We start from the raw sequence: 72089 nt of genomic DNA, 5'->3' as shown, positions 1-72089 counted from the left end.
GACGAGAATTTATCCGACGAATAAAGATAATTTTTTTTATTCGAAGCGGATTTATTCGAACTTCGAATAATTTTTTCATCTTTTATCTGTATCTTTTATTCGAAGGCTTCGAATAAATCTTTGAATAACTTTTGCCGAGCGCCGAGCATCAAAGACCCAGCGACGACAGACGACATACAATGTAAGCGGATGGAGAATCGCGCACGAATGAAAGTTTAAACTTTTAGATTTTTCAACATATCCTCATAAAATTGTGACGAGCGAATGGAGGGGATTTTCCTGATGAAAATGTGCTCAAATTCGAGTGTAATCGAACAAGTTTCACTGATACGTAATGTTACGATAAAAATTACAATCTCATTAAAGACAGTCCAAATGATGTCGTGTTTGGACTCATTTTCATCGGGATAAGCTCTACAATTCATTCGTATAAACAATATTGTTCTGATTAAAAATGTAAAAACATAAATTGCCAATAATGCTCGATTCTCCATCTGCTTACATTGTAGGCCGTAGGTCGGTCGCTGGTCTTTGAAGTCCGGAGCTCGTAGAGTCGCGAGATATCGGTGTGAAACAACTACCAATACAATTGCAAAACTTGTTTATTTTTCATTATTTTTTTATGGGACTTGCGCCAACAAATTCGTGGCATTCTTCTGATTAAAATGACACTAAACGCGGTACAAATTGGACTGTGTTTAATATTTTTAATTGTAGATATATTCGAAGGCTTCGAATAAATCTTCGGCTAACTTTTGCCAGCTCGACGAATAAACCGGTCGGACCGGAGGACCGAGAGCGCCGAACGTCGAAGACCCAGCCACTGCCAAACAGCCTACAATGTAAGCAGATGGAGAATCGAGCATTATTGGCAATTTATGCTTTTACATTTTTAATCAGAACAATATTGTTTATACGAATGAGTTGTAGAGCTTGTTCCGATCAAAATGAGTGCAAATACGACATCATTTGGACTGTCTTTAATTAGATTGTAATTTTTATTGTAACATTACGTATCAGTGAAACTTGTTCGATTACACTCGAATTTGACCTTATTTTCATCAGGAACATCCCCTCCATTCGCTCGTCACAATTTCATGAGGATATATTGAAAAATCTAAAAGTTTAAACTTTCATATGTGCGCGATTCTCCATCCGCTTACATTGTATGTCGTCTGTCGTCGCTGGGTCTTTGAAGCTCCGCGCTCGGTAAAAGTAATTTGAAGATTTATTAGAAGCCTTCGAATAGAAAATACAGATAAAAGATGAAAAAATTATTCGAAGTTTGAATAAATCCGCTTCGAATAAAAAAAATTATCTTTTTTCGTCGAATAAAATTATTCGATACACATCAAATAAAGATACTTTCTTTACTGGAACTTTCGAATAAGGAATACAAATTTTTTTATCTTTTACTAGTTATTCGAAATTTTTATTTAGATAAATATTTTGCCCAACTCTGCCATTTTGCATTATCGAGCAATGAATCGCGGCATCCCGGACCCTTGTGATTCTCGTAGGTACACGTACACGCCGACCTGGCGGTGTGTGAGTGTGCCGAGGCACGGCTGTTCGAACGAAGCTACGGCAGGCACCATGCGACCGAATAATGCAAAATGTTGCTCGAAAATGCAAGAGTCGGACCTGTTTGATGGCGAGCGCTCTAGATTTATCTTTTATCTAGCGCTTTTGCCTACTGATAAGCCCCATCTTTGCATTATCGAGGAATGATTTGCGGCATCCCGGACCCTTGCTATTCTCATCGGTACACGTACACGTCGACCTGGCGGTGTGTGAGTGTGCCGAGGCACTGCTGTTCGAACGAAGCTACGGCAGCGCCGTTGTTTACGTTGTCGGCCACGCGTGCTCAGATCGCCTCTCTGACATGCATCATGCGACCGAATAATGCAAAATGTTGCTCGAAAATGCAAGAGTCGAACCTGTTTGATGGCGAGCGCTCTAGATTTATCTTTTATCTAGCGGTTTTGACTACTGATAAGCCCCATCTTTGCATTATCGAGAAATGATTCGCGGCATCCCGGACCCTTGCTATTCTCATCGGTACACGTACACGCCGACCTAGCGGTGTGTGAGTGTGCCGAGGCACGGCTGTTCGAACGAAGCTACGGCAGGCACCATGCGACCAAGTAATGCAAAATGTTGCTCGAAAATGCAAGAGTCGGACCTGTTTGATGGCGAGCGCTCTAGATTTAACTTTTATCTAGCGCTTTTGACTACTGATAAGCCCCATCTTTGCATTATCGAGGAATGATTCGCGGCATCCCGGACACTTGCTATTCTCATCGGTACACGTACACGTCGACCTGTCGGTGTGTGAGTGTGCCGAGGCACTGCTGTTCGAACGAAGCTACGGCAGCGCCGTTGTTTACGTTGTCGGCCACGCGTGCTCAGATCGCCTCTCTGACATGCATCATGCGACCGAATAATGCAAAATGTTGCTCGAAAATGCAAGAGTCGAACCTGTTTGATGGCGAGCGCTCTAGATTTATCTTTTATCTAGCGGTTTTGACTACTGATAAGCCCCATCTTTGCATTATCGAGAAATGATTCGCGGCATCCCGGACCCTTGCTATTCTCATCGGTACACGTACACGCCGACCTAGCGGTGTGTGAGTGTGCCGAGGCACGGCTGTTCGAACGAAGCTACGGCAGGCACCATGCGACCAAGTAATGCAAAATGTTGCTCGAAAATGCAAGAGTCGGACCTGTTTGATGGCGAGCGCTCTAGATTTAACTTTTATCTAGCGCTTTTGACTACTGATAAGCCCCATCTTTGCATTATCGAGGAATGATTCGCGGCATCCCGGACACTTGCTATTCTCATCGGTACACGTACACGTCGACCTGGCGGTGTGTGAGTGTGCCGCACGACTCTCATTCGAGCATAGTGACTGCTGACGACGACAATGATCGGAAAGAGAATACAGCGCTCGTAGCGAAAAATGCCGGAACTATATTTGAGCAAAATAATAGCTGTGGGATGGTTTTTCGGGGGCGGCAAATCCTTTGTTTAATACGTAATTATACAATATAATAGGCGTTGCATTGACATTGTATATGTCACCGCTAGAGCGCTCGCCGTCAACATTCTCAATAAGAACCCGGTTATTTAAGAAAATGTGTCCTTATATCTACATTCTGCCGAATATTGCAAATTACGCCTAGAAAACGCAAAAGTAGGACCTGTTCGTTCGCGAGCGCTCTAGATTTATCTTTTATCTAACGCTTTTCACCCCTGGAAAGCCCCATCTTTGCATTATCGAACAATGATTTGCCGCCTCCCGAACCCTTGCAATCTTTTTCGTTCTTGCGGATCTAGCGTTGTGTGGGGCATACCATGGCACACGCACACGGCACGTACACGGCACACACACTGTCATTTGAGCTTCTCCTAGCGGCCGTTTGTAGCGTGAAGATCGCTAGGAAGCTTCTCCTAGTTCCTGTTTGGAGCGTGGCGACTCAAGGCCACGTAGGAAAACTGGCCCTTAATGGTAGTCACTGTACCGTGGTACGTATTTACGTATTATGGCTTGGCAACGTCGGATAAAAAAGTCGGCCATCCGAACATCGAATACAATTTCGAATAAAAGATACATTTCATTTTCATCTCTGCCAAATACTCGTCCCGAATAAATCCTCAAATAAATCGTCTGGCCACATCGAGCTTCGGATATCGAATAGAAGTTACGAATAAATTTCGCCGCGATATCTGCCTTCGAATACCAGAGAGGAATGAGAGTGCTCACGCCCGGGGTTTCGGCGTTCCCACTTTCGTGACATCGCCGCTTTAGCATGGCACAGAACCGGTCAGTCTTTCCTGGAACAGAACCGGTCAGTCTTTTAGCATGGCACAGAACCGGTCAGTCTTTTAGCATAAAACTGAACGCACATTATTTTTTTAACCAGGATTAGAACGTACAGCTTTAATTGTTTTATATGAAATATGTAACTAACATGTAAATCTTGTGTACAAAATCTCTAATATTAATTGTAATGATACGTATTTTATTTTTTTTCCAAGTTTGTAGTTGCAAACTTTAGTTGTAAAAAATGGAAAATCCGGAAAAATTCGAACAAATAAAGATCTCATATCGAAGTTTAAAAGCGACCAACCTGAATATTAATTTAATAATGAGCTATTGTCATCAACACTATCTTAAATTTTTTCATATATTTAGCTACTGTTATTATTAATTTAAAAAATTTTTCTTTCATGAATAAATATTTTTCCACCTCAGCACTATAAGATTTTTACTAGATGACTTTAAAAACACATTAGAACTATTTTTAAATAATTTTACTCGAAAACATTCTAGTTTACTCTTTATTTCACCGTTCTACTAATTTTTTATTGGCTGCATTGCAGCTCTGTTTAACACTCCTTTACAACTCAATACCATGGTACCATCCATATTCAAGGAAGAACAATTTTTTGCGACGACCATTGAAAAAACAAAAGTGTTTCCTTCATTTCAGTCCTTTAGTGCGTTGGTGACGTAGCGCCCAGCACACCTACCTGTGTTCTGTGTAACATCTGGAGTTTTATGGTACGCTAACAATTGCTATTGACTCGCAAGCCAGACCGTACAAGCGAATGCATCCACAACTTCCAGAGACCTGCCTCCAAAACTAATTAAAGGAAGGCTAGACATGCAGTGTGTACTATACTCCTCAAAAGAGGCGGATTCCAGTCGCTCGTGTTATAAACCTCATTCGATACTTCATCGAAAGGGTGATCTTACATATTTCTGTAACAGTTCCAAGTGCATGCACTTTGTTCATGATACCCTCTTTGTAATTATTAAATTCAATTAAATATTAAGTAAATCTTTCACGGTGCTAACGGCCCTCGCAGAGATGGGCATTATTTGGGATAAAAAATTATTTAAATGAAAATTTGAATAAAAGATACTTTATCTTTATTTGTTATTTGAAGGTTCGAATAAAAAAAGCATCTTTATTGGACGAGTATCGGATAAATAATTTTATTCGTCGAGAATTTATCCGACGAATAAAGATAATTTTTTCTATTCGAAGCGGATTTATTCGAACTTCGAATAATTTTTTCATCTTTTATCTGTATCTTTTATTCGAAGGCTTCGAATAAATCTTGGAATAACTTTTGCCGAGCGCCGAGCTTCAAAGACCCAGCAACGACGGACGACATACAATGTAAGCGAATGGAGAATCGCGCACGTATGAAAGTTTAAACTTTTAGATTTTTCAATATATCCTCATGAAATTGTGACGAGCGAATGGAGGGGACTTTCCTGATGAAAATGAGGTCAAATTCGAGTGTAATCGAACAAGTTTCACTGATACCTAATACGTGCATTATTGGCAATTTATGCTTGTATGTTTTTAATCAGAACAATATTGTTAAGACGAACGAGTTGTAGAGCTTGTTCCGATCGAAATGAGTCCAAACACGACATCATTTGGACTGTGTTTAATGAGATTGTAATTTTTATCGTACCATTACGTATCAGTGAAACTTGTTCGATTACACTCGAATTTGATCTCATTTTCATCAGGAAAATCCCCTCCATTCGCTCGTCACAATTTTTTGAGGATATGTTGAAAAATCTAAAAGTTTAAACTTTCATTCGTGCGCGATTCTCCATCCGCTTACATTGTATGTCGTCTGTCTTCGCTGAGTCTTTGATGCTCGGCGCTCGGCAAAAGTTATTCGAAGATTTATTGGAAGCCTTCGAATAAAAGATATAGATAAAAGATGAAAAAATTATTCGAAGTTCGAATAAATCCGCTTCGAATAAAAAAAATTATCTTTATTCGTCGGATAAATTCTCGTCGAATAAAATTATTTATCTGATACTCGTCGAATAAAGATACTTTTTTTATTCGAACCTTTGAATAACGAATAAAGATAAAGTATCTTTTATTTGAATCGTTATTTAAATAATTTTTTATCTAAATAATGCCCAACTCTGGTCGCAGGTGCCTTTTGGAAGGACAGCCCACCTGTTATCTAAACATTCTTTTAAAGTCCTTTTTTTACAGTCGCAGAGGAAGAAACGCTCTGTATTTTGGATTTCAAGTAATTGTAGACACTTGTATGATTCTGTTATATATACTACTTTAATAAAATTAGAAAATAAAAATTATGTGGCGTGTGTAATGTCGTACAAAGCAGTTTCAGATGAATGATAATGTGTTCAGGAACTGTTACAGAAATATGTAAGATCACCCTGTCGATGAAGTATCGAATGCGGTTTATGACACGAGCGACTGGAATCCACTTCTTTTGAGGAGTTTAGTACACACTGCATGTCTAGCCTTCCTTTAATTAGTTTTGGAGGCAGGTCTCTGGAAGTTGTGGATGCATTCGTTTGTATGGTCTGGCTTGCGACTCAATAGGGATTGTTAGCGTACCATAAAACTCCAGATGTGACACAGAACACAGGTAGGTGTGCTGGGCGCTACGTCACCAACGCACTAAAGGACTGAAATGAAGGAAACACTTTTATTTTTTCAATGATCGTCGCAAAAAATTGTTCTTCCTTGAATATGGATGGTACCATGGTATTGGGTTGTAAAGGGGTGTTAAACAGAGCTGCAATGCAGCCCATAAAAAATTAGTAGAACGGTGAAATAAAGAGTAAACTAGAATGTTTTCGAGTAAAATTATTTAAAAATAGTTCTAATGTGTTTTTAAAGTCATCTAGTAAAAATCTTATGGTGCTGAGGTGGAAAAAATATTTATTCATGAAAGAAATTTTTTTTTAATTAATAATAACAGTAGCTATATATATGAAAAAATTTAAGATAGTGTTGATGACAATAGCTCATTATTAAATTAATATTCAGTTTGGTCGCTTTTAAACTTCGATGTGAGATCTGTATTTGTTCGAATTTTTCCGGATTTTCCATTTTTTACAACTAAAGTTTGCAACTACAAACTTGGAAAAAAAATAAAATACGTATCATTACAATTAATATTATTCTTAATTTATATTAATTAGAGATTTTGTACACAAGATTTACATGTTAGTTACATATTTCATGTACAACAATTAAGCTGTACGTTCTAATCCTGGTTAAAAAAATAATGTGCGTTCAGTTTTATGCTAAAAGACTGACCGGTTCTGTCCCAGGAAAGACTGACCGGTTCTGTGCCATGCTAAAAGACTGACCGGTTCTGTTCCAGGAAAGACTGACCGGTTCTGTGCCATGCTAAGGCTGAGCAGATGTCAGCACTATATCGGGAACGCCGAAAACCCGGGCGTGAGCACTCTCATTCCTCTCTGCGAATACCAGAGAGGAATGAGAGTGCTCACGCCAGGGGTTTCGGCGTTCCCACTTTCGTAACATCGCCGCTTTAGCATGGCACAGAACCGGTCAGTCTTTCCTGGAACAGAACCGGTCAGTCTTTTAGCATGGCACAGAACCGGTCAGTCTTTTAGCATAAAACTGAACGCACATTATTTTTTTAACGAGGATTAGAACGTACAGCTTAATTGTTTTATATGAAATATGTAACTAACATGTAAATCTTGTGTACAAAATCTCTAATTAATATAAATTAAGAATAATATTAATTGTAGTGATACGTATTTTATTTTTTTCCAATTTTGTAGTTGCAAACTCTAAATGTAAAAAATGGAAAACCCGGAAAAATTCGAACAAATAGAGATCTCATATCGAAGTTTAAAAGCGACCAACCTGAATATTAATCTAATAATGAGCTATTGTCATCAACACTATCTTAAATTTTTTCATATATTTAGCTAGTGTTATTATTAATTTAAAAAAATTTTCTTTCATGAATAAATATTTTTTCCACCTCAGCACCATAAGATTTTTACTAGATGACTTTAAAAACACATTAGAACTATTTTTAAATAATTTTACTCGAAAACATTCTAGTTTACTCTTTATTTCACCGTTCTACTAATTTTTTATGGGCTGCATTGCAGCTCTGTTTAACACCCCTTTACAACCCAATACCATGGTACCATCCATATTCAAGGAAGAACAATTTTTTGCGACGATCATTGAAAAAATAAAAGTGTTTCCTTCGTTTCAGTCCTTTAGTGCGTTGGTGACGTAGCGCCCAGCACACCTACCTGTGTTCTGTGTCACATCTGGAGTTTTATGGTACGCTAACAATTGCTATTGACTCGCAAGGCAGACCGTACAAGCGAATGCATCTACAACTTCCAGAGACCTGCCTCCAAAACTAATTAAAGGAAGGCTAGACATGCAGTGTGTACTAAACTCCTCAAAAGAGGCGGATTCCAGTCGCTCGTGTTATAAACCTCATTCGATACTTCATCGAAAGGGTGATCTTACATATATCTGTAACAGTTCCAAGTGCATGCACTTTGTTCATGATACACTCTTTGTAATTATTAAATTCAATTAAATATTAAGTAAATCTTTCACGGTGCTAACGGCCCTCGCAGAGATGGGCATTATTTGGGATAAAAAATTATTTAAATGAAAATTTGAATAAAAGATACTTTATCTTTATTTGTTATTTGAAGGTTCGAATAAAAAAAAGCATCTTTATTGGACGAGTATCGGATAAATAATTTTATTCGTCGAGAATTTATCCGACGAATAAAGATAATTTTTTCTATTCGAAGCGGATTTATTCGAACTTCGAATAATTTTTTCATCTTTTATCTGTATCTTTTATTCGAAGGCTTCGAATAAATCTTGGAATAACTTTTGCCGAGCGCCGAGTTTCAAAGACCCAGCAACGACGGACGACATACAATGTAAGCGAATGGAGAATCCCGCACGTATGAAAGTTTAAACTTTTAGATTTTTCAATATATCCTCATGAAATTGTGACGAGCGAATGGAGGTGATTTTCCTGATGAAAATGAGGTCAAATTCGAGTGTAATCGAACAAGTTTCACTGATATGTAATGTTACGATAAGAATTACAATCTCATTAAACACAGTCCAAATGACGTCGTGTTTGAACTCATTTCGATCGGAACAAGCTGTACAACTCATTCCTCTTAAAATATTGTTCTGATTAAAAACATACAACCATAAATTGCCAATAATGTGCGATTCTCCATCCGCTTACATTGTATACCGTTTGGCAGTCGCTGGGTCTTCGACGTTCAGCGCTCGTCGGTCCTCGTCAGCCGCCGTCGCCGTTTATTCGTCGAGCTGGCAAAAGTTATCCGTAGATTTATTCGAAGCCTTCGAATAAAAGATACAGATAAAAGATGAAAAAATTATTCGAAGTTCGAATAAATCCGCTTCGAATAAAAAAAATTATCTTTATTCGTCGGATAAATTCTCGTCGAATAAAATTATTTATCTGATACTCGTCGAATAAAGATACTTTTTTTATTCGAACCTTCGAATAACGAATAAAGATAAAGTATCTTTTATTCGAATCGTTATTTAAATAATTTTTTATCTAAATAATGCCCAACTCTGGCCACAGGTGCCTTTTGGAAGGACAGCCCACCTGTTATCTTAACATTCTTTTAAAGTCCTTTTTTTACAGTCGCAGAGGAAGAAACGCTCTGTATTTTGGATTTCAAGTAATTGTAGACACTTGTATGATTCTGTTATATATACTACTTTGACAAAATTAGAAAATAAAAATTATGTGGCGTGTGTAATGTCGTACAAAGCAGTTTCAGATGAATGATAATGTGTTCAGGAACTGTTACAGAAATATGTAAGATCACCCTGTCGATGAAGTATCGAATGCGGTTTATGACACGAGCGACTGGAATCCACCTCTTTTGAGGAGTTTAGTACACACTGCATGTCTAGCCTTCCTTTAATTAGTTTTGGAGGCAGGTCTCTGGAAGTTGTGGATGCATTCGTTTGTATGGTCTGGCTTGCAACTCAATAGGGATTGTTAGCGTACCATAAAACTCCAGATGTGACACAGAACACAGGTAGGTGTGCTGGGCGCTACGTCACCAACGCACTAAAGGACTGAAATGAAGGAAACACTTTTGTTTTTTCAATGATCGTCGCAAAAAATTGTTCTTCCTTGAATATGGATGGTACCATGGTATTGGGTTGTGAAGGGGTGTTAAACAGAGCTGCAATGCAGCCCATAAAAAATTAGTAGAACGGTGAAATAAAGAGTAAACTAGAATGTTTTCGAGTAAAATTATTTAAAAATAGTTCTAATGTGTTTTTAAAGTCATCTAGTAAAAATCTTATGGTGCTGAGGTGGAAAAAATATTTATTCATGAAAGAAAATTTTTTTTAATTAATAATAACAGTAGCTATATATATGAAAATATTTAAGATATTGTTGATGACAATAGCTCATTATTAAATTAATATTCAGTTTGGTCGCTTTTAAACTTCGATATGAGATCTGTATTTGTTCGAATTTTTCCGGATTTTCCATTTTTTACAACTAAAGTTTGCAACTACAAACTTGGAAAAAAAATAAAATACGTATCATTACAATTAATATTATTCTTAATTTATATTAATTAGAGATTTTGTACACAAGATTTACATGTTAGTTACATATTTCATATACAACAATTAAGCTGTACGTTCTAATCCTGGTTAAAAAAATAATGTGCGTTCAGTTTTATGCTAAAAGACTGACCGGTTCTGTCCCAGGAAAGACTGACCGGTTCTGTGCCATGCTAAAAGACTGACCGGTTCTGTTCCAGGAAAGACTGACCGGTTCTGTGCCATGCTAAGGCTGAGCAGATGTCAGCACTATATCGGGAACGCCGAAAACCCGGGCGTGAGCACTCTCATTCCTCTCTGCGAATACATTCTGAAATTAATTTTTATTCGACGCCTAAAATCGTTCGGATGGTCGGCGGACGCCGAGTATCTACAAATAAATCCGTCGAATAAATGGGGGCGTTGCAATCGACCATCCGAATAAATCCTGACGTAGCCAGAAAATCATCCGGAGGCACGTCGAATAAAGATACAAATAACTGCTCGCGATTCATCCGACTTCGAATAGAAACAAAAGAACAGAGAATTTGTATCCGAAGGCGCTTCAAATAAATTTTTCATCGGATACTGCCCAACTCTGTCGTGTTTGGAGTTTGGACTCGTTTTCATCGGGATAAGCTCTACAACTTATTAGAATTAAAATTATTATTCCCATTAAAAATATAAAACCTTAAATTGCCAATAATACTCGATTTCCTATCAACATTAAGTATCAATAAAAATTGTTCGATTACACTCGAGTTTGGACACATTTTCACCAGGAAAAGCCCCTCATCAATTCACTCGCCACAATTTTATGAAGGTATATTGAAAATATCTAAAAATTGAAACTTTCATTCGATGCGGGATTCGATCCCGGACCAAAAGATTCTCAGCCGGAGATGTTACGACCAGCGCCAACCGAAACTGTTGAGAGTCACAGTCATATATTGAAATGTAACGCAAATAAAATATTTTATATTGCAGTGTCTACACTGTTTTCCTGAATATAAAAATGTTCAATATTACATAATACACCTACAAAACGATCAGAAGGCATCGAAATAATTGATTTTGTTTTTTTAACAACGATGCAATTTATACAAAATTCTGAAAAAATTTGGAAAAATTGTTTCAATAATATCTAACTACTGAATTTTTATAAAACTGGTATCTCTGAAACTTCAATTCGAAATGTGCACTTTCTCCAAATGATTGGACATCCAATTATCCAATTTTCTTAAACGCGTTTGCATAATCTGGAAAATCTGTAAAAAATACGACCAATAAAAAATAAGACCAATAAACGTGGTCAACTGAAAACTTCGATATAAAATCGGCAATTTTATGCATTCGGATTTGTTTAAAGATTGATTTTGCAGCCAAAAATTCTGAAAAAATCTCAGTCGTGTATGATATTAGGTAGAATACTCATGAATACTTTCGTAATTTTTTGTTGAGCATGGTACGACTAAAAATTAATTTGGTTTGGAGGCACTTTTGACCATCTTATCCGGCTTTGTCTTAAAAATCAACAAAAAAAATTATGTAAAAAATATAGAACATATTTTAGTATACGCCATTAAACCCGATCTTTAAAAAAGATTTCTAGTCCAAATTTCGCATTGATATCTTTTTTAGTTTAAAAGTTGTAGCAAAATGTGCGCCTCGTCGAACTGGGAATCGATTGCGGCTCAGGCGCTCAAAACTTCAGTAACGTGAATTCGGCGGAACGCGTCGAACAGTCGAGCTGGCAGCTCACACGGACAGAATAGAGGTACGCTTGTGTGTAGCGCGTGCGTAGTAGAAGCAACGTAAGGAGACGTTCTGTTGCGTTCGTCGTTTATTTTCTCATTACAAACGTGAAAGAAAATAATACAACTACGTTCTCAGTCAATAGTGAAATAGATTGGCATCTTGCAAAAAAGCTCAACTACATAATTATTGATTAATTAATTCTTAAGGGGGGCCGGCAGGGTTTGAAATCCATATGCTTATGCATGGGTCAAAACCTTTTCAAACTATCGCTTCAATATTGCAATATTGCAGTTTAAAAGTGGTCACTTGTGTTTCCTAAAAGTCCAATTTATGTCTGTATAGAGCCCAAATTTCGAATTTCTACCTCATCGGGGAGTAATTAACAATATTCGGCAGAAAATTCGAATTCTGAAGCAAGTATGACGTCACAAGATGGCTGCCGCTGAGAGATTCTCTTAATTTCGAGAGATTTAGTGTTCGTATCGAAAAAAGGGCTCTATACAGACATAGCGAAGACATGTACAAACACGGTGGTATGCATTTTTAATTGGTTACTTACTTATTTAAGACGTAAAATGTCTAGAAAAAAGGCACAGGATAACATAGCGTGACAGTCAAGGCCAAATGCCTGCCGGCCCCCTTAACGCGCCTCAGGAACCAGAAAGACAGAAAGCTTTGGACTCTTGCGGAGAACGATAGTTCTAGACAGTAGTCAGAGTATCGCGAACAGTTCAGTACACGAAGTTTCGTTAACGTATTTTGTTCGCGTTTTCTCGTTGACTCTAGTTTTCTCGTTTTGTTTTGTTTTGTTATTGATTGTTGATTATTAATTGTTGTTGTTAATAAACTTTATTTTGTTGTCCGTTGAATCAACGTACGCTATAAACATTCTACTCACAAATATTTTTAATTATTTCAGATACCTATTTTTCCGAGAATGTTTTACTACCAGGATTACCACCGAAAGTAATTTGGAACAAACGTCAAAACAGTATTATTATGAGTTGATTAATGAAATGAGGTATCTGGGGTACGTTATTTCGAGGGACGGGGGCAGAGGAGGCACGTGGAGGATAGAATTAGGAAGGGGGCAGCGGTAATGGGACAAGTATGGGGGATTGGGAAGAGGAGGTTTGGAAACGATTGAGGAAGGAGAGTTTGGTTGTTTGACAGGTTGGTGTGGTCGGTAATCAGTTACGGGGTGGATATATGGGGATAGAGGGAATGGGAAGGGCTGGAGAGGTTGCAAGAAAGGTTTCTGAGGTGGGTGCTGGGGGTAGAGAGGTGCACCCCGGGGTACATGGTAAGAGAAGAGTTGCAGAGGGAGATGATGAGAGGGAGGGCGGGGTTAAGGGCATAGGGTTACGAGAAGAAGTTGAGGGAGGGAAAAGGGGGGAGTTAGCAAGGATGTGTTGGGAGCAAGTAAGAGGCAGGGGTAGAAGGGGAGGGGAGGTAGATGGTTGGGAGAAAGAGAGAAGGTTTTTTTGGGAAGAGAGAGGATAGTCTTCGGAGGAGACAGAGGTGATGATGCAGGAGAAGATAGAGGTAGTGAGTTGAGAGATAGTAAAAAGGGAAAGGAAGAGGCAGCAGGAGGAGAGATGGGAAAAGATAAGGAGAGCGAGATATAATGAGTGGTAAGGGAGGGTCAAGGGAGAGGAGATACCAGGATATTTGAGGAAAGGGTGGGGAGAGAGTAGATGGCAAAGGGTAGCCAGATATAGGTTGGGAAATGAGATGAGGGGCGGAAGGTATTGGATGGAGGAGGAGGAAAGAAGGTGTAGGGTCTGTGGGTGGGGGATAGAAACGTGGGAACATGTATGGGAGCTGTGCATGGGTGGCGACGAGGGAAGAGGTTGGCAGGGGATGATGGGGAAGTGCTAGGAGATGAAGGAAAGGGAGAGGGATCGTTGAGGAGGTTGGAGGAGTGGAGGGAAGGTACGGGTGGAAGAGGCGGGGGGGTAGAGCAAGGTATGAATGTATAGGAATGGAGTGAATGAGGGCAACCGGAAGAGGTGGTCCAGGGGGTAGGGGAGAGGATAGGTGAGAGGTAGGGGAGGGGGAGAAGAGACGGTATGTGTGTGTGTGTGTGTGAGAGGAAAAACAGGAATGTGGCATTTTTTAGCTGTAAGAACTCTCTCTCTCTCTCTTACGGAAATTATTTAAGTTAGGTTAGGTTAAATATAGAGTAAGTTTTAGATTAAGATTAAGTTTAAGCAAGTGCGGTATGTAACGAATTGTAACCCCTAGGGGAACAATAAATGATATACGATTAATGAAATGAAATGTTATCCCGATACAATGCCGTATCCTTGGCTAGCAGCTAAATTAAATCAGCTTCAATTAGATGTCTGCATACATAATTTTTCATTAATATATCCATTCCAAGAACAAAAGGTAAACAAAAAAGAAAAAAGGTAAACAAGAGGATATTATATTCTTAATAACAGAACATGAACAGTTAGGAACACAGGCTTGGTTGGATGCCTATCATCTATCATCTGTATTTACTTCGAGATCCTGTCTGCACTGTGCTGTCTAGTTATAATTGAGGACATTTCATCTGTAAGTCAGAATGGCAAAGTGAGTATATACATTATTCTAGAATTAAAAAATTTTTTTTTCTTCGAAATATATCAATTGTACAATGAGAACAGAACACATATCCATATCACGTCCTAATGTAAGGCCCTTTTTGTTTGTAGGAAGGAGAAACTTCAAGTGTGGTGTGCTGTCCGTGTCCGCTGATGAGAGGAAGTATAGCAAAAATAAATAAATAAATATATTGTTAATAACCTATCACCTACATTATATAATATATATTAATTAAACTCTTCTAAAGAACCCCACACCTTATTTTCCATTCGAGGGATTTATTTCACTTATTTTAAGATTTGAGTATTTATCTTTTACTGTATAACAGCTTTGTTATGATAATTGAATTTTATATCATTTTTATTTCCTTCATGTAACTTGTACAGTTCATTTTTTTAAATTTTATTGTCTATTCGTATTCTTTCTTAAGTTTATAACTATGAAACAAATAAATAATATAATACAAATATTATATGTAAAATAAAAATAGATCAAGATTAAAATAAATACGTGTGTAAATTCAATTTTCCCTCTCATCGTTTATTCCGATTTTTCCCGATATTTACTTTCATAACAAGGTTACGTCCGTTCTTATTGCGACGGACTTGCCCTCTATAACGAAGGCTGATCGAAGCCAAAGTTTGTCGCCAATTTGGCATGTAATTTTGGCTGCAGACTTTGCACTCAAATACCGAGCCCAATGCGGAATCAGATGGATAGCAATTTGGAGACAAATTTTGGTGGCAGATTCAAAGCATTTTGCTTACTGATAATTATCAAAAAGAACACACTATTCTGAATAACATGAAGAATCGCATTAAAAATGCATGCCAGCAAGTTATTTTTGCAGACAGAGTTCGTCATTAAACTGACTACAAGACATATACAAGAGACATACACGCGAAAAACATTTCGTGATTGAAGCAGAGAAACTGAAGTTAATACATTACACATAGTTAAAATGAATTAGTAGTATAAGCTTCATATCAATTTTATTAACATTAAATACAGAAATTCATCTTTACACAAAATACTATTTATAACAATATTTTTTATCATTTTTGACGGTTTGTTTCTCTTAAGTGTTTTTAAGTGATCAAGTGAAATTATGTAAAAAAGTAACCAAATATATTTCAAAGCAACTATAAATTTATAATCAGTCTCCTACAGAATCGTTTTAAAAGGATTTGTAAGATTGGTTATTACTTAAAGATCTCTCAAAATACTTTCTAAAGATTTACCTTTGGTTTCAGGAACTAATATATATACAAAGAAAATTCCAATTGCAGATATTCCAGAAAATAACCAGAACGTACCACCAGCACCTAGTGCTCCTTGTAAATCGGTATAAAATTTGGTTACAAGAAAAGCCATTAGCCAATTTAAAAGACCAGCACTACTTGCAGCTGCACCTTTCACTTCTGGTGCAAAAATCTCACCCATCATCATCCATGGAAGTGGGCCAAAACCAAAAGAAAACATGATAATAAATACACATACAGATAATAGAGGTAACCAAGTAACTGAAGTAACAGTAATGTGAATTTCCTGAAGGTAGAAGTAAACTCCAAGAGCAAACGTTGTCAAACACAGACTTACAATTGATGCTAATAGCAATATTCTTCTACCTAAACGATCTACCACCAAAGTACTAACAAGAACAGCTAGTACTTGCATTATACCAATAATAATCATACAGATGCCAGGTGACATATCACTGCCAGCTTGAGAAAAGATACTACTACCATAAAGTATAATAGTGTTCACACCACTAAATTGTTGGAAAATCATGAGACCGTAACCAATTATAAAACCTTTTACAGTTACTTTAGATTTGATCATAGTCGAAAAAGAAATTTTATTTCTTCGTTTTTCTTCTATGGTTTCCAATTGACTATGTAATGCACCGTCTATATCATATTGCTCACCATACAATTTAATTAAACTTTTTCTGGCAGCATCCTCATTTCCCTTTTTCAAATAATATGTTGGTGATTCTGGCATAAATAGAAAAATTACGAAGAAAACCAGAGGAGCAATGGCAGATATGATGGACAATGTAAACATATTCACCCAATTACCCAATAGATATGACAAAAAAATTCCTATTGTAAGAAGTAATTGGAAATAAGATCCAAGACTTCCGCGAATTGAACTTTCAGATATTTCTGCAGTATACATTGGTGCAGCTACACAAAAGGCACCAGATGCAAACCCAGTAATGAATCTACCAACATAAAACATAACTACGGAATTGGATAAAATTATAACTAGCCAACCTACAGTAAAAGGAACCACCATCAATAACATTGAAGTCTTTCTTCCAATTAAATCAGTCAAAATCCCAATAGGTACACATATTACTCCAGCACCAAGTGTAGTTAGCGATCCCATCCATGAAAATTCAGTGTCAGAAATGGGAAAACCGTATTCGGTTGCTAGGCGTATTCCATCAGTGCCAGCAGAAGAAGTCCATCCTAAGACCATACCAGCTGCTAATGCTCCCAGAGTTGAAGACAAACTGGCAACATATTGCGGTAATTTCCTGGCTGGCACAGAATGGTTCTCCCCATTAGTAACCAACACATGCTGTGAAATTCCGAGACTTTTTTCATTCATGTTGCACAAATTTCTTCAGTGAAGAACCTGCAAACATTTATATTAAATTTAATTATAACTACAATTTAATTATTACTACTTATTTAAAATCAGTGCTGTGCTTTGAAAGAGCAATAAAAAATGGAAAAATAAAAAAGTGTTCATTTTATTTTAAATTCAAACTAATCATTAATGTAGAAACTAAGTTCGTTTCTGTGTTTCCTCTAATAAAAGAATTATTAACAATTTAATGGTTATAACACTAAGTTGTAGATTATTGTTATTACGCACCGTGTGATGTTATGTTACTGCGATACGCAAATATCGTTTAGTTTTTTATATCCCGAGAAATCTTCCAGTGTGCTAAGTCTGAGTGCACTTTAAGAAATACAATACTTGTGAGAGTCAAATGTAGTCACTATCTTGACATATATCCGTTTCTTATCAACAGTATAACGGAATAAAGATTAAGCTTGATTTAATCGACGTATCTGTTTATTGCCTGGCTTTTAATTCCTAACACAAATTATTGACCATAAACATTGCATTTGTATTATTCTATCCGATTATTTCATGTCTGATTTTAAATTAAGCAGTTTGTTTATGCATATGTATATTCACTTCAAGTTTCGCGTTAACCATGCATATTAAACAGAATAGATTGGAATACTGCAAACTAAAAGAAAAATTCTCTTATCTCTTTGATAATTCTCTAATGTATATTACTCTTATCTGTAAGTGTTGTTCATCGAGACTTTGATATAACTTGATAATCGTGGATACTTTGGACTAAATGTAATCAATTTATCTTAGTACGTACAATACTCTAATATAAAATACAGTAATATAAAAAAAATCTGTATCCAATTCATTGATTAAAGTGCTTAAACATTTTTTCGGCTATTTCTATTCCAAAAAGATTTATTGCAACCAGAAAATTAACGTTCCAATGGTCAAATGATTTAACATTTTTTGTAAGATTTTTTAAAGGATTTACAAAGTTGCTAATATTTTTCGTAAATTAGTTTGTAACATTGGAAAGTCATGATTAGTTCTTTCTAACACATGTTTCAAATATTGATGATAGCTGTGTTCTGTTTTCAAATTTTCTTCTATTGTGTCTTCACTTTTACACATCATTTTATAAGTGCCACTTTTTACATTATGCAACTGCTTTGCTTTTCTTTGCTTAAGAATCAGATTATGTAAATTCTGAAAAACCATATAAATAATAAAATCATTTTAGAGTTATATTGCAAAAATACAATGGAATACATACATGATATTTTGCAACAGTTCATTTAAGGTATTAGGATAGATTAGTATTATCAGAGATATTACGCAGTAGGCTAGGGTATGGGATATGGATGAATGCGTGGTTGGATGACTGGATGGATGGAACCATGAGTGGCATAAGTTAAAAACTGTTAAATAAATAAATGAATAAACATACATGATATTTTAACATTTCCAGTTGGTCAATCTCGTTTTCTATATCAGGAATGAGCTCTTTTATATTTTGTAAATTTTGTTTACATTTAACTAATTGATTTTCTCTACTTTTTAATTGATCTTTTACTTGTTCTATTGTATCATCAGTTTGTCTTAACACCTGTGAATACCGAAAAAAATTAGTTTAGATTTTTTCAATCGATTGATCAGATAAAGATGAAGCACACCTTCACAAATTGTTTGATTTTTATCCGTTGATCAGAGAGACGTTTGTGAATTATTACTTTTTCATTATGACTTTCTTTCGGATTTCTTTTAAATTTTCCAATTACTTTGTTAAATATAACATCTCTTCTTGCCACGCAGAGTTCCATGTCATGAACTAATTTTTCTTGTATTTTTCTTAGATAAGAAAGTCGCATTTCCATTTTATGTATTTCACTTTTCATTAATGCTATACCTCCAGCACTATGTTCTTCCTTTATCTTCTTTACAGTTTCTTGCACAAGTTGTACCTTGAATAAATTGTCGCTGTTCTATATCTAAATGAAAATATGAAAAATATAGAACTATAATTTGACTTACCTTCTTTTCCCAAGACAAACTTTCTTCCTGCACAGATTTCAAATCTTCTTTTAATATTCCTTTTTCTACACCTAAATTTTTTGTATCACTCTGTAATTTTATAAGCTCCAATTCCAATTCTTGAAACGAGAGAATATATTCGTTCTTTTTTATACAATTTTTGTCTTCCAATTCCTCTTTTAAATCCTTTTGCATTACTAAACCTGTATTCATACGTAATAGTTTTTGTTGGAGAGAAAGTATGATCTTATTTACATGTGCTTCGTCTTTCATAAGCATATCCAATGCATATTCCAATTTAAAATTCTTTTGTCCCATTATCATAATTTCTTTATCAAGAAGGTTTAATTCTTTCAATTGTGATTCTCTTTGTTGACTTAATGAAACCATAAAACCTTGTTGTCGCATCCAAAATTGTTGTGCTTTTTGAATATTTTGTAAAAGTTCCTGAATAGTTTTCTCTAAGCTAATAATTTTTAAATCTTGTGGACCTAAATCTTCACCAACATGTGGTGTAATCTGAAATGACTCATTTATTAATTGTTTCATACGAAGTTGGAAAAATAAAATAAATGTAATATATGTAGGTATATAACCTGTTCAATAAGCTTATTTATTTCTAGAAGTTTTTGTTGTTTTCGTTCAATTGTTACTTCATGTTTTCTCATTTCCTTTTGAAATTCGTCTATATGTTTTTCCTTTTCCGTATTTTTTTTAGAGATGTCTGTCAATTCTTTCTTTTGGTTTTCAAGAATATTTGTGAATCTTTCTACTTCCAAAAGACTATTTCCATATAAATTTTCTGTACGTGTAAGTAGAACTTCATGTTCCAATACAGCGTTTTTTGTATTTAATAATAATTCGTTTACATATTGCGCAGTTTTATCAGATATAATTTTTTCTTCTAACTTTTTAAAAATTGTGTTCTCTAAATTTAGTTTTTTCCCAACTATAATCTCAAATTTCTTGTTCACTAGTTCGTCTTCATACAAACAATTCTGGTATTTCTGAAAACAAATCATTTTATTACGATAATAATTAAAAAGTAAATACTTCTTCCAACATTTAAAAATGTTACGTACAGTAAAGGTAGAATCATAATCAGATTGTATGTGCTCATTGATTTTTAATAAATTTAGTAACTGCCATTCGATATCTGCAATTTTTTCATTATACGTCATTACTATTTTCGAAATAATTCTAATATCATTCTCTAAACGAAATGATAAAGATGACAAATGTTCGTTGATCTCCATCTCCTTTTCCGATTCTTTTTTAACTTTTTGTACTTCCAGGAAGAGTGTATTGTATGACTTATGAGCTTCTCTAAGAAATACATACTACATTATAATGTAGAACCATATAAAACAAAAATGTACTAATCAATTTTATAAAACTAGAAAATTTATCTACAGGGCCTAGCCCATTAAGATGGTCAAAACTGCGCTTAGAGGTTTTTCAATGACTATTGAACCATTCGAAAGATGACCAAGACAAAACCCTCTGAGTAAAATTTCAATCCTCTTAGCTTGCCCGTGAGGGTAATTCTGAAAAAATGTAGCATATTTTGGATCCTAAGGTGCATTTTAGAGAATTTTTTCAGATTTTTTTTTGTTGCAAACTGTAGTCGTAAAAAATGAAAAACCCCCAAAAAATCGGAAAAATGCAAATTTCATTTTACTTTAATTAATGATCAGTCGGCGAAGTGTTAAGGGACCCGGTCACAGAGTGGGGAAGGACTTCTCGTCAGTTACACTAGAACCGCTCAGGGCCGTGTTTCGTTTAACTTTCGAGCGATTTCGTTAGTTCTAGTTCAGACACGGCGGAAACTGGACGGATCAACCGATAACGAAACGTGATCAAGTGCACGCGTACCCGGCGAAAATTCAAAGTCGATTTTCTCGAAAACAAAGCCTCACATGAAAAAATTTTGTTGTATATTTTCGACTTATTTTTTCATGTAGAATCACCCCCTTTTCGCTTGTACCACGAATTACCGAACACCCTGTATAAGGTCAGTTTTAGAGATATTTGCGAAAAACTTTGCAATCCTGGCCAGCGACGTCGTCGTTGGAAAAATGCGGTAACATATGCGGAAAAAAGGCGGCAACATGCATGTGCGTATAGGCATACAAAAATTGTTCAAAATATTCAGTTTTACAACATATTTATATAAATTTTTTTCGAAATCGGTAAGGTGCATCCTTTCGTGCAACAATTGCCATAATTATTACATATACATTATTACATATTGCATACGTACTAAAAGTGCTGAAGTACGAAATTAGACTCGTATCTACAATATATAAGAGAAAAATATACATATTGCAAATTAAAAAGTACTAACATAGTTATATTTCAAACGTTAGTTTTATGTCGGTATTTATTTCAGACGAAAAAACCACGTCTCGAAAAAGACGTCTTTAGCGGAGTTGTATGGTTGTCATTTATTTCAATAATTCATCATAGATTTGAAGATACGAATTTTGGCCATGAACTCGGCCGAATTCGCCACTGTGCGATGGCTAGCAACTTGAAGTTGTACTCACACCCGATGGGGCGCTTTCGTTGACACATGTTTAAAAAGTTAGGGGTCTTTACTGTGGACGATACTTTGTTCTTATGGGATCTGGCCCCGACGGGGGGGGGGGGGGTGACGAGGGAAGGGAGGGCGCGGGGGTCTCCCCAGGGCCAACTGGTGCCCCTGGGAGAGGGGGGCGGAGCGGGGTCGGCGCGGGGAGACTCTCCGCGCCTTGATGTGCCCCCACCATTGGGGGCGGTGGATTTGGAGGATTTGGTGGATTTGGCTCGCTCGGGGTGCGAGCTGACCCGGGCCTCCGGGGGGGAGCGTGGCTCCTCCCGTGCAGGAGCGGCACCCCCCGGGTTAATTTCCCGGTATTGGGAAGGGGGGGGGGGGGTACAGGTCCGTCCCTCCCCAATAGGGGAGGGGATCCGTGGGGGGTTTTGGGTAGGAAGGGTCGGGGCGTGCCGGATCGTGCCTCCGACGGCCCTTCTTTCCGGTGGCGGCGTCTTCTTGCGTCGGCCAGGGCTGGTTCCTTCGGGATACCGGCTCCGAGCGGGGCACGAAGACTCCGGGAGCTGTGGGTGGACCGAGCTGGGGCTCGGGAAGCCCAATCCGAAGGCTCCAAGGATGGGGACACCGGGCGGGTCCCTCCGCCCGGGGTCTTATAGTGTAGGCTATGGGGGAGGCTAACCCCCTCCCTCGGGTAGTATGTTAGCTGGGAGGTGTCCTGTTGAGTACTCGCGTGATCCAGGCACCTGCCCTTTAGCTTAGGTGGGCGTGGGTTTTTGGTGGGTAGTCTCTGGGGATTTTCCCCAGGGGTAGTCCCACATAACCCCGGCTTACCCCAGGGAGCGAAAAACATTTTCCCACGGAAAAAAGGGATCTGGCCGTGGACTTCTCGTAACTTGTCGTGGAACCATCCGGAGACCTATTCGGCACTTCAAGTAATTTTGGAATTTGTAATATTGTAATATTGTAATATTGTAATCTTGTAATATTCAGACAAGTAAGTATTTTTATTGCTACTATTTGCTATCGTTAGTGTTTTTGCTTATGCCCTTCCGCTATATTTGTTACATTGATATAACTTCTCTTAATTTTCGTACATATCTCTTTAATTAATTTCATTTATACTGTAATTATATGTTTAAATTAGTATTGTGGCGGCCTGTACAAAGAGTATGTCGACGAACCGTCAATATACATTGTCGTCGCGACCGTCCTCGGGAAGCCGCAGAGAAACACGCGAAGATCGGTTCCGAGGCGGTCGTCGTTTGTTAAACAATCGACTGGCGACAGTAAAAATTGGACAGTCGAATGTATGCGATCGGACATTTGTTCGCGAGCATCGGTCCAGGACGGTCGACGGTCCGCCGACAAATAAAGACGTATACGAGCGAACACAGTCTCAGTTACTACACTCGTTACCCACAAGTATGTTTTCTTATAAACCAAGAACATCACACGTTGCTGACTACACTGTCCAACACCAAAAAATTTTGCAATACCTGTTGGCTGATTCTTATACACTTTGTCATCCTAAAACCGAATCTGAAAGTAGAATTGCTCCATCACGCAACGTTTTCGAAAAATTTTGGTTTTTGTAAAAATGCCCGATTTTGATACGAAACGACGTGTTACGCAAAAACTAAACACGCGAGAAAGTTTAAATTTGAGTCAAGAGGTAGAGGGGACTCTCCTCTACATATTCATATAGTCAATTATATTTTTATGTACTTCCTAATAGTTGTAAATGGTTGTTCAAGTTTGAAAATGTGCCGACGCGGGTACTTTGTACGCTCTATTTTTGTATTTATGTGAAAAATCCTTTATCTAGCTGGAATTTACTATACAGGAATGCATTCTACAGACATTTCTGGTAAAGAAACCATTCACGAAAAGTATTTGGTTCCCTTAATGTACGAGAAGGATCAGAAAATGTTAATTGACAGCGTGTGCGCGACGCGTTCGCGCCAGACGGCCATTGCAGCCTTTTCGCGACTCGCCAGGGCCGTCGCTATGCGTAGTCGACGTTGGTACCACTCAAGTATGTCTTTGCTTACTATGCTCAATTAAATACATTTTTTTTTGTCTTTATTGATCGAAGTACACAATTAAGACATAGATCGCTCTATATTAAATCGATAAAATCTCGCGGAAGTGTATAAATCAGCCGGACTGTTTTTGTTATATTCATGACGAAATTATTTTAAAATCAAAACAAGGAATACAGTTCCAGCATTAATCTTTCATCAAGATATTTCAACAATGGAAAAACGTTACAAAGGAAAAGACTTATGTGCGGATGCTTGCTGATTACTGCTGGACACTTATAATTGAAAATCGGGATACCAGGAACAAACGTCAAGCAAGGCGGAAACATTTTTAATTTGTTTACATCAGAAATAGGTAAGTTTTTGTATTCAATTTTCTTTATTAAGCATTTCCACAATGAAATGTGAATATAACTCGTATTTTTATAATCTTTTGTAATGATTGGCACGCAAAAAGACAAAAAAAAAAGTATGTAAATAGTAAGCAAAGACATACATGAGTGGTACCAACGTCGACTACGCATAGCGACGGCCCTGGCGAGTCGCGAAAAGGCTGCAATGGCCGTCTGGCGCGAACGCGTCGCGCACACGCTGTCAATTAACATTTTCTGATCCTTCTCGTACATTAAGGGAACCAAATACTTTTCGTGAATGGTTTCTTTACCAGAAATGTCTGTAGAATGCATTCCTGTATAGTAAATTCCAGCTAGATAAAGGATTTTTCACATAAATACAAAAATAGAGCGTACAAAGTACCCGCGTCGGCACATTTTCAAACTTTAACAACCATTTACAACTATTAGGAAGTACATAAAAATATAATTGACTATATGAATATGTAGAGGAGAGTCCCCTCTATCTCTTGACTTAAATTTAAACTTTCTCGCGTGTTTAGTTTTTGCGTAACACGTCGTTTCGTATCAAAATCGGGCATTTTTACAAAAACCAAAATTATTCGAAAACGTTGCGTGATGGAGCAATTCTACTTTCAGATTCGGTTTTAGGATGACAAAGTGTATAAGAATCACCCAACAGGTATTGCAAAACTCGAAAAAAGTTTAATTTTGTTGGACAGTGCTATCAGAGTAGTTTAGTACCCTTAGCATGCATATTTTAAGAACAAATAATCTTTTTAAAATTGGACCAAACTGCTTGAATTTTTTGGAGATGTTATAAGGATTAATTTACTAGGTAATGTATAAATAATTTTATGGTAACCGTGTAGCCGTATGTCGTATGAGCGAGTGAGAGAGTGTGAGTAAGAAAGAGCATAGTAGGAATCGCAGCAGGTGTCGCATAATAACTATTAGCGATACCTAACCAAATTGTGTACGCATTACTAATGTGCGAGTACGAGAGATTGAAGAGCCATTGAATTGTAGGGACGTTTCCAAGTAAAGTTGTTAAGAGCACCACAGATATCAGAAGTGGGATCGCTACGTTTCACGTAATCAAGTGTAGTCGATCGCGATATTAATATTTAATTGATATTAGCGATTCGTGTGAGAACGTGGAGAAAACGGGCGGAGCAGTCGTAATAGGAAGTGCGCGAAACCTTGGAGCATGTGGCGCGTATTACGTCGTTAACGTGTCGGTTCCTTTGTCGAGGTATAGCAGGCAAGCGTAAGACGCGAATACTGCAGCTGCATTACATTTCGGACTAAAATCGCGACCGGTAGGGGCGAATACGCAATTTTATCCTCCGAAATGGCGACAAACGGGGAGTTTTATGAAGACGAGGGGAGTAGGCATTTTCAAGACACGACAAGTGTGCTGCCGGCGTTTGATCCCGTCACAAACGAGCTAACCATCGAGGAATGAATCGAGAAAATGGAGGAATACGGAGACCTGTACAATTTGGACGAGGTAGCGATACGACACGGAAATGGCGAGACAGCCTACCACGTGTCCAGCGGACATGGGCACAATGGAAAGTACTATTAAAAGACAGCTTCCCATCAGACGAGAGTGAGGTGAGTCTTAGATTGGATGCTCAAAATTATAAAAAGAAACCAAGTCAAAATATAGCCGAGTACTTTTATGAAAAACTTGCGAAGTGTAATCGTGCGCGAATGGGTGACCGCGAAGCGATCGAGTGGATCGCCGACGGGCTTAATAATCCCCGTTTTCGAGATTATTTAGGATTATTTAGGATTATTTAGGCTTTGAGCCGGTACAAGAAGCCCAGTGAACTTCTCGCAGACTTGCGAAGCGCGAGTCTGTATTGGAAGGATGCAGAAAAGACGAAAGAGAGACGAAGAAATCCACGGCCTCGTGACGACAACCAGCCGAGATGCTTTGCCTGTAAACTTCAAGGTCACACCGTCCGTACCTGTCCGAAAACAACACAAAGTATAATATGCTTTAAATGTGGAAAGTCAGGCCATTATTCGCGGTCGTGCACAGAAAACATTCGCCCAGACATGACAATCCGGAGCGCTCAACGGGATACGCCCGCGAGAGTTCCGTATATAGAAGGCGATACTCACCAAAAATATTTCAAAAACGTAATTATTAGTGGTCGAAGTGTGAAATGCTATGTTGACCTTGGGAGCAGCGTAACGGCTTTACGCCAAGATATCGCACATGAGCTAGGCATACCATACCATGAAACGACCCTGAACAGTTTCGTAGGATATGGAAAAGGTCGAGTACAGCCGTTGGGCGTGTTTACAGTAAATATAAATATTGACAGTGTAGAGGTTAAATCAGAAATACACGTCGTTCCAAGCAAGAGCCAAGCGGTACCCCTGTTGGTGAGCCACCCGTACACAGAGCACCCTGACGTCGTCATCCTCAGCAGAGCTGGCGAGTTACAAATATCGAAGACTGATGACAACCCGTTGCAGACCGTGCCGTGCAGTGTTACTAAGACGACATTGCGAGCAAGCGGTACGTATTTCATCCCAGACAATTATTTAGGCCATATAATTGTAGCAGGAGACCTGCCTGACCAAGGACTATGTGTGGAGGGAGGCCTCCGAGAAAAGGGCCCAGTTATACCAAGGTGCATCGTCTCCATGGACGAACAGGGAGAGACCATTCTGCCAGTGCTGAATATTACCGGTGAGGAGCTGACAGTCAAAGAGGGAGACGTAGTATCGAGAGGAGAAGTGTACGAGAAGCGAACGTGCGAACGAGAAATCAACGACGAACCAGTGACGTCGGACCAGGTGGACACCGATTTAGTCGGCGAAGAAGCGGACAAAGTTCTTGCGGTACTAAACGATAATCGCGATATAATAGCGAATAATATATATCAGATCGGGAAAACGGATAGGGCAACCATGCGCATAGAACTCACTTCAGAAAAACCATTAGGTTATCGACCCTATCGTTTATCGTATCACGAGCGGCAACAACTCCGAGATATGACAAATGATTTGAAAGACGCGGACATTATAGAGGATAGCGAGTCGCCATACGCGAGTCTGGTATTATTAGTGCGAGAGAGAAACGGCGAAATACGAATGTGCATTGACTACGGCGGTATAAATAATTTAACGGTAAAGGACAGATATCCTCTACCACGAATAGACGATCAGTTAGATAGGCTACGGGGACAAAAGCATTACACCAGCCTTGATCTCTTTAGCGGCTATTATCAAGTATTGGTAGATCCAAAAGCGCGAGACCAGACAGCCTTTGTTACGCTGGATGGCTAATATCAATTTAAAAGAATGCCTTTTGGGCTATGCAATGCCCTTCGGTCTTCCAACGAATGATAAATACGGTACTAGGCTCAACAAAGTACGATATAGCGTTAGCATATTTAAACGATGTCATAATCCCCAGTATGACCGTAGAAGAGGGTCTAGCGCGTCTAACTACGATTTTTAAAGTCTTTAGGGAAGCCGGATTAACAATTAATTTAAGCAAATGTCATTTCTTCAAGTCACAAATTGAATATTTAGGCTTCGAAGTATCAGCGCTAGGGGTACAACCGAGCGAACGAAAGATAGAGTGCATTAAGTCATTTCCAACGCCGAAAACAGCTCGCGACGTAGGAGCTTCGTAGGACTGGCTAGCTATTTCCGACGATTCGTCAAAGGCTTCGCCCTTATAGCAAAATCTCTGACGCATCTCTTTCTCGGAAGAAACTGTAGGATCGAGCCGACAAGATATTTACAAGAGTGACCTTTGCTTAGTGTCAATGTACGCTAGTTCAGAATCAAGAGAAATGCTGTCGTCCCGCCGCTCCGTCTTAGTATTTATGCCATACGCTGGGGCGTTTACAAAACTGAACTATGGAATTTGATTCGTTGGAAAAAGAGGGCGGAGTTGACAAATCATTAACCAGAATTTTTAGAGTGGGAGCAGGGGTCGTAAAATAAATGGGAAATCCCGAATTTTCCTAACGGTCGTCCGAAGCGCATCTTCGAATGACCAACGCAGGTATGACTGTAATTTTTATGGTTCGGGCCTAAGACCTTGTGCTACATGCTAATAAAAAACTAAATCCTCGGCCGGCAACGGTTCCTCGGACACTATTGATTGTAACCGAAATTTCGCTACGCGACAGACAAATCAAAATAACGCATTTGAAACAATTATAAAGGAATATTGATATCGAAACCAGTCCTTACGATATACGACACCAGCGCGAAAACGGAAGTGCACACGGACGCATGTGCGTCATGCTTAGGTGCGGTGCGGCTACAACAGCAAAATGAAAAGGATTGGCATCCAATTAGTTTTTATAGTCGGAAAACAACGCCCGAAGAGGCAAAATATCATTCTTTCGAGCTAGAAGCCCTTGCCATTGTTTGCGCTTTAGAGCGATTTCGCGTGTACTTGATAGGGATTCATTTTGTTATCAAAACAGATTGCAACAGCCTAAAAATGTTAGGTAGCAAAAGGGATCTAAATCCTCGCATCGGTAGATGGTTCGTCAAATTATCGGAATTTGACGACTCAATCGAATATCACACTGCCAAATACAATGACGTAGCGGACGTGTTAAGTCGAAACTCGGTAGAGGAAGCACAGGAAACGGTTGTCACAGGACTTCCAGTTCTAGTTATAAAAATTAATACCGATTGGATAGCGGCGATGCAACGAGCAGGCACGGAAATTTTGGCATTGTGTGATCCTTTAGAAGCAGCTATTGACGAAGCAGTGGGAAATTATTCTTTATCTCGCGAAATATATCGTAATAGAGTAAGAAATAACGGAAGACCGCTGCGTACAGCAGAAGTGCTAGATCGGCGAGATTTTCAGCGACTAGATCAACAATTTAGTGATCAAGAATCAATATTACGTCATCTTTCCACACATAGGGCAGCAGGCAGATCCCACATTCATTGGCGTAAAGAGGAACAAGTTATTGCTCTCGCTCGTGCTTATCCATTAATGGGTTTACGGAGAATAGCCCGTCGAGTAGGAATCAGGCATATGACAGTGCGACGAGTAATCCGCGAAGAGGGCTTACGACCTTACAAAATTCGTCGCGATCAAGCACTTCGACGAAATGACCATGCTGTTCGACGAAGTTATTGCCGTTGGATGCTAGATAAGTCGCAACGGGAACCACATTTTTTAGAAAATGTGTTGTTCACAAACGAAAGCAATTTTTCGAGTAGCAGCATTTTAAATCTATAAAATGCGAGGATTTGGGTTTACAGAAACCCCCATGCAATGATTGAAAGATATAATCAAGGGCGTTTCGCAATCAACGTATGGGCAGGAATTGTTGACCCAATTTATTTACCTACATCATTAACAAGTGCGACATATCTGAAATTTCTACGGACTCGCTTCTTGAGTGAACTACGTGAAATTATACCACGCAGCAGACATCATTTCGTCTATTTCATGCACGATGGTGCTCCTCCCCATTATGGTCGACCGGTTCGCCAATTTTTGGATCAAATGTTTGGAACATGATGGATAGGACGCAGACCTGCTCCACATTTGTGGCCTCCTCGTTCTCCGGATTTGACACCACTGGACTTCTTTCTTTGGGGAACAGTAAAAGAAATCGTTTATCGATCAGGTCAGGAACTTCAAACTGTGCTACAGTTAAAATATAAAATTCAACAAGCTTTTGAACACCTACAAACAGTACCGAACATCGGCCAAAAATTAAAAAGAAACCTAGAAATGAGATTAAGAAACTGCCTGGACCAAAATGGCGGCCATATCGAGGCGGGGACACAACCACGACTGTTGCGATCAATTCGAGAAAACGGTACTGTTTTATAGATTCGACGAAGAAGTAGACACCAAAGAAATTAAGTAAGTATGGTAAAAATATGTGTAGAAAGATGACGTAATATTAATACTTGATCACTAAATTTTTATCTAGTCGCTGAAAATCCCGTCGATTTGGCAATTCTGCTGCACGCAGCGGTCGTTCGTTATTTCTTACTCTATTGCGATATATTGCGTGAGATAAAGAATAGCTTCCCCCTGCTTCGTCAATAGCACATTATGAATTTTATATTTTATTGTAAAATATAAGGACATTATAAATAAACTATGTTTAAAAATCATCGAAACTTTAATATCGTTTTTTTATGTGAACGGTTGACATGAGACCCATGGTACCGGTGAGACCAATCTAGACAAAATTTTCGACAGTTTGACCTTGATTTTCAAGGTCAAGGTCAATTTTGAGATCCATTTTTTAACAGATCTCCACTGATCCAGAGGTGTAGAATCCCGCTATGGCGGTCGTGACATATAATTTTTATACACCCTGTACATACCGACCGAACTACGATACGAGGTAGTAGCGGAAGCGCATAAGTCGTTAGCTCACTTGGGAATTGAAAAAACCTTGAGCAAAGTGAAGGAGACGCATTACTTTCCGAAAATGCGCGATTTTGTTACGAAATACGTGAATAGATGCATCAACTGCTTGTATTCTAAGAATCCCGGCGGCAAAAAGTCCGGATTCTTGAACCCATTAGATAAAGGTAACACACCGTTTCAGAGCGTGCATATAGACCACTTAGGGCCACCACCGACCACCGAACAAGGAAATAAATATATAGTCGGAACCATATGCGGATACAGTAAATACGTGACATTACAGGCAGTAGTAGAGGTCGGCGCGGAAACTACGTTAAAAGGGCCTAGCCGATTAAGATGGTCAAAACTGCCCTTAGAGGTATCTCAATGATTAATGAACCATTCGAAAGGTGACCAAGACAAACCCCACTGAGTAAAATTTCAACCCCCTATCTTGCCCGTGAGGGTAGTTACAGGGTAAATTAGATTTCCCGCTTTTCCGCACTCTGATGTTTTCTAAGATTCTGAAAAAATGTGGCATATTTTGGATCCTAAGACAGATTTTTGAGAATTTTTTCAGATTTTTTTGTTGCAAACTGTGGTCGTAAAAAAATGAAAAACCCCCAAAAAATCGGAAAAATGTACATTTCTCAAAAATATGAAAACATGCTATTCTACAGTTTAGTGCCCTGATAAAGTACCATAACAGGCAGTATCGTCAATTTTTTTTAAATTTTTTGTTGTGGGACATCATTGTCAAAAACAACAAAAACCGAATTTTTTCGACGTTTCTGCTATTAGGAGGAAAGTTACACTTGTTGGTTTTACCGTAGGTATATATTAAGTAATTTTCAACATTATTACATTGAAAAAAGTAATTGTTTAACCTAAGAAATGTGATTTAAGAGAAAGAATAAATAGTACTTTATGTGATATCTACCAGAATGTTCGTAACGTTTACAACATCGTCGGTTGTCACAGCGGTTGAGGGGTCAGTCTTCCTTTGACCTCCGTAGAGGCAAGACCTACCCTCGCCAACCGTTCAAAGCCATCAGGTTACCGAAGGATATACTCCGAGAAAGCACCCGTTAGTAAACGTTTAGCGTGATAATCACACATGCAGTGTTCAAGTGAATAAACCTCCAGATACACCAGTGCTCCATACAGTGACGTGTAAAATCCAACACAACCAGTTCTTCATCCTATTAAAACAGGAGGGAAAAAAAAACAGCGTAGATCCATACCGATTCCGCGAACTCTAACGGAACAGGGGCGCATGCCCCTGTAATAACGTACAAAATTCCCACCAAAAAAGAACCAAATGGCACAGATGGTGAAAAAATCAAAACTCTGAAATGCAGCGAATCTACCTCCACCTACAACCTCACAGGCACGGTAGGAAACAGGGAGCTAACACCAAAACCGGGACCAACCATCAGAGTAGACCACACGATAGACAACCCCTCGACATCCAATATAATTAGACAGATATTCCGGAACAAGAACACAAAACGACTGAACCCACCACCAAACCTACATACCAAAAACAACACCAGAACAAACTCGACAAAAGAAAAACACAAAACCATGGGGAAAATAAGCAACTCTACAACCAAAAAACAAGAAAAACCAAAGGAACGAACCTCCACCTCAGCCTCACAAACACAAGAAGAAATGCTCAAGACGATAGAAAACTTAAAAAACACAATCCTAGAACTGTCGCAACAACTAGAGGAAGAACGCAAGAAACATTTGCAAACGCCAGAAGAAGAAAAACTCCTACGCAACAACAAATTTGCAGTCCTAGCAACGGAAGACGCTCCACCACCATTACCATTCGAGACCTTGGAATACAAAAGAAAAAAGGACCCAACGACCCCGGGAAGGAAACGTCAACACCCCTCCACTGACATACAAAGCGAGGCCAAAAAGAAGGACGTCACTAAGTCGCCGATAATCACAGACAATGGAGCCAGGGATTCCCCAGCACTGCCGGAACCCGACGCGGAAGACACACAAAGACCCAGAGCAGGTAAACCACCCCCAATAAACATCACAGGACAATCTCCGAAGTCCATCATAGACCTCCTAAAAAAATCAGGTATAACTACAGACTTTTTCGTAAAAAAGATTAACGCCAACAAACAAATCCTACAAACAGACAACATAACGGTATTCCAAAAATCCTGTATAATCCTCAGAAACAACAACGTTCCCTACTACACATTCACTCCAAAAAACGAAAAATTTAAAATCATGCTTCTAAAAAATCTAGATGGAGATTTTAAAACCGAAGTAATATTGGCAGAACTACAAAACCTAAAAATCCATGACTTGCAATTCATTAGCGTAAATAAATTCCAAACTAAATATGCAACAATTAACAATAAAAAACTGCCAATATTTCTAGTCAAATTATCTCCAAATAGCAAACTAGAAAAGCTAAACTCCATCAAAGTTCTGCTACACTCGGTTGTAATGTGGGAAAAGCTCAACAAAACTAGTCAAACCCAATGCAGGCGCTGCCAAAGAATAGGACACGCGGCGGCAAATTGCAACCTCGAATACAGATGTGTAAAATGCGACGAAAAACATAACCCGGGAGAGTGTAAATTACTCCCTATTAACCACATAGACAGAACAGACAACATTGACAAACCATACTGCGTGCACTGCAAAAGCTTTGGACATCCCGCATCATACAGGGGCTGCCCAAAACTAACCGAAATTAGAAACAGAATATTAGAAAAAAAGAGCAACAAAAACTAGTCGCACAAAAGAAACTAGATAGCATCAACAACCTAGTAAACCCGAAAATATCATACAGCCAAATAGTCTCAAACAAAAGAAACCCGCCCACTCTTCCACAACCTCAACAGCAAGCAACACAATCCACACACAACTCAGAAACATTTAAATATCTAGACAACCCCACTCCCTCCCTTATTGAGGAAATCAGAAAAACAATTGCGGAGACAGTCAATATCCACCTAGACAAAATCACATCACAGGTTCATGAAAACGCCCGAAAAATAAATGCAATAGTAGACTTATTAGATATAGACGTTCCCTAAATGTTACTTCCAAACAATAGCAAAATCCTGGTCAATAATGTATGTTTAATATCAATAAACGTTAACTCATTAATCACCAACGAGAGCCTCCCTCGGCGATTTCCTCGAAACACACAACCCTAACATAATACTTCTATGCGAAACAAAACTCAACCCGATCCATAAATTATCATTCAAAAACTATAACATGTTCAGAACAGACAGGCCCAACGCTAAACAGGGCGGGGGAACTGCTATATTATGTAGAAAAGACCTAAAATGCAATACAATAGACCTTCGTAACCACACAAATAATCCGTGCCTCGAATGCACAATAATAGAGACTAAACTAGGCAACAACGAAAAATTCTTCTTCGTATCAGCTTATGCAGCTAGCAGCAGCAAAAAAGAATTCATGCAAGACCTCAAATGCCTTTTCAACCAACTCAACCTAAACAACCCCAATAACTACTACGTGATTGCTGGCGACCTAAACGCGAAACACACGTCTTGGGACAATTTAATGAACAATAGCAGAGGGACTTCCCTGTACCTGTGGCACCAAGAAAACCAAATTACTTTCAGGACCAGACTGCTGAGTACAGAAAAACCATCCTTCCCTGGCAGCAACTCCTACCTGGATCTCTGTCTGGCTGATGAAAGAATCAAATTTTATAACACTACCTCTGGAAAGGTCAAATGCCTAGACTACGACAGCGACCATAAAGCCCTACACATGACAATCTCCATAGAATCCCACCCCTACTATCCTTTGACGCAGATAACCCAATCCAAAAAAGAAATTACAACAACGCTGACTGGACAGAATTCAAAACACTCCTGCAAAACAGTAACAAAGACTACGACATTCCACGCATCAGAAACCTAACCAGAGTCGAAATAGATACCCATCTAGAACAACTAAACGAACACATCCTAGAAGCTGTAGACAGCACAATCCCATATTTCGACTTCAACAAAACCTCAGCATTTAAATTCATCACACCTCTCATAAAAAACTAAGAAAAGAAAAAAGCTTTCTAATCATCCAGATAAACAATCTCTCAAGAAATAACTCGCCATCACTCACCGAGGAGATCCAGGTCAAAGTCCTAAAAAAGGTATTAAAAAACACTAGACATAAAATAAAAGTGGCCTTCCAGTCATCGGTAAGCAATTTCTGGGAACAAAGAATTAAAAGCATCTCAACACATAAACCAGAAAATCTGTTTCCAAAAATAAACAACATATTCAGACAAAAAACTCCCAGTAAAATAGAAACACTCAAAATCCCACAGCACCTCCAGACTCTACTCCAAGAGGCCAACATAAACATAAATTCATTACAACAGGATAACAATAACAACTACATCATCAACAAAACAATAGACAAACTAAACGTTCTAGGCACACATTTCGAAAGAGTCCACTCACAGAATAATCACTTGGGAAAAGAACAACTATCCAATATAATTAGTCAAAGAATCAACGAACTAAAGCAAGAAATAGAAAGAGACAAAGTAAACGAACACACCACCTGCAACTTCTCACAACAAAATACCGCCGATTACCCAGACAAATCGCATGCTCCACAGAATTACTTCACAAATACATACACACTATCACGCACCTTTCGCAACCTTAGAGGAAAAAAATCAGCCAGCTTTGACGAAATCCCTAACATAGTACTGAAAAACTTACCAACGCGCTACATCTATTATTTCACAATCATATTTAATAACTGTCTGAATTTATCATACTTCCCTTCATCATGGAAAACAGCTAAGTTAATAACAATAAAGAAAAAAGACAAAGAAGGAAGCAACCCGAGCAGCTACCGGCCAATAAGCTTACTACCCAACATAAGCAAAGTATTTGAAACTATCGTCGATGATGCCATTAATAACCACTGCACAGAAAAAATATCATTCCAGAAACTCAGTTCGGAATCAAACGTTTCCATTTCACCATACATGCCATCACAAAATTCACATCTGACATATGCTGGGCCAGAAATGCCGGTGACTGCGTGGGCGCTTGCTTCATTGATCTAGAAAAGGCATTTGACACCGTATGGTTAGACGGATTATTTTTCAAACTGATAAAAAAAGACTTTCCCAAACACCTAATCAAAATGATATGGGATATGCTCCACGGAAAACGATTTTTTTGTCACGGAAGGCAACAACAAATCCAGCAGAGAATTTCACATCGCAAACGGATTACAGCAGGGTACAGTAAACTCCCCCATCCTGTTCAACATTTACATCAGTGACTTACTCCAAATGTATGGCCTTAACAACTCAACCGAGGAAAACAACAAAAATGCAATAGCTTTCGCGGATGACTTATTGATATACATAAGTAACAGTAAACCGTCAATCATCAAAAAACAATTACAGATTCTATTCGATAAAACGCAAGACTATTTCCAAACCTGGAAATTAAAAATTAACACACAAAAATGTGAAACGATCTTATTCAGGCTATCCATTTCCAAAATATCGAACGCAAACAACGATGTTAGAGTAAACTCAAAAAAAAATTTACCTACATGCAACAAACAACATAAATGAAAAAATCCCACACAAAAACACCGTAAGGTACCTCGGTGTTTTTCTCGACATCAAACTCAACTACACTAACCATACTAAGATACAAATCCAAAATGCCAGAAAAGCCTTTATGGCAAACAAAAGATTATTTTATTCTAAAGACCTGAACAAATCCGTTAAAATCATTTGCTATAAAACCCTAATAAGGCCAATTGTAACATACGACTGCCAAATATGGTTCAACATCTGCGCCGGCACTATGGAAAAGCTACGGATATTCGAAAGGAAATGCGTTATGGCCTGTCTAGGTAAATATAGATCAACATAATCAAATTACACTAAAATGATCAGTAATTACAAATTATATGAAGAGGCTGAACTAGTTCGCATCGACTTATTCATACTGAAGCTAATTAGAGATCACTGGTCCAAAATTCATAACATAACATCCAACTGACTGATAGCACACTCCCTGTACTCAAACTCATTATACTTCGACCATACCCGACAAACAGGCTACACTCCCCCGGAAGCCTTTGTATACCTGGACAGTGAAGGGTTTATTCAAAACGACAATAATATACCTCTAATCTACCATCACAACCGAAGAGCATTCGACAAAAAAATTCTATACAATAAGAACATAGAATCTAACGATCCTAACTTAAGATACATGTATAGACTAACTGCGGCAGATGTAAACGTAACCCCAGAGCAAATAAAAAGAAATACTGGTGGCTCTAGAATTGTAAACCCACCAAATTAGCAATATGTACAACTAGTCTATAATTAAATCTTAATCCTAAGTTTACAATTAGTCATAAGAACTTTGTATACACGTAACGATACCAAATTACGATTCCAAAGAAAAATATGTTACCTATATACAATTGCGAATAACCTCTTTCGTGGCGCGTCGCCGTCATTATTATCATTACTATTCTTGTTATTATTATTATTATTATTATCATTATTATTATCATTATCACTATCATCATTACTATTACTATTATCATTATTATCCTCATTATTATTATTGTTACCATCATCATCATTCCCCCCCTGCCCTTTGTTATCACTTCTCCCCTACCCACAATTAATCGTATAGTATAGTTTTTTTTCTGTTTATCTCGCGGCCGTCTTCCTATACTAGATTCGCTACGCGAAAGATTAAGTTTCGAACACTTCAGTATCTCACTACCTCTTACCGCAATAAGTGCAATACAAAGAGACGGTCCAGACTACGCGTACTCAACACTGAGTCTTTAGTCTGCATACACCTAGATTAAGCCACATACTCCCAATTTATACGTTTAAGGAAATCGCTACTTTCTTTCTCTTCTCTTTCTATTCTTTCTTCACTATTGTTATCGTTAAGTTTGTTCATATTGTATATTATATATTACCTTCTTTTCCTTTCTGGCTGAATAAACGTATATTGAAAAAAAAGCGGACTACGGAGCGGATACGCCGGGGTTCGAATCCCGTTGGTGGGAAAGTTTTTTTTCCATGCATCATCTTTATTTTTTCAATTTCTTATGTGGTTTATTCATGTGATTTTAACAATATTTTTCTAATGTTCTAAAAATATTGAAGTCACATTTGTAACTAAAATACATACAAAAATAGCTGTGGAGTATCTATTACTTCCTCGATTCTCTAATTGTATATGTTCATCATTACGATCCTGTTTAACATTCTTAATATTAAATTTCATTAATCTACTTTCTAAGCCTTGCGTCTTCAGAAATTATGGAGGAAATGAGAAGAACTCTGAAGAAATAACACGCAGCAAAGTATTGGTTTTTGTCAAATTGAAAGAAATGGGCTACATATTACCACTATTTTCAAAGTGAGGTGTCAGTGAGGTGTCAGGTATAAATAAGCAATTCCTTTTTATTGTAAGGTACATGAGGAAGTAATTCCCGTTTATAGTTACTAGAATGAAAGACTTGTTCTGTGGACATTTATGATACGGATCCGGAAGTTCATTATTGTCGATGGGACGTATATTCGACATCAGAAAAGTACAAACAACGAATATCAACGAAAGTCATATTCAGTCCAAAAAAGGTACCGGAACCGTTGGGTGGGGGGGGGGGGGGCTAGGTACCGTTGTGTAAATCCTTCACAATCTGCACAATGAATGGCTATATTGTAGACATGCTCGGTCCATTCTATGCCAATCAAAATGATGCCGAGATTATGCAAATTATTCTTCAAAATCCAAATGGATTGAAAACCCTCATGAAGCGGGGAGACTTTTGTATTGTCGACAGAGGTTTTCGAGATGTTACATCTCATTTAAAAGATCTTGGTTTCAGAGTTCTCATGCCTGTTTTGTTTGTGGTTCTTTACTGCAGGGCAGCTTTTGTACGAGGCTGGGGGGCCGTTGTTTCCGCACAGGGCGCATTTGAAATTATTATTGTTTTTTTATGTGGTTGTTAGTTTACAGTTGCCTATTTCGTGAGATTCCGCGCATTTTACGCATCGAAATGTTGCAGTTAGTCGAGGAGCGACCTAATCTCTGGCATTTCCAGCATTGGGTGATTTCTTTTGTAATTATTTTCTCCCATGAAACCGATTGGTGGAGGGTCGTTTTAATTTGGTGGACGTTATTAATATTACTATCGGGTGTGAGGTGGACTGTGAAAATTGGCAATTTTCTGTTTTCTAGGGTGGATTTTTTTGTTATAAATCTGTTAACTTTTGTGAATTTAATGTTGTTAATTTTCTGGTACTTTAGTGCGTCTAATATAGTATCGTTTTCGAAGTCTCCTTCTACATTTTTTAGCAATATCGTCGGAGATTTTTGGGAGGGAGAGGGAGAGGGGGAGAGAGAGAGAGAGAGAGAGAGAGAGAGAGAGAGAGAGAGAGATTTTGCCGCTATGCCGTTTTGACTGCTATTTTTTTGCCGCTGAATAGAATTTGGTTAATTGTTTCCTGGCCGTTTTGGTCTTGCACTCTTATTGGGGGTGGTCTTGGCTTCCTTCCTTGGGTTGCAGGTCTGTTTGGGAGATCGTTTGTGAGGCTGGTTTGCTGCTTTTCTTGAGGCTTAATTTCCGGATGTGTTTGGTTTGTATTGAATAGTGGCTGGTTCTGTCGGGCGGTCTCCTGGGTTGCTGTCCCATTGTTTTTGGCAGGTAGGATGGAGTCCGAGTTTTACCAACTTTCGCTGGAGATTTTGCTGCTGGTGTGTTTGAAGAGTTGGCTTCTATCACGTCCAATCTGGCTTGTAGCGATATTATTTTCGCTTTTTGCTCTTTAATTTATTTTGAGGGGCAGATTCTGATGTTTTTTTAATTCGTCGATTATTGTGTTGTGAGTGTGTCCATCCTCTGGGTCTGCATGGTTAGGTCCCGCTGGTTTTGTTTTTGGTTTTGTTTGGAGATCGCTGTTTGTTCTTGGTAGTTTTGTTGTTGAGTTATGGGAAACTGCCAGTTTCCTTTTGGTGTACGGTGTAGTTTTCTTATGTAGCAGTGCTTCCAATTCTATGCTGTTTAGCGTTCCTTTTCATTCTTTTTTTAATAGTCTTTGGATTAATGTAATAATGTTCAAAATTACTTATTAGGTTGGCAAGAAAGTAATTTCGGTTTTCACTAATAGATGGCTTTATGTTTTGTTTGATTGACTTCTGTTAACGTTGCATTTGTTTTCTTTCTGACATTTCATAACTGCATCTTTTAGGTTACTTTTGAAGCAAATTACACGCAATTTTGATTAAAATTGTTAGTTGTGTGTCAATTTGAAAATGGAGTGCAAAAACGAACATTACAGGCACATATTGCTTTTTTATTTCCGTAGAGGTAAAAAAGCTGGCGAGGCTCACAAAGATATATGTGAAGTTTATGGTGTGGATTGCTTAACAGAACGCATGTGCCAGAATTGGTTTAAAAAATTCCGTTCTAGAAATTTTTCGCTTAATGACGACCAACGTTCTGGTCGACCATCTGAAGTTGATGATGACCAAATGAAAGCCAGAGAGATTGCAGACAGGTTAAATGTCTCGCATGCAACTATAGAATATCGTTTAAAAAGTCTCGGAATCGTTAAGAACCTCGATATTTGGGTTCCACACGAATTGAAAGAAATTTACTTAACGCAACGCATCAATATGTTAGCGACAGTTTGTTTTTGAAAGAAATCGAAGGCAGATATCCCGACGCTAGTCCGCTTTCGGTTAATTTATGGTAGGGTCGAGGGTTCGCGTAGCCTCTCGAAGCTGTAGTTCCTGTCGACGGACAAACCCCAGATGATGTCTGGCAACTCGAAGTTGTTCAGGTACTCGATGGGGCGCATTCGTTGACATATGTTTGGAAAGTTAGGAATCTTTAAGTATGGCAGACGACCCGACGTCGTACTGCTATCTTAAAGAACAAAGGTAGTCCTTATGAAGGATCTGGCCACGGAGTGGGGGAAGGCAAGGGTGCCTTCTGGTAAGAGGACTGTGTTAGACCGCTCAGCACTTACCCCAGAACCTCGGAAAAGGGCAGGTCATAAGAATTTTCTAACAAATATATGCGATAACGAAACGAAATGAAATGAACGAAACGAAATCAAACGTTTCGTTCGTTTCTCAAACGAAATGAAATCGACCCTTTTCTGAAGGGAATCATCACTGGTGATGAGAAATGGGTTGTTTACAATAACACAACTCGAAAACGATCATGGTCCAAGCGTGATGAATCAGCCCAAACCACGCCGAAAGCTGAATTGCACCAAAAGAAGATCATGTTGTCAGTTTAATGGGATTACAAAGGTATTGTGTATTTTGAGCTTCTCTTTGGGCTTCAAGGAACCAAACCATTAATTCAAATGTTTATTGTCGACAACTAACAAAACTGGACATAGCAATCAAAGAAAAACGGCCAGAATTGGCAAATCGCAAAGGAATCGTGTTCCACCATGATAACGCTAGGCCACACACATCTTTGGTAACACGTGAAAAGTTATTCGAGCTTGGTTGGGAAGTGATGTCACATTCATCATATAGCCCTGACATTGCACCGTCAGATTATCATTTATTCCGAAGTTTACAAAACTCTTTGAATGGTAAAACTTTCACTAATGATGATGGCCCGAAATCGCACTTGGATCAGTTTTTCACCGAAAGGATCAGAAGTTTTATGAGCGCGGAATTATGAAGCTACCAGAAAGATGGCAAAAGATCATAGAACAAGATGGAAAATATTTTATTGATTAAAGTTCATTGCTTTGATAAAAAAAAATTGGATTTTATTTCACCTAAAAATACCGAAATTACTTTCTTGCCAACCTAATAGTATATATCTACGGTAAAACCAACAAGTGTAACTTTCCTCTTAATAGCAGAAACGTCGAAAAAATTCGGTTTTTGTTGTTTTTGACAATGATGTCCCACAACAAAAAATCTAAAAAAAATTGACGACACTGCCTGTTGTGGTACTTTATCAGGGCACTAAACAGTAGAATTGCATGTTTTCATATTTTTGAGAAACGTACATTTTCCCGATTTTTTGGGGTTTTTTCATTTTTTACGACCACAGTTTGCAACAAAAAAATCTGAAAAAATTCTCAAAAATCTGTCTTAGGATCCAAAATATGCTACATTTTTTCAGAATTTTAGGAAGCATCAGAGTGCGGAAAATGCGCGGAAAAGCGCGAAATCTAATTTACCCTGTAACTACCTTCACGGGCAAGATAGGGGGTTGGAATTTTGCTCAGAGGGGTTTTTCTTAGTCACCTTTCGAATGGTTCGAATGAAAAACCTCTAAGGGCAGTTTTGACCATCTTAATCGGCTAGGCCCTTTCGTGAAGGCAGGAATATCATTCAGTTCAGTCGCAACAAATAACATAACAAAAAAAAAGCAACTACACAAGTGCACACAGATCAAACACACACACAATACACATCCGACCTAACTAACAAACGCAAAACACATTACTAGATCACCTAAAACAAATATAATTGAAGCAGCAGTCAACATAAAAACCACGCATTTACTAACACAAATACAAGAAAACAGTAACAGAAATGATCATTTCCCTCAACACAGACGAACCAATGGAATTAGACGAACCGATCCCAACCACCAAATATAACTTCAACAAAACCGAGTGGCACGAATTCCAAACCGGCTTAATAAACATAGATGACACAATAATTCCAGACACAAAAAACTTAACAATAGACGAAATTGACAACTACATAGAAAAATTAAACGCAAGCATCAACACAACCACAGATCGAATAATACCGCGCATCACAAACGATTACAACTCGACAGACAAATATATCACCCAAACTATAACAAATCTAAGAAAATTAGAAAGCACGCAAACTCAAAATCAACAAGCAAACGACATACAAACATCACTACTAAAATACACAGTCAAAAAAGTAAGAAAAGAAATAAAAAAAGCATTCCACAAAACCGTAAACGACTACTGGAAAAAATGCGAACATCTCAACACACAAGCCAAAAAAAAAACTATTTCTATCTATAAACACAATATTCCGCCCAAAAGAACAGAACAACATAAATACACTAAAACTACATAACACCAACACAGAAATGATAGAAAACGCAAACATAAACCGTAACAACGTACAATCAGACGATGACGACAACCTCCAAATCAGAGACATAAACGACAAATTAAACGTCTCAGGGGCACACTTCGAGAAAGCCCGCACACAAAATAAACACATGGGTAAACTCCAACTGTCCCTCATAATGTAGCAAAAAATAAATGCACTAAGAACGGAAATAGACGAAGACAGTCGAAACAACAGAACGGATTACATTTTCTCCGACGCAAAAAAAGTTGAAAACCCAAACTCCGCTCAACTCCGACAGACTTCTTCACTTCTGCTAACGAACTAAGCATCGTACTAAGAAAATTGAACAACAAAAAATTATCCAGTTTTGACAACATTCCGAACATTATACTAAAACACCTACCCCCACGTTTCATATACAACTACACAGTAATCACCAACAACTGCCTAAACAGAGCATATTTCCCGACAGCTTGGAAAACAGCGAAACTGCCAGTTACCGCCCAATAAGTCTCCTGCCAAATATTAGCAAAGTTTTCGAAATTACAATAAATATCGTAATAGAGGCTGTCAAAATGTAAAATGTAAAAATAACAACAACTTAATACTCGAAACGCAATTTGGATTCGGACAAAAGCACTCGATCGTCCATGCAATCACAAAATTCACGTCCGACATCTGCTGGGCGAGAAATGCCGGTGCTGTGACGGCGCAGCTTTCATAGATCTTGAAAAAGCATTTGATACGGTTTGGCTGGATGGTCTCTTTTTCAAATTAATAAAACAAACTTTCCCCGCACCTTACTAAAATGACATGGAACATAGTTCACGAAAAAGAGTTCCAGATCTTCGAAGGCCATAACACATCCACAAAAACATTATTAAACTTAAATATAAGCTAATGCTAAAACTTACCTGGCTCAGATTAATCCTTAGATAAGAATATACTTAGAAATTGTACACAAATGTAATAATGATTTCTAACAGAAATGTAGATAAACATGCCAAACAAGAAATGTACAGTTTTTATTCCCGTGCTTTTTTGTGCATAACAAACCGTTAGAGTATAAGCAAATTCGATCTTAGATTTGGGAAACATAGGTACAATAAGTGCAGTTAAAAATGTTACACTGAAAAACTGCGTGACCGGACTTCCGGTCCTTTACTTTAGTTTTCAGATATATTTTACTTGTTATACTTTTTTTAGCGTTTAAGTTTATTGTACCTCCTTATATACAGGGTGGTCCTTTTAAGTAAGGCCAGCTAAATATCTATTCAGGTTATTGTGATGCAAAAAATATTTGGTACATAATGTGCATGGTATCAATGGACCAAACATCTGGCTAGAATATTTTTTTCTGAAGGTCATTTTTTCGGAGTTATCAAGGTCGTCAGTGTTTTTTGATAAATAATTACTTTTGTTTTATTGCATCGTGTAACTGATCGAAAAATATATCCAGATATGTATAACAACATGACCTTGAAATTACCTTGATCTTCGAGAATTAAAATTTTACCTAGAACCAGAGTTGGGCATTATTTAGATAAAAAATTATTTAAATAACGATTCGAATAAAAGATACTTTATCTTTATTCGTTATTCGAAGGTTCGAATAAAAAAAGTATCTTTATTCGACGAGTATCGGATAAATACTTTTATTCGACGAGAATTTATCCGACGAATAAAGATAATTTTTTTTATTCGAAACGGATTTATTCGAACTTCGAATAATTTTTTCATCTTTTATTCGAAGGCTTCGAATAAATCTTCGAATAACTTTTGCCGAGCGCCGAGCTTCAAAGACCCAGCGACGACAGACGACATACAATGTAAGCGGATGGAGAATCGCGCACGAATGAAAGTTAAAACTTTTAGATTTTTCAATATATCCTCATAAAATTGTGACGAGCGAATGGAGGGGATTTTCCTGATGAAAATGAGGTCAAATTCGAGTGTAATCGAACAAGTTTCACTGATACGTAATTTTACGATAAAAATGACAATCTCATTAAAGAGAGTCCAAATGATGTCGTGTTTGCACTCATTTCGATCGGAACAAGCTCTACAACTCATTCGTATTAACAATATTGTTCTGATTAAAAACATACAGGCATAAATTGCCAATAATGCACGATTCTCCACCTGCCTACATTGTAGGCTGTTGGTCGGTCGCTGGTCTTTGAAGTTCCGAGCTCGCAGAGTCGCGAGATATCGGTGTGAAACAACTACCAATCCAATTGCAAAACTTCATTGTTTTTCATGATTTTTTTATGGGACTTGCGCCAACTAATTCGTGGCATTCTTCTGATTAAAATTACACTAAACACGGTACAAATTGGACTGTATTTAGCATTTTTATCCGTAGATTTATTCGAAGCCTTCGGATAACTTTTGCCAGCTCGACGAATGAACGGCGACGACGGCCGACGAGGACCGTGTCACGTAATTAATCGCGAAACTTCACAAAAAAAAAGGAGATGTTGAGCCGCAGCCCAACACTCTAACTTTTATTCACAGTACAATAATACTTATCGTTACGCGCGTCCTCGCCTCCAAATCAAGACTAAAGGCGTTCGCCTTCGGGTGGTCCTTATATACTAAATTCGTTATCTTAAGCTTATCGATACTAGGAAGGGACCAGTACCGAGAACAAAGGGTTAATCATGTGCTAATTATAAAGGTGACGTTATAATGTAAGTCGTCACAACCGACGAGCGCCGAACGTCGAAGACCCAGCGACAGACCAACAGCCTACAATGTAAGCAGATGGAGAATCGTGCATTATTGGCAATTTATGCTTGTATGTTTTTAATCAGAACAATATTGTTAAGACGAACGAGTTGTAGAGCTTGTTTCGATCGAAATGAGTGCAAACACGACATCATTTGGACTGTCTTTAATGAGACTGTAATTTTTATCGTAAAATTACGTATCAGTGAAACTTGTTCGATTACACTCGAATTTGACCTCATTTTCATCAGGAAAATACCCTCCATTCGCTGCTCACAATTTTATGAGGATATGTTGAAAAATCTAAAAGTTTAAACTTTCATTCGTGCGCGATTCTCCACCCGCTTACATTGTATGCCGTTTGGCAATCGCTGGGTCTTTGAAGCTCGGCGCTCGGCAAAAGTTATTCGAAGATTTATTCGAAGCCTTCGAATAAAAGATACAGATAAAAGATGAAAAAATTATTCGAAGTTCGAATAAATCCGCTTCGAATAAAAAAAATTATCTTTATTCGTCGGATAAATTCTCGTCGAATAAAAGTATTTATCCGATACTCGTCGAATAAAGATACTTTTTTTATTCGAACCTTCGAATAACGAATAAAAATTTTTTTATCTTTTATTCGTTATTCGAAATTTTTATTTAGATAAATATTTTGCCCAACTCTGGTATCCTCTATCTCCGAGCAGATATGATCGACACAGAGATCGACGCACGAGACCGTCTGGTTTTGAGGAGGAAAGAGAAGAACGCGCTTCTGCCTGGACCTTGCCTCTCATACTCCCCGTCTAATCGCTCCGAGTCATCAATGGGAGATGACGGAGAAAAGCGGTATACGATTCTAAAGGGTACCGATAAAGATCGCATGTCAAACATGTATTGTTGGCATTGCGGAACTTTCGAGCACGACGGGAAATTCTGCAAGAATCGTCCCCGTAGTCCGCGATTCCGACGAGATTCACGAGATTCGTCCGTGGATTCAAAGAAATTTTTAAACTACGACCGCGTTCACCGTACAGGCGACACGATGAGCGAAAAGAAAGAAGATCGCCCAAGATCCGTCCGCTTCGAAGAGAAACCCTCATCAAGGAAGCACCTGCACCACGGATCAAAATTACGATCCCAGAACTGGAATCAGGAACGGGAGAATGTTTAATTGACGGTGGAGCGTCCGTAAATTTGGTAGTCCTTGACGCTCTAGGAAGAACAGCAGAGATTTCACGAGAGGAAATCGAAATAACTGGACTCACCACAACCCCGATTTACACCGTAGGAACAACAATTCTGCATATCCATGAAGCCCCAGCAATATTTTACGTAGTAAAACACCTTGCCATAGAAGCAGATGGACTAATTGGAAGCCCATTCCTAAAACAAGAACAGGCTGAAATTTCCTATTACCACGGAACACTTGTATTAAAGAACAAACCTATCAGGCCTATTCGATTCTCAAATTATTTAGAAGCACCAGAAACAACAACTAAACACCGCATTCCAGCAAGAACCTCACAACAAATCGCTATTCACATAACTAATCCAAAGATCAAGGAAGGCTACTTGCCCCGTCTAAAAACACACAACCAATTGTACATAGGAGAATCAGCTGTCATAAATAGTCAAGGAAGGTGTCATGTTATGGCAACCAACACCAGCGAAGAAGACCTGGACGTAGAAATAGAACCACAAATTTTGGAACCCTATGACATTTTAAGCACTTCAGACGAAGATATCTACTCAGAGGTGCAAGGTCACACTAATTTCAATAATAGAGAAGATAGGACACAGGGAATCTCCCAAATGTTAAATCTCAAACACTTGAACAAAGAGGAACTGTGCAGAATCACAGCTCTGATAAAGGAGTTTCCCGACCGATTTTATCTCCCCGGAGATAAGCTAGGGAAGGCCTCCGATTTCAAACACTCCATACACACGACCGATGAAATTCCAACCAACACAAGACAATATCGTTACCCTCCGATTCATCAACATGAAATAAAAAAGCAGATACATGCATTACTATCCGAAGGAATAATAACTCCGTCGAAATCACCATATAATTCACCTTTGTGGATTGTACCTAAGAAACCGGACGCACAAGGAAACAAACGCTGGCGTATGGTCATAGACTTCCGTGCGCTTAATGATAAAACAATTTCTGATAAATACCCGCTACCACAAATTACAGAAATATTAGATCGTCTCGGTGGAGCTAAGTACTTCTCCGTTTTCGATCTCGCAAATGGTTTTCACCAAATAGAAATGGACCCGAAAGATAGGCAGAAAACAGCCTTTACCACGCCATATGGACATTATGAATTTCCAACGCCTGATGGATCAAGTACTAATTGGACTTCAGGGAACGGACGTGTTCGTTTACCTGGATGACATCGTGGTTTACGCATAATCACTACATGAACACAACGTTAAAGTCCGGAAATTATTCAATCGCTTACGAGAACATGGCTTAACCCTTCAGACCAATAAATGTGAATTTTTACGGAAAGAAGTTACTTACCTTGGGCACATTATTTCAAGACAAGGAGTAAAACCTGACCCCAGAAAATTAAAAGCCGTCAAGGATTTTCCAACACCCACCAATCAGAAGAATATACAGCAATTTTTGGGATTAGTAGGATACTACAAACGATTCATATTGGATTTCACCACTAAAGCAAAACCGTTGATTAGCCTCTTGGGAAAAGGAATAAAATTCAAATGGACTGAGGAACAGGAAAACAGTTTCAAACAATTACGCGAAGAACTATGTCAGGAACCTATTTTACAATACCCCGACTTCAGCAAACCATTCATCGTTACAACGGACGCATCAGAACATGCCATTGGAGCCGTGCTTAGTCCAGGCGAAATTGGCAATGATCTGCCGATTGCTTACGCATCACGCAGCCTCAATAAAGCAGAGAAAAATTACTCAGCCACAGAAAAGGAATGTTTGGCCATGGTTTACGCCGTTCAACGTTTCAGACCGTATGTTTACGGAACCAAATTCACTCTTGTGACAGATCACAGACCTCTAGTTTGGCTACATTCTATAAAAGATCCGACATCGAGACTCATGAAATGGAAATTGAGACTTTTGGAGTACGATTATCAGGTTGTCCATAAATCCGTAAAAACGAATAAGAACGCTGACGCAATCCTACCTCCATCTGTCTACCACTTATCCCGCGAGAACTCAGAGATCCTGATTTCAAAATACAGATACAGAAAACAGACACTGGCATTGATTCAATAGGACAACGCATCAGGCAATTACGTCGAGACCGAGAAAAACGACCGAGATATCAGGAAACAAGCAGTTCAGATGAAAGAGAAGAGCCCGCTCTTGGAAAAGTGTGACACTCTCCCATTGTGAATAAAAACCGATCTCTTCCGACCTTATCTCGAGAGGTGACGATGCCGCATGAACACCAGCACACCACACATCATTTTCAACCCGCAGCAAATTCCACAGAAATTTTTTCTACAGATAAGAACCAAAGCTTATCTGGCGATTTAATTTCATTTGAGGAACCGCTTGAAAATACAGTTATTGAAAACATAAACAATTCGCAAATGGATCTACCTAACATACCGCAGGAACCATCATACAGCACAGGTGGAATTTTACAACCCACCATAATTCAGCTACCCACAAGCGAAACAAGTGCAAGGCAGCTACCTGACCGTACAGCAGACCTTTATCCATTGTTTGACACCGCTACCGACAGTTCTTCTACCGAAACTGACCTGGAAGCGCCGCCAGAACCAAAACAAAAGATCATCGTTTCTCCAAACACCCTCACAGCAAAGGAAGACAATTACGTGCACTTTATATCAGCCGACTGCAATTTAATAACCCCTGTCGGAAAACTACTTTTGGACACTGAATTAATAAACAAACAGGAATTTCTAGCTGCAGGACCAAGGAAGGGACAAGTTGTAATTTCAAACAACGGATTATTAAAAACCTTCAGCATAATAATTTCCGACAACTTTTACGATAAACCAAATAGAATGGATATAGTCAACGGATTGAAAACTCTCCAACCAGCTTTAAGACAAAACAGAATCGAATCCTTTCGAATATCAGTCACCGGAGATTTGCATAAATTGCCACTCAACGAATTTTTCAAGACATTAGAAGAGACCTTCACAGAAAAAATTCCTCAAATCACAATATGCAATTGCATTATCACCACTCCTTCTTTGGAAAATAGACAAGAGATTATTCACGAAGCGCACGATAGTTTAATCGGAGGACATAAAGGAGTCACAAAAACCTACAACCGTATTCGAGCAAGATTTCATTGGCCACACATGCGTAATAAAATTCAAGATTACAGCCGAAAATGCAAAAGTTGTCAGGAACAGAAACTAGTTCGTGTAAAAACTCGCCAGCCTATGCTGATCACCGACACACCTTTGGACGCATTTGATAAAATTTCCCTGGATACCGTTGGACCATTACCAGTCACACCGGGAGGCAATCAATACATTCTTACCATGCAGGATAATTTAACCAAATATTGTATTGCAGTGGCAATACCCAACATCCGAGCCACTACCATTGCCGATGCTTTCGCAAGGCATTTCATCCCAGTTTATGGAGCACCTCGAGCCATATTAACAGACAAAGGAACCAGTTTTATCGGAAGCCTCATGAAAAACTTATCTGAAATTTTCAAAATCAAACAGATTACTACTTCAGGATACAGACCGCAAACTAATGGATCATTAGAACGAAGTCATATCGTACTCACGGAGTATCTTAAGCATCACATGGATAGCTACGAGGACTGGGATTTGCTAATTCCTTTTGCAATGTTCTCTTACAATACCTCAGTTCATGAAGCCACCAATTTCACACCATACGAATTAATTTTTGGTAAACAAGCTCGGGAACCAACCTCATTCCTAACTGGAACGAATTTGGAAACATGGAGACTATCTAACAGAGTTAATAACCAACATAGTCCGAATACGTAATCTGGCAGGCAGTAAAAATGGTGCTGAGGGGCATCCGCCCACGTAACAACAGAGCCATCCATCGAATAAACATCATCTTCGGGCTAGTAATGAGGGACCGAAGCGGCTACGCTAGCGGAGTGACCATCACCAGTAGTGGCCACGCTGAGGGCCACCTCCTGTTGGACCGATTACCTGATCAACCCCCACTGGATGTTGCGGAACACTGGACTCAAATAGGCTACGCAATCGAGACCACACCTAAAAATAAGTACACTACACTACACTACACTACACCCGACATTTTGTTTATCATAGTTTCCAGGACGTTTTTCTTTCTCAGATCGAAAGCATCACGCGAACCGCGATGTTTCATTTAAGGGGGGAGATGTTACGTATGGAGACGTTCTCCACGTTTATTTCGATTAGAATTTCTAATCTCTTTTCTGAGAACGAAAAGCGTCCCAACAGGCCCCTTTTATTAACGAAAGATACTGTATGCCCTCTTTATATCAAAATCTCTAGACACTCCCTTCTGGCATCCGTTAATCAATATTCTGATAGGAAATAGCCCGGATAACCTTCATTAACCCCTTTCAACGAAAATCTAACTGAGGCCTGCTTTTCATTAGAAGTGACAAAAAATGTGACTGTGACCCTAAGCGACATTAAATCTTAAACAGAGTACCCCTTTCATTTTCAAGGTATATAAACCCATTCGTTTTCATCCTCTTTGGTTCAGTTGAGAAGCGGTTCAGTCGAGATTCAGACGCGGTTCAGTACTCGTGCAGTCACGTCGCGCCAAGTCTAGTGAGATCGGGTTAAAGTCCCTTTCGAATCAATTCGTAACCTTATAGATTCCGTTAGTTCGGTATATATTCTATTTGGCATTCAGCAATCGCTATCTAACCCCGCATTGCCAGTGCGTCAACACCGTGCATCATAGGTAACAAATTCTCAAATTGTACATTCACTCGCGACACAAACAACATTTGTAATTATCTTAAATCAGAATATATTTGTCGTGTTTGTTAACTCGCGTAATCTACAACCCTTAATTATTGCCCAATATCCTAATCTAATAATTGAACGTTCCCACATGATACAATCTTACCGCTCGGATTGTATCAATTAAAATATATATAAGTTACGAGGCTTACTAATCTTAAATTCAAATCAACGAAGATTTCTCCCACCTAGTGGCTCCCCGGTTCCGCATTGGGTGCGTCCACGAAAACTATACTATCCTAGCGGATCCCCGATTTCGCATTGGGTTCTTCCGTATCCTAGCAGCTCCCTGATTTTGCATCAGGTGCGTCTGTGAGTTTTCCACCTTCCTTTCATATCGGGTTCGCCGCGTGTCCAACCTAGTGACTCCCCGATTTCACATTGGGTGCGTTCACGAAGTTTCATCCTCCTAGTGGCTCCTCGGTTTCGCATCGGGTGCGTCTGCGTTTGACTCCAACCTCCCAGAGGTTCCCTGATTTCACATCAGGTGCGTCCTCGACGTCAACTATCCTAGCGGCTCTCCGATTTCGCTTTGGGTGCGTCCGCGTACCTAACTAACAAATTGAAACCATATTCCTGGGGTAACTACCCCTCGCCGGCCTCTCGCGTTGCTCGCAGCCCTGGCTCGTAACATGTGCATGATACAAAAAAAATATTTTTAGGGGCTCCACAGCTCCTTAGGTAAACTATTCGTATCTCTCCTTTACAACACCATGGAAATAGGAAACGTTCCTGGCACTTAGTAAAACAGCGTCACACATCCTTATATGTATTTTATCATACGTAAATTATACATACAAAATTCTTCTTAAATAATTTATCATGTTATACGCAAATGTAATTTCTCAATGAAGATATATTAGAAACATCTTTGTTCTGCAAATTTTACCACCGGTTAAAGTGTAAAAAAATTTTTTTAAATATGGTCGTATTCTACGATTCTTCCTGTTTGAAATTCCGTTTTTTAATTCGCGGAGCATCAAAAATCGCAAATATTGGGTACTTGAAACTGTTATCAAAATATATTAGGTTGGAAGGAAAGTTCTGCCATATTTTAAAGAAAACATTTGAATCAGTTCATAAAAATACATATTTAATATTATTCAATGATATAATTTCCATTATTTGTAAGGACTTGTTGCCATCTTTCAGGTAACCTGTCCATTCTTGTTTCCCAATGACTCAATAGCAACATGTGTTTTTGATTTACAAGCAAAATTACCTGCTTAGGTATGATACGCACGGCGATAATGCAGGTAGAAGGTGTTGTACCGTTTGGTTAGCCCAAGCCCATCAATTTTATGACGGGCAAGGTCAGATGTTGGTCAACTTTAAAAATGAGGCTAGCGTAAAAATTAGTTTCTACGACGAGTTTTAATTACTTTATGACCACCCTCCGACGAAAACACAAAGGAAAACACACGGTCAAAACGTGCTGGAAGTGACTTCCTCATACTAAATCATAATATCGCACCTCCTACTCAACATAACAGAAAAACATAACATGAAAACATAATTACTTTTACCAAGAAATTTCCGTGTGATTAATTCCATGATATTCGACGTAAGCTGTGGGTTATAGCAGTGGGCTAAGATATTAACACTAAACCAACCGACATTTCATTTATACCTAATCCTGCCATGAGCGGTCAAATGACCGCTTCAAAAAAAAATGTATCTAATATAGAAAGAGATTTTAGCCAATTGGATAGTAAACAAAATATTTTTTTCTATTTAGAAAAGTTTTATTTACATTTATGCATTTTCAGCACATTTTTTACAAATTACAGTATTTTGTATTGCATATTTTCCACATACGTATTTTTTACATTTTATACAAATTTTGTTAGTCTTATTGACTTTACAATATCTTATTTGACAAGCTTTCCGTTCAGATGAATCTATAGCTGTATTTGTTATTGTTTCTGATGAACATTCTTTGCTTAGCTGTCTCTCCTTCTGATATTCGCTCCCAAGCTCTTCTGCCAATTGAAATAAAAATTCTTGCCTCGATCCCGGCTAAATCTATGATATTGAAAAATACCTGTAAAGGCCATCTTTGACAATTAGATTTTACACTATATTTTCTGGCCATTTGATCGGATACATCTACACCGAATTTTGTGCTATTGTAAAATCTAATGGTCTCTGGTATATGGGTGTCACTTTTTTTTTTTGGTAGCTCTCTGTTATTTCTGCGAATAGATCCAACAAGCGTAGTTTTTTTGCTTGAAGTTTACTCGCTAATGACACGCTTGTAAAAAAATTGTCAGTTGTTATATTTCTCCCATGGGCCGTATATGGTTCTGCTAATTTCAAAGTTACAAACTATACAAACTGCCCAAGTGGGACCGATGATTTTCTCCCTTCATTTTTTCCCAAATATGGAAAGCCGTTTACTATATACTTACTACTTACATCGGAAGCCAACCAGAATTTTATGCCAAAGGGCCTAGCCGATTAAGATGGTCAAAACTGCCCTTAGACGTTTTCCAATAATTAATGAACCATTCGAAAGCTGACCAAGAAAAACCCCTCTGAGCCAAATTTCAACCCCCTATCTTGCTCGTGAGGGTAGTTACAGGGTAAATTAGATTTTGAGCTTTTCTGTGCATTTTCCGCACTCTTATGCTTCCCAAAATTCTGAAAAAAATGTGACATATTTTGGACCCTAAGGCGGATTTTTGAGAATTTTTTCAGATTTTTTTGATGCAAACTGTGGTCGTAAAAAATGAAAAACCTCAAAAAAATCGGAAAAATGCAGGTTTCTCAAAAATATGAAAACATGCTATTGAGCTGTTTAGTGCCCCAATAAAGTACCATAACAGGCAGTGTCCTCAATTTTTTTTAGATTTTTTGTTGTGGGAAGTCTTTGTCAAAAACAAGAAAAACCGAATTTTTTCGACGTTTCTGCTATTAGGAGGAAAGTTACACTTGTTGATTTTATCGCAAGTATATATTAAGTCATTTTTAACGTTATTACATTGAAACAAGTAAGTGTTTGACCTCAGAAATATGTTTTAAGAGAAAAATAAATTCTATTTCGTGCGATATATACCAGAATGTTCGCAACGTTTACAACATCGCCGGTTGGCCGAGGAGTCAAGGTGTCGGACTACGGAGCGGAAACGCTGGGTTCGAATCCCGTCGAGGGTAAAGTTTTTTTTTTCCGTACATCATCTTTATTTTTTCAATTTTTTATTACATGGTTTATTCATGTGATTTTTAAAATATTTTTTTAATGTTTTAAAAATATTTAAGAAACATTTTTAACTAACTTTTATTTATATTACTCCGATTTGACTTCGACTTTAATGATATTATTTTCTTGGATTAGGCAATAAATTAATATTTATATTATTGTGTTCGTCCACGATTTCCGCCAGATATAGAAATTGCTTGCGAAAATTGGTAAGATTCCGTGAAAAGAATTTTTAAATCTACTTCTGTCATTTCCGGAAAATCCAGAGTATCTACCGAGGATACTGTTTGAAATGGAGTCGTTTTGCAGTTCCAATTATGTCCAATTTTTGGAAAGGTTTCGTTGTCTACTTGTTTGTGTAGAAGCTGATACTTTTGACCTTGTATACTATACATTGCCTCTACAACCCAATGAATTTTCGTGACTTTTCGGGAATAATTCGACTCTTTCGTCGAAAGTTGAGAACGATTACCTTTTAAAGCAGGCATGAGAACTCTGAAACCAAGACCTGTTAAATGAGATGTAACATCTCGAAAACCTCTGTCGACAATACAAAAGTCTCCCCTCTTCATGATGGTTTTCAATCAAGTAACTATAAACGGAAATACATCCTCATTTACGTTACAATAAAGGGGAATGGCTAAGGCTTATTTGTGTACCTGATACCTCACTTTAAAAATAGTGGTAGTATGTAGCCCTTTTCTTTCAATTTGACAAAAACCAATACTTTGCTGCGTGTTATTTCTTCAGAGTTCTTCTCATTTCCTCCATAATTTCTGAAGACGCAAGGCTTAGAAAGTAGATTAATGAAATTTAATATTAAGAATGTTAGAGAGGACCGTAATGAAGATCACATACTATTAGAGAATCGAGGAAGTGATAGATACTCTAAAACTATATTTACATATATTTTACTCAAAAATGTTTCTTAAATATTTTTAAAACATTAAAAAAATATTTTAAAAATCACATGAATAAACCATGTAATAAAAAATTGAAAAAATAAAGATGTACGGAAAAAAAGACTTTACCCTCGACGGGATTCGAACCCAGCGTTTCCGCTCCGTAGTCCGACACCTTGACTCCTCGGCCAACCGGCGATGTTGTAAACGTTGCGAACATTCTGGTATATATCGCACGAAATAGAATTTATTTTTCTCTTAAAACATATTTCTGAGGTCAAACACTTACTTGTTTCAATGTAATAACGTTAAAAATGACTTAATATATACTTGCGATAAAATCAACAAGTGTAACTTTCCTCCTAATAGCAGAAACGTCGAAAAAATTTGGTTTTTATTGTTTTTGACAATGATCTCCCACAACAAAAAAAAACTCAAAAAATTGACAACACAGTTTACAACAAAAAAATCTGAAAAAATTCTCTAAAATGCAGCTTAGGATCCAAAATATGTCACATTTTTTTCAGAATTTTGGGAAGCATCAGAGTGCGGAAAATGCACGGAAAAGCTCAAAATCTAATTTACCCTGTAACTACCCTCACGAGCAAGATAGGGGGTTGAAATTTGGCTCAGAGGGGTTTTTCTTGGTCAGCTTTCGAATGGTTCATTAATTATTGAAAAACGTCTAAGGGCAGTTTTGACCATCTTATTCGGCTAGGTCCTTTGTCCGGTTTATTTGGCATGTATTCAGTAAATCTACAACGTGCTTTTGTTGGAAACAATTGTTCATCTATAGAAAGATATGCTCCTGGTTTATAACAGTTTTGACTGTTTTCGATAAATTTGTACCCAACTTCAGAGATCAAAACGAACTTATCGTTTTGTAAGCGTTGAGCTTCGTTGATTTCTGTTGTCAAACCGAATAAAGGCCGTCGCACACTAGACCGCACCGCCGCCTGACCAGCACCGCACCGCCGCCGACATTTTGACATTCTTCTATGTGATTCAAATGGGAACGCGAATTTTTTTTCTTAAATTTTTTATATTGACATTTGTAGAAAAGTAAATACTGATTAATTTTTTATGGAAACATTTTTTTGACAAATCATAGGAAATGTCTTAAAAATCATGTTAATAGTACTATTATACAGCGGAAATAACATGAGTAATAATAACAACACAAATAAATTATAGACGTAAATAAAATCAATATTATACATTATATGTTATATTATACATATATACATTATTTATAAATATTTCGAACGAAAATCTTTCAGTCTCATATGCGCTATTTGTTCATGGTTAAAAATATCCTAACAACTGTATTACATACTTTAAATACACCCGCTGACACATATGAAACTATCATTTAAATTTGTATTTTGATAGTCCATGATTCACTATTTTAAGCGTTTTGCTTAATCTGAATTTCATGACTTTGTCTTCAGAATGATATATCTTAGAACAAAATAATCTGAAATGAATAATAATTTGGATTTGGTAGCTTGGAAGAGTTCTTAGTCTGTTGCAAACAAATTTTTTTTAATATCTCAATCTTGAAAAATCGACTTTTGGCCATAAGGAACGGTTGCCCTACATATGCTTCACTTTACGATTCCCTAGTAGCATTTATGGTTGTCATTTTGTTAGGCCTTGATTGCGATATTGGTTGGCCAACCATTAAAAATGTCGCCTTTTTATGCAAGTGGTCCATCGGTCATGGCCAACGAAGGGCCAACACCATTATTAACACGAACGGCCAACTGGGCCCGTTAACATATCATTCCGTCATCATGCACGTAGATGCTATGATCTGGGCTACTAGATACGTCAACAAATTCATATCAAGACTAGGGGGCTTCGCCCCCTACTCGCTTCGCTCATCAACCTTGCGACTTCGTCGCTCGGAGTTTTTGCGTGACAGAACTATCCTATACAATAGAGGGATATCTAAAACACGAGATATTCGAGCGTTGAGAAACGCGGTTTCCAGACCACATAATATCACGTTCATTATCAGTGACCTTAAGGCGGTGGGCACGGCTCAAGATTGTGTGAGTGCATCCCCTCCCTAGTTCCGCACACGTACCCGAGTTTTGCAAGGGTACGGGAGGCCCGCTCTCATTTGTTAACAATGCAAAAATAGTACTGTTCTGTAGTCAAAATCTCTAGATAAAAGTTCAATCTAGGGTGAAAAGGTCCTCAGAAGTCGTACTTTTGCGTTTTTTAGCCGTAATTTGCAATATTCAGCAGCATACTGCTTGTCGAGTGACATTATCGTAAATATCGAGAGATTCAGAGCTCGTATGGAGTTCGTTGGACCTTTCCACCCTAGCGGGAACATATAGGAACTCAATGCCACGCCGATCACGTTGTATGCTTACGTATCAAACAAATGAAAGCGGGCACCCAGAAAAATTAGATCATTGAGTATTTCATCAAAATATAGTTCCGACATTTTTCGCTACGAGCGCTGTACTATGTTCCCGATCTGTCTCATCGTCAGTAGTCACTGTATCGGTAAAACAGAGGCCTATAGGAGCATGCGCGGCGCGAAAGCGTGGATGGCGTGTACGTGTGCGACGGCGATCGCAAGGGTCCGGGATGCCTGGAAATATTTCCCAATAATGCAGAGACGGGACTTTTCCATAGTGAAAAGAGCTAGATAAAGGTTCAATCTAGGGTGGAAAGGTCCTCAGAAGTCCTACTTTTGCGTCCTCGAGAAATGATTAGCTATATTCGGCAGCATGTTGTCCGCCAGAGAGGCCTGTAGGAGCATGAGCGGCGCGTCAACGTTGATGGCGCTGTCGTAGCCTCGTTCGAATAGCCGTGCCGTGGCACACTCACACACCGCCTGATCAGCGTGAACGTGTGCCGACGGCGATCGCAAGGGTCAGGGATGCCTGGAAATATTTCCCAATAATGCAGTCACGGGACTTGTCAATGGTGGAAAGAACTAGATGAAAGTTCTATCTAGGGTGGAAAGGTCCTCAGAAGTCGTACTTTTGCATCATTGAGAAACGGTTAGCAATATTCGGCAGCACGTCGTTTCTCAGGGAAGCTATGGGAACTGACATGGCGGCACACTCACACACCGCCTGGTCGGCGTGTACGTGTGCCGACGGCGATCGCAAGGGTCCGGGATGCCTGTAAATATTTCCCAATAATGCAGAGACGGGACTTTTCCATAGTGAAAAGCGCTTTAGCCAATTAGCATCTTGGAAGGTTGGATAATACAAGGATATGAATTTTCAGTAATGGCACTAGATAAAAAGATCAACCTGACATGCTGAATCCCTCAAAAATCCCTAAAAATTATTGTTCGCGAAATGTAACAAATAGTTGGGCAAACTATATTTATCAATTGATTTTTTCTAGTTTTTATCTCCAGATAAAAATGAATATATTCTAAATATTTTCTGTAAAAATTTGATTTCAATATCTCTAATGGTTTGAAAGCAACCTGTTGCGAATTAGTATCTTGCGTCGATGGCCCGCTCCATAACATTGACACTGGAGGGTGTCATAAATTAGCCCTCCCACGACACTGTCTCGCCGAAGACGAAAGAACTTTCCTGTAACCTCAGTGCAAAACACAGTCATTCTCTAAAGTCTGAAACATTGCCGCTTCGCACGAATGTACGATTGCCTAGTAAATATGATCCAAATTATATCATGTTTGGTGTCAATTTTATCAGGAAAATTACACGAATGTGTTGAGAGAAGTTTCATGAATATATTATGAAAAACAAAAGAATTGGGACATTGCATTAGTATTGTTTCACCGATATACCTGACCCCGCATAATGTTACACTCTTCGGCGGTCTAGCTTCTAGCCCCTTCGAAGGGTAGACACTTGGGCGCGTCATAAATTGGCCCTTCTCCGATAGTGTCCAGCCAAAGACGAAAGAGCTGGTATGCAGCCTCGGTGCGAAACACAGTCATTCTCTGAAATCTGAAACATCGTCGCTCCGAACAAATGTACGAATGCGTAGTAAATATGATACAAATTATACCATGTTTGGTATCATTTTTATCAGAAACATTCCACGAATGTGTTGAGAGAGGTTTCAGGAAAAAATAAGGAAAAACAAAAAAAATGATGACATTGCATTAGTATTGTCTCACCGATGTACCTGACCCATGTTACACCCAACGACCGGCACACCGAACGGCCAGGCCGACTATGCTTGCAATGTTCCGCATTTTATATGGATTTCTGTATGCATTGTCTGGCCGGCCTGACGGTACGCGGGGTCCGAGAGTTTCTGCGTTTTTATGAAATACATAATGGTAATAACGGTACTTCATTCATAACTTATAACGTAACTTTTAATATACTTGGTTTTTTTTATAATTACAGTAGGTATATTTAGCAAACATGTGCATAATCTTTATTTGCATTAAATTTTGTATTAAATTAAATTAAATTAAATTAAATTAAATTAAATTAAATTAAATATTTCTGGAATTCCGACGAATTTGTTTCGAATGAAGTTGCATACGTATCGATAATATCATTAAAATATCCTCACGAAGTTACCGCACTCCTCAAAAAATTGTCATAATTTACCTTCTTGTCATACCTTCTAGGCGTATGTAACTTCGTAAGTATATTTTAATGATATTATCAATACGCAGAGTTGGGCAAAATAGTTATCGAAATAAAAATTTCGAATAACGAATGAAAGATAAAAAAATTTGTATTAAAATTTGAAAGTTAAAATTACAATCTCATTAAAGACGGTCCAAATGCTCTAGATAAGCTCTAGAAGTCATTCGTATTAACAATATTGTTCTGATTAAAAACATAAAAGCATAAAAAAATAAAAGCATGTATTAATAAATAGATTAAAAACATGAAGCATCATTTGGACTGTCTTTAATGAGATTGTAATTTTTATCGTAACATTACGTATCGGTGAAACTTGTCCTAATCCCACAGGCATTCTGTGCCCCTTAGCTCTTTTATCTGGGGTTATATTGGGAGGGCTAGTTTCTGACACCCTCAAGCGTGTACCTGTCGAAAGACCCAGAAGCTAGACCGCCGAAGGGTGTAACATTGTGCAAGGTCAGGTATATCGGTGAGACAATACTAATGCAATGTCCCAATTCTTTTGTTTTTCATAATATATTCATGAAACTTCTCTCAACACATTCGCGTCATTTTCCTGATAAAATTGACACCAAACATGATATAATTTGGATCATATTTACTAGGCAATCGTACATTCGTGCGAAGCGGTGATGTTTCAGACTTTAGAGAATGACTGTGTTTTGCACCGAGGTTACAGGAAAGTTCTTTCGTCTTCGGCGGGACAGTGTCGTGGGAGGGCTAATTTATGACACCCTCCAGTGTCAATGTCACGGCACGGAGTTATAGAAAGCAAATTTTTACTGAAAATATTTAGAATGCGTTCACTTGTATCTAGAGATAAAAACTAGAAAAGAATCATTTATTTAAATATAGTTTATCAAACCATTTGTTACATTTCGCAAACAATAATTTTTACGGATTTTCGAGGGATTCAGCATGTTAGGTTGATCCTTTTATCTAGTGCGAATCATTACTGAAAATTCACATCCCTGTATTATAGAGAAATGGGTTGCGGAATTCCAGACCCCTCCAGCCCTCGTAGGCACACGTACACGCCGACCAGGCGGTGTGTGAGTGTGCCGCCATGTCAGTTCCCATAGCCTCCCTGAGAAACGACGTGCTGCCGAATATTGCTAACCATTTCTCGATGATGCAAAAGTACGACTTCTGAGGACCTTTCCACCCTAGATAGAACTTTCATCTAGCTCTTTTCACCATTGACAAGTCCCGTGACTGCATTATTGGGAAATATTTCCAGGCATCCCTGACCCTTGCGATCGCCGTCTGCACACGTACACTCCGACCAGGCGGTGTGTGAGTGTGCCGCCATGTCAGTTACCATAGCCTCCCTGAGAAACGACGTGCTGCCGAATATTGCTAACCATTTCTCGATGAGGCAAAAGTACGACTTCTGAGGACCTTTCCACCCTAGATAGAACTTTCATCTAGCTCTTTTCACCATTGACAAGTCCCGTGACTGCATTATTGGGAAATATTTCCAGGCATCCCTGACCCTTGCGATCGCCGTCTGCACACGTACACTCCGACCAGGCGGTGTGTGAGTGTGCCGCCATGTCAGTTACCATAGCCTCCCTGAGAAACGACGTGCTGCCGAATATTGCTAACCATTTCTCGATGATGCAAAAGTACGACTTCTGAGGACCTTTCCACCCTAGATAGAACTTTCATCTAGCTCTTTTCACCATTGACAAGTCCCGTGACTGCATTATTGGGAAATATTTCCAGGCATCCCTGACCCTTGCGATCGCCGTCGGCACACGTACACGCTGATCAGGCGGTGTGTGAGTGTGCCGCGGCACGGCTATTCGAACGAAGCTACGACAGCGCCATCCACGTTGTCGTACGCCCGTACATTCTCTCTTCCTCTGTTTTACCAATACAGTGTGTTGCTCGATACTGAACTTTGGAAAACGTTCCTAGCTCCCCTACTGGACAGAAATGTTACTATTTAGCTTCCTCTAGCGGCCGTTCGTTCTTTCATAGCGTGACGATCATTATTGTGTCGGGGCATTCGGAGCTTGCCCTGGTCAGGTTCGGTTCCCTCCCCTTAAGAACCTTTGATTATCAATTTTTAGAAAATTTCGACGACATTTTGAATTTTGGCCACAAGTGAGCATTGTAAAGGGAGCATTGTGTGCCTTAAAATAATTCTACAATAGTTTTGGCAATAGAAAGTGCTGGTGCGGTGCTAGTCAGGCGGCGCGTCGCGCCGCACAGTGGTGCCAAATGACCAAAAAGCGGCAAAAAATCTGTAAAAACGAAACTATCCAACGAATTTGTGTGAAAATTTGTGGAGAGATTGCCACAGGTACAACGCTTATTTGGCAAAAAAAATTTTTGCAAAAAGTTGTTAACATTAAGTAATATGGGATAATCGAAAATCTCTGTTTTCTGTCCATTTTTTATTTATGAAAGCATACAACAAATTCTTTAATAGATTTTGGTCTGGAACTAATTGTTTTGGCAAGGTGTAATGTTGATCTAACTTTGTGCAAAATTTCAAGAGATACTTCGAGATGCTTTCGCCGCAATTTAAGTTTAAATATCAATTTTCGGAATTTCCGAGAATGAATCGCGCGAATGTCATGATTATTTGATGTTTTATGTGAAATTTTTAAGGGATACATATCAGATAGTAAAAAAAAATATGACATTCATACATATAAAAAAATATTCAATAACAATTTTTTATGTTAAATAAACAAAGTTTTCGTTCACTGGACTACTGTCGCAAAAATGCAACAGGTATTTTTTGGTAGTGCTTCAATGAACGCTATAAATTTAATTTATGTAAGATAAACAAATTGTTAATTAATATTTTTTTATACAGAAAAAATTAATAACTCAGATGCACTTCACATTTTTCTTTATTATTTAGAAATATTCCTAAAAAATTTCACCTGAAACATCAAATAATCGTGACACCCGCGCGATTCATTCTCGGAAATTCCGAAAGTTGATATTTAAACTTAAATTGCGGCGAAAGCATCTCGAAGTATCTCTTGAAATTTTGCACAAAGCTAGATCAATATTATAACTTGCCAAAACGATTAGTTCCAGATCGAAGCTATTCAAAGGATTTTTTGTATTCGTCCATAAATAAAAAATGAACGTATCCCAAAGGGGCTTCAGGTTAGTCCATATTACTTAATGTTAAACAACTTTTTTTGGAAATTTTTTTTGCCAATTAATAGTTGAAACCATTTGCAATAACCCATATGATTTTTAGACCCCTATGTATTGAATTATAGACGGAGTAATTACGTAACTATCGCACTGAAAACTGATTAATTCCCAGGAGCGAGGAAATGGTTATTTACCATGCGTATATCTCCGTAAAAAAAATTTTTTTTTAAAATCATTCGATACAAAAATAATTTTTTTTTATAAAAATCGAAAATTTATAAAATGGATTTTTTGCCGCTGTCACGTGCGTACCAGACTTGGCGACCCGAGCGGCCAGAAAAAGGCTCGCATCTGGCCGAGTCCTTGGCGAACCGTCATAAAACAATTTCCTAAAAAATTGCAGGACGGTTGGGGACCCGTACGACCGAAAAATCATAAACCCCAAATGTTTACAACACCCAATAAATAATAAACCTTCTACCCCCAACGATCCATACAGACCACACCCACAGCTACACCTACGCCAATCAGAAAAATAGACACTCACCCCCACAAAAACGCAGACAACCAATAGAAACGTAACAAAAAACACTTAGTAGCTAAGTTCAAACCGACACGCACTCGAGTTCCGAATTCCGAACCGTCAACACGTTCTTGTAAAACTTCGACTTCAATAAACGGCTTTAATAGTGATTCCCGTTCACGATCCACTACCCGAGTCCCGATCCCGGGTAAATTCCTTAAGTGGCTTGACCCAAAAAGGTAAAGACAAAGTATTTTGCGTCGCGATCGGCCCGTAAATTGGTACATCGTCGCGAACGTAACACCGCCTTGGCACCACTATGCGCCGCGTCGCGACGGTGCGGTCTAGTGTGCAACAGCCTTTAATCTCATGATTTCTGTAAAGTCATTTCGGCTCATAGTTGTCGAGAAAAATGATAGACCCCATTTCTTGTTCCATAAATATGATAGATCCATATTTTTAGCCTCATATACGCCGTGTGCATATAGAAGTCCAATAAATGCATATAATTTTGCAATAGATAAATTCCATTTCGTTTTCAACACTCGAAATGCCTCTGATTCCGTATATTTTCTTACATGTTCAATCATGTTATGATCAATAATCGAGGAAAATGCCGACTCAACTCTGCCCTTTATAAGATTTCGTTTAGCGTATCCTGTCGGTCTTGATATTTCCTTGAAAATATTATAAATTCTTTTATTTTTTGTCAAACTCATTTTCACTTTCGGAACTAACTTCTTTTTTGTCCTCTTCGTATATGCAAAATATTCTCTTCGTCCGTATCGCTGTCAAATAAGTCACAATTATTTTCCACTGTATCATTATCAATATCGGAAACTTCTTGGTCATCTTCTGAACAATCCTCGTCAATATTATTTATTTTGTCTAATAAATTGATATTCCTCCAATGTCTTGACATTTTTGGGGATGAATATACAAATGATAAAGTAAAAACTAAAATATAAAAATATAAATCAAACGGGGCAAAAACATTGAGAACATAAATAAAAAAAATTCAAATGTCAATCATACCACAAAATATTGTTGGCTCTGTTCACTTTGTTGAAACTAGCACTTATAACGCGTAATAATCTCTATTATTCACTCTGTGAAATTTTAATGCTCTCTGTTCGGATCGCAAGACCGTACTGTCGTACAAAGAAAGGTAGGCATTTGTACCAATCGCGCGTTTGTTTGCACTGTAGAACCACAATTACATTGTGGACTCGTAAAACAATTTCAGGAGTGTGCTTTCCGAAGAATATAGTCGTAAATACCATGAATTGTTCAAATAGTCAAATGACCGCTCGTGGTAGACTAGACATGCTATGAAATTTTTTCGGAAAGTAAACAATAAAGAAAGTTGTGAATATTGAAAAATGGGTTGTATGTATATTATAGGAAAAGTCAATAAGTTACATGACGATACAGTAACATTGTATACAAGAAATTCTAAACGAAATTTCAAAAACGGTCATTTGACCGCGCGTGGTAGGTTTAGTGTTAAACTGTTACCGCCCACTACTACGCGATTGTAGGGGGTAGAAAGACGCCATTTCGTATGAGTTCGAAGTGGTGACATTGTATTGACACGAATGCGCGGCCGATTGGTTCAGAGTGGAAGAGGCATGCCTCGTTTCACACGCATTTTCGGCTGTATTCGAAATACATATTGGCTACAGCGGTCACACATACTATGTAGTAGGGCTGTTACTTTGCTTCGAAGGTCGAAGATTTCGAAGCTTCGAAGCTTCGAATGCAGAAAATTCGAAGGTGATGAAAATCGAAGGATCGAAACTTCGAACCTTCGATTCGTTTCCAGTTAGCGGATAAAAGGAATAAATTTTCATAATATTTGTTTCTATATTCACCATCTGAATTATTTCAATAATTTATTGTTAAGATAATATATTTATTATTTGAATTATCATTTCGATAGTTCACTGATAAAATAATTGTTTAAATAAATAAATTTTTACAATTTGTTTCTATATTCATTATTTGAATTGTTATTTCAATTATTTTCCCGTACTTTAACACGGGAAGAGGCTAACCACTCTGCCAACCAGCGATGTTGTAAGCGTTACGAACATTCTGGTATTTATCGCATAAAATACAATTTACTCTTTCTCTTAAATCACATTTCTTAGTACAAATAATACCTTGTTTCAATGTAATAACGTTAAAAATGACTTAATATATATATATCCGCGGTAAAACCAATAAGTCTAACTTTCCTTCTCATAGCAGAAACGTCGAAAAAATTTGGTTTTTATTGTTTTTGACAATGATCTCCCACAACAAAAAAAAACTCAAAAAATTGACAACACAGTTTACAACAAAAAAATCTGAAAAAATTCTCTAAAATGCAGCTTAGGATCCAAAATATGCCACATTTTTTCAAAATTTTAGAAAGCATCAGAGAGCGAAAAATGCGCGAAATCTAATTTACCCTGTAACTATCCTCACGGGCAAGCTAGAGGGCTGAAATTTTACTCAGAGGGGTTTTTCTTGGTCATCTTTCGAATGATTCAGTAGTTATTGTAAAACCTCTAACAAGAAGTGCAGTTTTGAACATCTTCATCGGCTATACCCTTTGTTACAGACTTCAATGGTAAGATTTAAAAATCTGTAAAACGTCGTATAACCTACTAGAAACTATCACCTATTATTGGCTTTATTTTAAAAATTGTTAGTAGGTGTTTGGCAATTAAAAATAGGTTGAGAGACAACAACACACTTATGAAATCGAGTTTTTGAATATACATCTGCTGTCATTGGTGTTGTAATATTGCTCCTCCTTAACGGCTACATGCATTTTACAAATAGATGTAACTTTATCAGTTTAACACAACAACTAATTTTAAAGTAATTAGTTACATTTACAAATACAACGAATTATTTGGATCTAATTTACAAAATGTATATTTAGTAATCCTATAATTGTAAGTGAATAAAGAATGAATTATAGAAAAATAGTACATACATAAAATTATTTAGTGAAAGAGTCAAAATGAAGATAGTATTAGCACTTTAACCTTGGAATATTTTGTAACAAAAATAATTAATTTACTTTCAGAAATTTGAGTAGAGGTTTCGAATAGATTGAAAGATTTATTCTGTACATTCTTTCAAAAACTGCAAATGTTTGTACTTATTTTACTGAAGGAATGTTAATTTTAAAAAATTGTAATACTTACTCATATTGTGAATGTAACTGATCATAAATACCATTTCTTTTATAAATGCTTGTGACAACGGACTTCCATATATCATGTAAGTCTTTGCGTTCTGCATATAAAGTCTCTAAATCTGTATTTACATCTATTATTATTCTATTAGTATCTGCCTTTTTTTTATCTTTAATTTGTAATTGCTCATCCAGATATGCTATTTCTTCTTCAACTTTCCAGATTTCTTCTTGCAATCGATATAAAATAAAATCTCGTTGATACTTTTTATTGATTAACTTCTTTCTTTTATTCGCATCTTGCGATGAGATCTGTTTAGATATTTTTAAGTAATCATTAAGGTCATTTTCCCACTTTAACAAATAGCTATAGAAAGTCAACAAATTTTTCAACTCTTGTGAACATTTTTTCTGTTTATTCTTTACATCATCTAATTTATTGTGATTTTTTTTTAAAACTTCTTTAGCTTCTTCTACATTGTGGTCTTTCTTTTCTCTTAACAGTGTAATTCTAGACAATGCTTCGAAATATTGGTTAATATTTGTATGTTGTTGTTCGACTTGTTGCTGTGTCTGATAAAGATTTATACCTTCTGATTCTAACTCTTTTTCTACTTTTTTTAGTGACGCTTCCTAAAAATATACAAATTAGCAATATCAGTTTAATTAAAACATGGTTATTATTACATTAGTAATACGACAATGCTACAATAACTGTATATTGTAAATGCTATCAGAATTTTATAATAAATTGAATTGATTGATATGTGTACATAGTGCATATACATAAATGATTACACGCAAAATCTTACAATAACCAAATTCATCAATTAACATGTTAACTGCCGCTTGAGTTCCAGGTATTTTATCCAAGTCTTACTTATTTCATTTGCACAAATGATTGGAGTTATTAACAATTACTATTAATTACTTGATAAAGAACTGATATCCAGGACTACTAATATTATGAGAATTGTTCTGAAGTAATGTAAAAGCACAGGTCACTGGAGACTACCACAGCAGTCAACGTGTTAAGTTCTGCTTTAATAATATAAAACATGTAAATTTTATGTAATATACATTTTACTTACAAGTTCAAATATTTCTTCAGAAAGTGTGTTATTAACATTTAATAAATGTGTATGAAGTGTTTCTTGAAATTTTTTCATTAATTTGTCGTCTGGATCCAGTACATTTAATGAAGATATGTCAGAAAAATCCATCTTTGCTATACAATTTTTATTTGCTTCAAAAATGAATTTTCTTGTACAATAAAAGATGTAGTATTTAAATGCACAAAACTATTTTGATTGTTTTCCGCGTTTGTACTACGTAATACAATAATTATAACTGTATCATAGTCATCAATGTTTCATTTCCATAATGCCGGTTACTATACCAACGTTGGTAATTGGACCACAGACTAAAGAATATTTTTATCAGAGAGGATAGGAGAGTGCTCACGTCCGGGTTTTCAGCGTTCCCGATACAGTGCTGACATCTGCTAAGCCTTAGCATGGAACAGAACCAGGCCACCGACGAGATATATATAAAGACTGCCAGCCTTACGGGAGAATGTGTCGCTCGAATTTTTTATTTTATTTATTTATTTATTTATTTATTGCTTTAAACCAAGTGGTTTATATAGCAAGTACAATATTATTACATCTAGTTTACATTAAATAGGTTTACACTGTTTCTAAAGTCTAACGGAACATTGTTTAAGGAAATTATAAATTATTTTCAGTCCTTTTATGTCAGGTTTACATAAGAAGGAACTAATACAAAGAGGGAAACAGTACTTGCCTTTGAGGAGCTTTGTTTCCAATGTATTGCCAGAGAGGATAGGAGAGTGCTCACGCCCGGGGTTTCGGCGTTCCCACTTTCGTGACATCGCCGCTTTAGCATGGCACAGAACCGTGTCGTCTTTCCTGGAACAGAACCGTGTCGTCTTTCCTGGAACAGAACCGTGTCGTCTTTTAGCATGACACAGAACCGTGTCGTCTTTCCTGAAACATAACCGTGTCGTCTTTTAGCATAAAACCGGACGCACATTATTTTTTTAACCAGGATTAGAACGTACAGCTTAATTGTTGTATATGAAATATGTAACTAACATGTAAATCTTGGGTACAAAATCTCTAATTAATATAAATTAAGAATAATATTAATTGTAATGATACGTATTTTATTTCTTTCCAATTTTGTAGTTGCAAACTCTAGTTGTAAAAAATGGAAAACCCGGAAAAAATCGAACAAATACAGATTTCATATCGAAGTTTAAAAGCGACCACCCTGAAAATTAATTTAATAATGAGCTATTGTCATCAACACTATCTTAAATTTTTTCATATATTTAGCTACTGTTATTATTAATTGAAAAAAATTTTCTTTCATGAATAAATATTTTTTCCACCTCAGCACCATAAGATTTTTACTAGATTACTTTAAAAACATGTTAGAACTATTTTTAAATAATTTTAGTCGAAAACATTCTAGTTTACTCTTTATTTCACCGTTCTACTAATTTTTTATGGGCTGCATTGCAGCTCTGTTTAACACTCATTTACAACTCGATACCATAGTACCATCCATATTCAAGGAAGAACAATTTTTTGCGACGATCATTGAAAAAACAAAATAGTTTCCACAATTGCAGTACTTTAGTGCGTTTGTGACTTAGCGCCCAGAACACCTACCTGTGTTCTGTGTCCCATCTGGAGTTTTATGGTACGCTAACAATCGCTATTGAGTCGCAAGCCAGACCGTACAAGCGAATGCATCCACAACTTCCAGAGACCTGCCTCCAAACCTAATTAAAGGAAGGCTAAACATGCAGTGTGCACGAAACTCCTCAAAAGAGGTGGATTCCAGTCGCTCGAGTCATAAACCGCATTCGATACTTCATCGACAGGGTGATCTTACATATTGCCGTAACAGTTCCTGAACACATTATCATTCATCTGAAACTGCTTTGTACGGTATTACACACGCCACATAATTTTTATTTTCTATTTTTGTCAAAGTAGTATATATAACAGAATCATACAAGTGTCTACAATTACTTGAATTCCAAAATACAGAGCGTTTCTTCCTCTGCGACTGTGAAAAAGGACTTTAAAAGAATGTTTAGATAACAGGTGGGCTGTCCTTCCAAAAGGCACCTGTGGCCGATCGAGATGAAACTTGGTGAGTATGTAAAACTCAACATTCTGAATAACTTTTTCCTATACATGTAACCGCGGCTCAGCCATAGTTTCGGAGATATTCGGGGAAAACTGCAGCTACTACTACATTGAATTTTGCCTATACGTGTACGTCCGAGACGTGCGTATTGTGTTTCCCCGGTGCTTTTCGGAAGTACAGCCGGAGGTATAATTCAAGTTTGTTGGGGTTAGGCCGTTGAGGGGACGGAATCGACACAATGATCTGTTTATGTTTTTTCCGCTAGAAATGTGATACGCACGCCTCGGACGTGCACGTATAGGAATATCTCCGAAACTATGGCCGAGCCGCGGTTACATGTATAGGAAAAAGTTGTTCAGAATGTTGAGTTTTACATACCCACCAAGTTTCATCTCGATCGGCCATCGGTGCCTTTCGGAATAATATCCAAAAATTGTTTAATACAAAGCGGGATATAATCCGGTGTAAGTTAAGAAGTAATATCATTGATCTTCTAATAAGTAATATCACTGAATAAGTTAAGAAATAATATCATTGATGGAAAAGCAAAAAATCATTTATTACATAGGAATGCAGATATCGATAGAAATACAGATACAGTAAATATGTTCCAGTGTTCAAATCCTGACGACTAACGCATTTTTTAAAAATTTTATTATGTTTTATCATTGTATATTTATATTATCAATTTAAATCGATTAAATTTCAATATAATGATAAGTACCGATTTCATTTTGATAAAACATAGCAGGCCGCCGAAAATGATCGGAAAGTAGTAAAATATATCACCTAGCAATTCCATTTAAATTATATAATCAACATGGATCAGACAGGACGTCAGTATCAATCAACGTTCGAAATTACGATAACATAAAAGGGAGAAAAGACCGCACTGGTTCAAGTAAAGGTAGATGAACTTATGTCACATCACACAAACGTAACAGTAACTTGTTCGGAAACCGAAAAATGAACACAGGATATTTATAAAGACTTCTTAAAATTTAATATATATATTTGATATATAAATAATAATATATAATAATAGTAAATAATTCTGTTGTTAGTAAATAAATACATGTTATTTATAATTCAAAATGCAATTTTATGCGTGAAATTTAATCGATTGAAATTAATAATATAAGTAGCAATGATAAAACATAATAAAAAAACTGCGTTAGTCGGCAAGATTTGAACCCTGGTCGTTCGGCTGAAAACTTGGTACGCTCCCGTCTTGCCACACCGATTCTTGCAATCTAGGAAAAATACGGCATTATATAAGAAATAATGAAACTTTAATCGTCAATATCTCGAAAACTATTGAGTATCTGCCCCTATAATGGTATATATTCGTGAACAGGAGAACGAGATCTATAAGTGTGCAAAATTTCAACAGCATCGGTGACCCGAAGGTCGTGGTCTCTCCTTTTAGCCTTGAAATCAGGCCTCTGAAAGTTGCGAATGCGTTTGCTTGTACGGTCTGATTTGCAACTCAATGTCGATTGTTAGCATGCCATAAAACTCCAGATGTGCCACAGTAGGGATGTGCGGGCCGGCTCGTGAATCGGGCACTCGAATCGGGACACGTCGAGCGGTCCGAGCCTTTCGGACGGCCCATGACCCGACTTCATCGAGCGCGTTCGAAAAGAATCGGGCAAGTTCGGGCGAGCGAGTTATCGCAATACCCAAGATTCAACTCTGCGTTCTTTTTGAAATAGATAATGGTGATAATAGTATTTCTTTTG

At 37.9% G+C, this 72089-nt stretch overlaps 2 protein-coding genes across 2 annotated transcripts; both read right to left on the bottom strand.

The window, feature by feature from the left end:
- Positions 1-15770: 15770 nt before the first annotated feature.
- Positions 15771-18212, bottom strand: LOC143357504 (facilitated trehalose transporter Tret1). Its single transcript, XM_076794036.1, has 2 exons — positions 17683-18212; positions 15771-17439 (listed from the first exon to the last, which is right to left on the bottom strand). The coding sequence occupies exon 2, from the start codon at positions 17410-17412 to the stop codon at positions 16000-16002; it is 1413 nt and encodes a 470-aa protein (XP_076650151.1). The 5' UTR covers positions 17413-17439; positions 17683-18212; the 3' UTR covers positions 15771-15999.
- On the bottom strand, positions 18207-68609 carry L(2)41ab (lethal (2) 41Ab). Its single transcript, XM_076794035.1, has 8 exons — positions 68253-68609; positions 67172-67794; positions 20511-20754; positions 20025-20435; positions 19429-19947; positions 19071-19358; positions 18845-19003; positions 18207-18603 (listed from the first exon to the last, which is right to left on the bottom strand). Exons 1-8 carry the CDS (start codon positions 68382-68384, stop codon positions 18385-18387), a joined length of 2595 nt encoding a protein of 864 aa, XP_076650150.1. The 5' UTR covers positions 68385-68609; the 3' UTR covers positions 18207-18384.
- Between the last annotated feature and the right edge of the window lie 3480 nt (positions 68610-72089).

Source organism: Halictus rubicundus, chromosome 9 (assembly GCF_050948215.1).
Source record: "Halictus rubicundus isolate RS-2024b chromosome 9, iyHalRubi1_principal, whole genome shotgun sequence".
NCBI lineage: Eukaryota > Metazoa > Arthropoda > Insecta > Hymenoptera > Halictidae > Halictus > Halictus rubicundus.
The sequence above is the reverse complement of the archived record's forward strand: the minus strand, read 5'-3'. Positions and strand labels throughout refer to the sequence as shown.

What these genes read in the sequence shown, in the direction of transcription:
- LOC143357504 (XM_076794036.1), bottom strand. Translation starts at nt 17,412, where the DNA reads ATGAATGAAAAAAGTCTCGGAATTTCACAGCATGTGTTGGTTACTAAT.